This window comes from Aristolochia californica, unplaced genomic scaffold, assembly GCF_029961685.1.
Source record: "Aristolochia californica isolate CCGP_79_NKW_82.1479 unplaced genomic scaffold, dmAriCali1.0.hap1 SCAF_8, whole genome shotgun sequence".
Taxonomy (NCBI): domain Eukaryota; kingdom Viridiplantae; phylum Streptophyta; class Magnoliopsida; order Piperales; family Aristolochiaceae; genus Aristolochia; species Aristolochia californica.
The window spans coordinates 35154474-35226562 of record NW_027182279.1 but is presented as its reverse complement, the minus strand read 5'-3'; the positions used below and the strand labels follow the sequence as shown (position 1 = coordinate 35226562).

The 72089-nt window shown below is 39.7% G+C and overlaps 2 protein-coding genes across 3 annotated transcripts; one reads left to right on the top strand and one right to left on the bottom strand.

The window, feature by feature from the left end:
• Positions 1 to 34347: 34347 nt before the first annotated feature.
• Positions 34348 to 40428, top strand: LOC137938149 (probable methyltransferase PMT26). The gene is made up of 8 exons (XM_068783139.1): positions 34348 to 36059; positions 36138 to 36287; positions 37088 to 37358; positions 37686 to 37796; positions 37877 to 38051; positions 38527 to 38799; positions 39639 to 39833; positions 39966 to 40428. Exons 1-8 carry the CDS (start codon positions 34611 to 34613, stop codon positions 40165 to 40167), a joined length of 2826 nt encoding a protein of 941 aa, XP_068639240.1. The 5' UTR covers positions 34348 to 34610; the 3' UTR covers positions 40168 to 40428.
• Positions 40429 to 41299: 871 nt separating this feature from the next.
• LOC137938963 (monothiol glutaredoxin-S6-like) lies at positions 41300 to 65815 on the bottom strand. 2 transcript variants are annotated; one of them, XM_068784096.1, is made up of 5 exons: positions 65578 to 65660; positions 65183 to 65469; positions 48084 to 48157; positions 42005 to 42103; positions 41300 to 41890 (listed from the first exon to the last, which is right to left on the bottom strand). In XM_068784096.1, exons 2-5 carry the CDS (start codon positions 65311 to 65313, stop codon positions 41832 to 41834), a joined length of 363 nt encoding a protein of 120 aa, XP_068640197.1. In that variant the 5' UTR covers positions 65314 to 65469; positions 65578 to 65660; the 3' UTR covers positions 41300 to 41831. The 2 variants fall into 2 exon arrangements, with proteins under 2 accessions (XP_068640197.1, XP_068640196.1); XM_068784095.1 differs by lacking the exon at positions 65183 to 65469 and having other exon boundaries at positions 41301 to 41890; positions 65578 to 65815.
• Positions 65816 to 72089: the final 6274 nt, after the last annotated feature.

Here is a 72089-nt window from a genome sequence, read left to right as displayed (position 1 = left end):
TGGTCTTCAAGAGGAGAAAGCGTTGTCGGGAAAGCAGTTTAGTAAGAGCATATGCTAATTGATCAGCAGATGATACATGAGTCACCCAAAGAGCACCACTCTGAACGTGTTCTTGAATGAAGATATAATCCAAAGCTACATGTTTCATTCACGAGTGAAAAATAGGATTGGAGCATAATTTGATAGCACCGATGTTGTCACAATAAATGACCGATTATTGTGGAAGAAAAACACCAAGGTCAGTGAGAAGAGAGCAAATCCAATGAATCTTAGCTGCAGCGATTGCAAAAGATAGATATTTTGCCTCGATAGAGGATCAAGCCACAGTCTATTGTTTCTTAGAACTCCAAGAGATAGGATTATGACCGAGGTAAACAATATAGGCACCGATTGAAGTAAAATCATCTTTGTTACTAGCCCAATTAGCACCAAAGAATGCATAAAGGGACAAAGAAGATTGCCGTTGTAAGACGATACCATGATTCAGAGTCCCACATAGATATCGTAACAAACGTTTGATAGCATCCCAATGATCATTAGTGGGGCAATGCATAAACTGAGATAACTTATTTACCACATAAGCAATGTTAGGACGAGTGAGAGACAAATATTGCAGACTTCTAACAATCGTTCGATATTCAGATGCATCAGATAGTGTCGTGCCAGACTGAAGTGTGAGTGTAGATGATGTGCCAAGGGGTGTAGCGACAGGCTTTGCATTGGTCATGCGTGTGCGAGCAAGGAGATCCTAGATATACCGGTGTTGAGAGAAAAGAAGGCTGTGAGAATGAGGAACAACTTCAATACCGAGAAAATAAGCCAAGGGGCCAAGATCCTTGAGTGAGAATCTCTGAGCAAGTAGGTGAATGAATGTCGTCATAGCTTGATCATTGTTTCTTGTAATAATAATGTCATCAAGATAGACCAGAATATACAACACATCTGAACCTGTGTGTGAGATAAATAGAGATGAGTCTGCATGAGAGTTGGAGAAGCCCGAGATAATGAGAAACTAGCGCAACTCATGATACCAAGCACGAGGTGCTTGCTTAAGACCGTAGATAGCCTTGCAAAGTTTGTAGACATGATTCGGATTATCACAGTCAATGAACCCTGGTGGTTGTGTCATAAATACATCATCAGATAGAGTGCTTTGGAGAAACACATTATTAACATCAAGTTGGCGAAGCCACCAGCCACGACTTACTGCAAGGCTAAGAACAATGCGAATAGTGGTAGGCTTGACAACAAGACTAAATGTTTCATGATAATCAACTCTAGGGCACTGGTGAAGCCCTTTGACAACTAAATGAGCCTTGTACCTATTCCAAACAAGAGCCATCATAATGATATTTAGTACGAAAAAATCCATTTGCAACCAACCAGATTCTGCGAGGGATCTGAGGGATCAAGTTCCCATGTACTATTCCAAACAAGAGCATCATACTCATCAGACCTAGCCTGACGCCATTCAGGATTGGTGAGAGCTTGGGTTACAGTTGTGGGTTCACTGTTGGCAAATGCAGGAACTTGGGCTGTGAGGTTTAGTTTTTGGATGGGTTTGGAAATGTTGTTCTTGGATCTGGTGACAATAACACGGGAAGGTGATGAAGTAGATAGGGATGATGGGTGTGGGTCAGCCGAAGTGGGACTGTGGGTTGGAGGGGGGAGTGGTGATGGAGAGGGCTGAGGATGGGATCGTGAACAGGGCTTGCCGGGGGCGCAGGGATCGAAGCTGCAGATGATGTGCTAGTAGCCGGGAGGGACACAGAGGAACACCAGTCAGAGAGTGTGTCATATGAGGGGTGGTCAAGATGAGAATGAAGTGAAGTGAGGGGAAAAATAGACTCAACGAATTTAACATGACGCGACACATAAAGACAAGATGTAGTGGGATCAAGACATAGATATGCACTTTGAGTAGTAGAATACCCTAAGAAAACACATGGAGAGGAACGAGGAGTGAGTTTGTGAGAAGAGTATGGTCAGAGCCACGGTTAACAAAGAAAACCAAAACTACGTAGTTTAGAATAGTTAGAAAAATTGCCAAAAAAATTGGTATAAGGTGAAAGAAGACTTAGTGTGGGTGTGAGAAGCCGATTGATGAGATAGACAGTAGTGGAGAAAGCATATGACCAGTAAGAGAGAGGTATAGAGGCATGAGAAAGAAGCTACAAACTTGTTTCTACAATGTGACGATGTAGTCATTCAGAATACCCATTATGTTCGGGTGTATGAGGAGGAGACATAAGATGAGTGATACCATTGGACGCCAAAAAAGAAGACGTTGCTTTGTATTCTCCCCCATTATCAGAGTAGAGTGTCTTAATCCATTTACCAAAGAAATTTTCAACTACAGATTTAAATCGGATAAAGGTATCAAGTATGTGTGATTTTTGTTTGAGAGGATAAAACCAGATATACTTTATAAAATGATCCAAAAAATGACATAATACTTGAAATTATCAATAAAATAAATTGGAGAAGTCCAGACGTCCGAAAATATAATATCAAAAGGGGAAGAGGAGACAAGTGTGGAGTGGAAAAAAGGTAAATTGTGACTCTTATTGTACTGACAAGAATTGCAAGTAAAATTAAAATTTAGAGGATGAGAAGAGTCTAACTGAAAAGTAGACAAGATATGCCGTAGAATCAGAGACGATGGATGACCTAGACGATGATGCCAAGTAGATGAAGTCATCTTGACACTAGAGAAAACAATTATTGGTGGAGACTGGACTGGGGATGATGGCCATTCGTACATACCATCCTTAGTTCGACCCAACAAAAGTGTTACCCCTTACGAAGATCCTTCACATGAAAAGAAGTGGGTAAGAATTCAATGGAAGTATGATTAGTTTGGCAAAACTGAGAAATAGAAATAAGATTCTTTTGCATGGTGGGAACACAAAGAACATTATTTAATAAAAATGTACGAGATGGTGTAGAAAGAGATTTGTCACCAGTGTGAATAATAGGAAGACCCGTGCCATCACCAATCATAATGTCGTTAGAACTATCATAAGGAGTATGAAGAGAGAGATTACTCAAGTCGGTGGTGACATGGTGCGATGCTCCACTATCCAGAAGCCAAGGAGAATTAGTAGAAGTGGTGGTGGTTGCAAGATGAGCACGTGGTTGCCATGATATTGCAGGACGATGTTGCCAATGAAAGGTGGTGCGAGGAGCCTGGGGAGGTGGTAGAGACTGTTGCATTTGGCGAAAGATAGGACACTATGGAATGTTGTGTCCTTTTTCCCGGCACAAATAGCAACGGCTGAGATAAGGTCGAGGTTGAGATCGACCATCCGGAGTGACTATATTGTGGAGACCGAAGGTAGTACCTAGTTGTGAGCGTGATGACGGCACCTCTTGCTGTCGGTGATTGCGATTACCGGTCCTACCGGAATTGGATCGAGCACTGGCAGGATTTGCAAAAGCTGGAAATGAAGTGGAGGGAGCTTGTTGAACACGTAGCGAGACTTCTTTGTTGATGAGTTTTTAATGCATCTCATCAAAAGAGATGAGCGTGTCATGACCATTGATATTATCAATAAGTGGTTTGTACTCATCATCGAGCCCATTCAGAATTGTATCAGTGATATCCTCTTGATCCATGGGTTTGCCTAGAGCCGCAAGTTCATTAGCTCGTGTTTTAATATACTACATATACTCGCAAATCAACTGAGATCCCTTAGTGGTATGTTTGAGTTCCTCCTTGATTTTTTTGATGTGACCTCGTGAGGGCCGAGTATATGTAGTGGCCAAAATAGTCCAGGCTTCATGAGAGGTACTTGAGTGAGTGATAAGTGGAATAATAGATGGCATGAGAGTACCAATAAGAGCACAAAAAATAAGCTTATCCTGACAAAGCCACGTAGTGTGTTCGGGATTTAGAATGGCATGATTATTGATCATCTTTGTGGCAGGCGACAGAGAATAAGAACCATCAACAAACTTCAGGAGATCATAACCAAAATGAATAGCCTCTATTTGAGCTTTCCATCTAAAATAATTTGTGGAGGTGAGTTTGACCGAGTTGTGGATGTGGAGTACAGTCAGCGGTGTGGTTGGGTCATGAACATTGGGAATAGTAATACGAGAATCTTCAAAAGCCATGAGTAATGTTTTTTTGCATGTGTGGAAATCACACTTGTGAATATCACACGTGCGTAGATCTTCTTCTTCCTGAAAATTAAACTGATCTCGGATTAAACCGAAGGTCGCAGGAAAATAAAAATCGGGAAGAAGTACCTGGCTCACCACGACGGAGACAGCGGCTTGCGGTGGTGTGAGGCTGCCTATTTTGGCTTGGCAGCGAAACTTTCAAACGGGACGAAAGGTTCGGCGGCGACGGAAGCATTCAATGGCGATGGAAAGTTTAGCAGGCGACAATTTTTGACAGAGACGTGGCATCGATGCAGGAGCGTCAATGGCAAATAATCAAAATAGAGTGTTGGAAATCTGGCTTGTCGTAGTGGCGTACAGTGCACGGCGTACGACGGCTGGCGGCGACGACAACAGAGTCATCAATGGTAGCGACAGTGGTAGTGTGCAGCAACGGCTCAAGTGGGCTCTGCAGAGGCCTTCCGGGACGGAGTGGAGGGGCTCAGCAGAGAGGACCAAAGACTGAGCTCGGTGTCGGGATGCCGAGGCTCAAGTACCAATTGTCGGTGGTGGCGATGGCAGGGGCGGCAAAGAGAGAAGAAAAAAAATCAGATCGTAAGCTCTGATATCATATTGAATAAGATAAAAGAATAATTTCCCGATGATATTACTTTCAGTGATACATGTATTCATAGTTACCAAATGATAAAAGGATTTACACGAATGTAGAGTTACACATGTACATGACTGTAGAGGTCGAAGTTGAGGCAATCTCAACTTCTCTTAACGTGATCATCTTGATCTCTATCAACTGATTCTATAGACAAAATGATCGAGGAAAAAAGCTGAATATCAATCGAAGAAAGAAGGGTAATTGAAGTAATGGCGTCTGTGAGTTTTGTGAAACTCAACGCATCGTCCTCTCAGTGGATCGGACAACAGTCCTTCAATGGTAACTGTTTGACTTGCCCGTTTTCCTATTGAGTTGATGTTCCGATCCGTGTTGGAGCTTACACCGATGAGCTCGTCCATATTGCAAAATCTATAGCTTCTCCTAGACGTGGCATCCTTGCACTCCTGGTCTAGGTGAATATACTTCTGGTGCTATTCTATTTGAGGAGACACTCTGCGAATCAACAACAATGGAAAGAAATTTGTAGACTGGTTGCGTGAAGGAGGATCCGATGAATTGAATCAGAGTAACAACAGTTGTTTCGATCACGAGTTATCAGAGGAGATGGAGAATAATCCTTATAACAAAGAATAATCAACCAAGGAATAAAAGTAGTAATATAAGCAAAGCAAAGCCAAAAAAAATGGGATTCTGGCATCCTGAACACCATACTACGAGTCTTGAAAATCAATGATCCGATACCATATTGATTTTCAAGACTCCATGGATTTAACTCATGGAGAAAAAAAGAGAGACACCCATTGGGAGAAAATTGTTATGGACTCCATAGCATCAAGAGTGACGAACCGGAGAAGAGAATAGATGGAGTAAACTTGTATTTCAGTACCTTAGGGGTTTAATTGTAATTTGAAGTTCAATAAGGGTTTAATTGTAATTATGGAACCTTTTACGTTTTCCCTGATCTATTTAGTGTGTCAAGTGAATGAAGGGAGAAAAGCTTTGATCAATTAGCATAGACGAGATCAGGTACTCTCTCTAAAGAGGCCTAAGGTTGGAGCTCCTTCAAAGGCTCATGTTCCTACATCATTGGGTGTTCTAAGACCCCCAAATCCTTCCCTTCTTCGTCAGCCAGTCTGGAAGCTAGAGGAGATCGCCGGGTGACTCGATCCATGGTGAGAGAACCTAACATCGTGGTATCAGACAGGACCACCATTGGCAATTTCTCTTCCCCTGTAGAAATTTGAAATTTTATGGAAGAGAACCATGCTGATCTACAATTTCAAATCAATGGCCTTGAGGAAAAATTCCAAATGTTGATGTGCCGAATGGAGGAGGACTTTGCCTAGCTTTTCGCCCAGATGGCATCTTCCTCACGCACAACAGATCATCTCCACCCTCATCCACCGCCACCACCTCCTCCCCTGCGCCAAACACCTCCACCTCATGGGGGCATCAATCCAGCACCCCCTACCGTGCCCAGGTACACAAAGCTTGATTTTCCAACGTATGATAGGTCTTTCGACCCTTTAATGTGGTTACAAAGGTGTGATAATTTCTTTTCCAATCAAGGAACTCTACCCGAGGGTAAGGTTCAATTAGCTGCCTTCCACATGCTCGATGAAGCGCTTATGTGGTTTCATCAATTCAAAAACGAGTTTGTGGTATATGATTGGGAATTTTTCAAAGAAAATTGCATGCTATGGTTTGGTCCTCTGCTTCACAGCAACCCAGTTGGGGATTTGGTAAATCAAAAATAGCTTGGAACTATTGAACAATAACAGAAATTGTTCCAAGAAAAACTTGCCCGTGCAAGTCATTTGGTGCGGCCTAAACTTTATGTCAGTTTGTTCACAGCTGGCCTGGTAGAACCACTTTGCCTAGAAGTGGAATTGGAAGCCCCCACCTCCCTAGCCCACGCCATGAATTTGGCAAGAGAATTGGACACCAAACAGCGCCTATTCCGAGTTTCATTACACAAACGTTCCCCATGGCAACCTCGGCCACCGCCAACTGGGCCTTTTTCCACTACTCCACGGCCTCAACCCCACACCCCCTCTAACACACCACCACCTGGATATATCAAATGCCTTACAAAAGTAAAAATTGATCAGAGAAGAGATCCGGGACTATCTTTCAATTGTGACAAGAAATTCAGAAGGGGCCATCAATGCATAAGACTCTTTTGGGTAGAAATAGAAGACCCAACAGAAGATGACTTTCAGGAGGATGTGGACCAAACAGAGGAGGAACCAGAAATCTCCCTCCATGCAATGATAGGCCTGCACAACACCAATACCATGCAGGTCCACTCCACCATGAACCATCTTATTCTGTTAGCATTGGTGGACTCAGCCAGCACCCATAATTTTATAAGCAGCCATGCATCACAACAGTTGGGTTTATCACTCAAGCAGAAGTCAGGAATCTCAGTCTCAATGGTTAACAGTGACAAAGTCACCATTGTCGGCTTCTGTTTAGCAGTGCCCTTTACTATTGAGGGTCACTCCTTTGTGGCGGATTTTTTGGTCATACCACTGGCTGGTTTTGACCTGGTATTGGGAATTAAATGGTTGCAGCGATTGGGTCCGATCTTATGGGATTTCCAATCCCTTACCACGAGTTTTACACATGACAGCCATCAGAGCACCCTCCATGGAACTAGCGCCCAATGTCCATGCACACTCCACACAATTTTCGTGGGTCCTTCAGAGCAACATAACTTAGCTTCATTGTTGACTGAATATGCCGATTTATTTCAGGAACCTGCAGACCTTTCGCCTATACGAGCTTGTGATCACAAAATTCGTTTGAAGATGGGCACAAAATCAGTGGTAGTGCGTCCTTACCGCTATCCACATGTGCAAAAAGATGAGATAGAAAGGCAATGTCAACAAATACTCCAACAAGGTATTATCCAGCCTAGCCATTCCCCTTTCTCGTCCCCAGTATTGCTAGTGAAAAAATCCGATAACTCTTGGCGCTTTTGTGTGGATTACCGTGAACTCAATGCTCGTACCATCAAAAATAAATTTCCAATTCCGGTGGTAGATGAATTATTGGATGAGCTACACGGATCTCAATTATTTACAAAGCTGGACTTGAAATCTGGATACCATAAGATTCGGGTTTATTCAGAGGATGTCAAAAAAGCTGCATTCCACACCCACCATGGTCACTACGAGTTCCTGGTGATGCCATTTGGGCCATCCAATGCCCTGTCTACCTTTCAAGCGCTTATGAACGAGGTATTTCTCCCTTTCTTACAAAAACATGTCTTAGTTTTTTTTGATGATATACTAGTCTATAGCAAAACTTGGGAAGCACATTTGCTTCCATTTAGACAGGTTTTCACCATTCTTCGAGCACACAATTTATTTCTCAATCGAGCCAAATGTAACTTTGCCACTTCCGAAGTAGCTTATTTGGGACATGTGATATCTACCTCTGGGGTGAAACTAGACTTCAACAAGATCCAAGCTGTCATGGAATGGCCCACACCTCACTCCGTCACAACTTTGAAAGGGTTCCTTGGTCTTGCAGGCTATTATAGAAAATTTATAAAAGAATACGGTCAGCTGGCAGCCCCGTTGCACAAGAAGCATCCCTTTCAGTGGTCTCAGTTGGCAGACTCCTTGTTTCACCAATTGAAACAAGCATTAGCGTCAGCTCCAGTTCTTCAATTGCCAAACTTTGCTGAAAATTTCGTAATAGAGTGTGATGCATCCGGGGGAGGCATAGGTGCCGTCTTGTAGCAATAGGGACACCCCATTGCTTATTTCAGCCACCTCTTCTCTCCTTACCATCACAAGTTAGCCACTTACAAAAGGGAACTCATCGGGTTGGCCAAAGCCGTGCAGCATTGGAGACCGTATCTATGGGGCAGACCTTTTATAATCCGAACAGACCACTATAGCCTCAAATACTTATTGGAGCAATGCCTTACCAAGTCCCCACAACAACATTGGCTCAGCAAATTAATGGGATTCGATTTTCAGGTGGAATACAAACCGGGTTATCTCAATCGTGGGGTAGACTCACGCAGAGACCTGGTGGATTCACACCTGCACGCATTGAGCCACCCCAGGTCCCTCTTGCTGGACACAATCCGTCATGATACTTGCTATCATCCAGATCTCCTTGCCTTACAAGCTCCAATCGAGAACCATTCCAAGGACACTAACTAGACACTATAGGAAGGTCTCATTCTCTATAAAGGACTCATATATCTTCATCCTTCTTCGACACACCTTCCTACCATTATTGCCTCCTTTCATGACAGTACACATGAGGGCCAGCAGAAGACATACTTCCGCCTTAGTCGGGAGTTTTATTGGAGGGGTATGAAGCAGGTCATTGCTGATTATGTTGCCACATGCCAGGTCTGTTAGCGGAATAAATCTGAAGCCTTACAACCCGCCGGCTTGCTCCAGCCCCTTCAACTTCCTTCATAGGTTTGGGCAGATCTCTCAATGGATTTTATCGATGGCCTTCCTCCTTCTGCAGGGAAATCTATTATTCTTGTTGTGGTAGACCGGTTCTCAAAATATGCCCACTTTATGGCCCTCAACCATCCGTATATAGCCACACAAGTCGCTCAGCTCTTCATGGATCATATTGTCTGGCTCCATGGGCTTCCGGAGACCATCACTAGCGACCGTGATGCTACATTCACCAGTAAATTCTGGGGGGACCTATTTAAGCTCCACGGCTCCAAGTTAGCCTTTTCTTCATCATACCACCCTTGGACAGACGACCAGGCAGAGGTGGTAAACCGCACACTGGAGATGTATTTGCGATGTTTTTTGGGGGACACTCCCCGACAGTGGGTTCATTGGTTAGCATGGGCAAAGTATTTTTATAATACCTCATACCACACCGCACTGGGTACTACCCCTTTCGAGTCGTTTATGGCAGAGACCCCCTGCGTCTACTATCTTATGAACCGGAGTCTTCTTGGGTAGCAGCATTGGACCAAGCATTAGCCAACAGAGATGAAATGCTTGCTCAGGTCCGCCTTCAGTTACAGAGTTCACAAGCCACAATGAAGCACTCTTATGACAAAGGACATCATCCCCTTTCCTTTGGACCTGGAGAATTTGTCTGGCTCAAACTTGAACCATACCGCCAACTCTCTCTTGCTGCCATCAAGCGCCATAAGCTCTCTCCAAAATTTTATGGGCCATTCCAGGTTCTACACCGTATTGGATTGTGGCGTATCGTTTGAAGCTCCCACCAGACGCCAAGATACATGATGTCTTCCACGTCTCCCTCCTCAATCCGTTCAAGGGAGACTCTCCACTGCTGCATACCCCTCTGCCTCCGCTCAAAGATGACCGGTCTATGCCCACTCCAGCATTGATCCTTCAAGCTTGGCGAGTTAACAATGTATGGTAGGTGCTCGTTCAGTGGACAAACGAGGAAATGATGGAAGCCTCTTGGGAGACACTGGAGTCCTTCCAGACTCTATTCCCCACTTTCAAGCTTGAGGACAAGCTCTTTATTTAGGAGGGGGGGGTGATGTTATGGACTCCATAGCATCAAGAGTGGTGAACCAAAGAAGAGAATAGATGGAGTAAATTTGTATTTCAGTACCTTAGGGGTTTAATTATAATTTGAAGTTCAATAAGGGTCTAATTCTAATTAAGGAACCTTTGACGTTTTCCCTGATCTATTTAGGGCATCAAGTGAATGAAGGGAGAGAAGCATTGATCAATTAGCATAGACGAGATCAAGTACTCTCTCTAAAGAGGCCTAATGTTGGAGCTCCTTCAAAGGCTCACGTTCCTACATCATTGGGCATTCTAAGACCCCCAAATCCTTCCCTTCTTCGTCAGCCAATCTGGAAGCTAGAGGAGATCACCGAGTGACTCGATCCATGGCGAGAGAACCTAACAAAAATAGGAGGAAGAAAAGAGGTTATGGACTTGTGTCCTAACCGTCCCCCAAAAGTTCAATTTATAAATTGATAAAACTACAATTTACAGTAATACCACTAGAACTTAAACTAATTAAATCAATGTCATCTCTATGAAATGACTCTTTATTTACTATACTAACATCACTGTATGGGCCTATGGGCATTCTCCTTGGTATGTGGGCCTTGATCCCATCTTTCACATCTCTTGAATGTGTGGGCCTTCCATGGTCTTATGGGCTTGAGCTTATCTTCTAAGACACTTGGATGTGTAGGCCTTCCTCGGTGTTATGGACTTGAGCCCATCTTCCACACACATGGACTTGTGAGCTTTTCTTGGTCGTGTGGGCTTGCGCCCATCTTTCACACACATGGACTTGTGAGCCTTTCTTGGTCGTGTGGGCTTGTGCCCATCTTCCAACACCAATGATTTGTTTTGCAACACCCAAATCCTTCATTGCAAACTTCTTGTATAACTGTTATGGACTCCATAGCATCAAGAGTGGCGAACCGGAGAAGAGGATGGATGGAGTAAACTTATATTTCAGTATCTTAGGGGTTTAATTGTAATTTGAAGTTCAATAAGGTCTATTTGTAATTATGGAACCTTTGACGTTTTCCCTAATTCCCTATATAGGGCGTCAGGAGGAATGAAATGAGGGAAACAATTGTCAATTAGTTTAAACGAGACCGGGTACTCTCTCCAACGATGCCTAAGGGTGGAGCTCCTTCAAAAGCTCACGTTCCTACACCATTGGGCATTCTAAAACCCCCAAATCATTCCCTTCTTCGTCAGCCAATCTGGAAGCCAGAGGAGATCGCCGGGTGACACGATCCATGGCACAGAAACATAATATTGTGGTATCAGACAGGACCACCATAGGTGATTCCTCTTCCCCTACAGAAATTCGGCATTTTGTGGAAGAGAACCATGCTGATCTACAATCTCAAATCTATGGCCTTGACGAAAAATTCCAGATGTTGATGTCCCGAGTGGAGGAGGGCTTGGCTCAGCTTTCTGCCCAGACGACTTCTTCATCATAACAACAACTCCCTTTTCAATTTATTTATTTCATATTTTCAAGCACGTACTATCAACATGTCATCAATATATAGCAGTAGGTTGATGTAGGAGTCATCAAAGTTTTTCACATAACATCAATGAACAACCTGACACCTCAAGAAACCATTACTACTCATGAAGATGCCAAACTTCATATACCACTATCTTAGAGTTTGTTTGAGACCATACAAGCTCTTTTGAAGTTTTCACACCATTTTCTCCTTTCCTTGTGCTTTGAAACCCTGTGGCTACATCATATAAATTTCTTCATCCAAATCATCATGAAGAAAATCTCTCTTTACATCCAATTGCTCTAAGTGCAAGTCTTAATTTTTCACTAGTCCAAGCACTGTTCTAATAATAGTCAATTTCACTGTTGGAGAGAAAATCTCAATGTAGTCAATGCCTTATTTTTGTTGGAAGCCCTTTACAACCACTCTTGCTTTGTACCGCTTGCTGCATTCATTTTCGTCTTTGATTCGGTAAACCCATTTATTCTGCAAGGCCTTCTTCCCTATTGGTAACTCAGTCAATTGCCATGTTTGATTGGATAACATTGAATCCATCTCATCCCTCATGGCCAACTCCTACTTGGTTGATTCATCAACTTGCACAACTTCTTAATAACTCTTTAGTTCACCTTTATCAGTCCATATAATATGATTCAGCGTAGGGGAGTATCTCTATGGTGGTATGCTAGTTCTAACAGATCTCTTGAGTTCAGTCACAAGCTGATTTACTTCCGGGGGTATGTTTTCCTGGTCTAACTAAGCAATATTCTCCATTTCAATAACTGGAAGATCTCTCAATTGAATCACTACAGACATCTTAGCTTCATTACTTGTGCTCCCATAATTTTTTCTCAACCTGTCTTTATAAAAAACACCTTCATTGAAGATCACATCCTTGCTCTTGATAACCTTATGACTTTGGTCGTCCCAGAAGCGATAACCAAACTTGGTACCACCATAGGCAATAAAGAAACATTTCTTAGATTTAGCATCAAGTTTACTTCTAACTGCAGAATCAATGTGAATATAAGAAACACAACCAAACACTTACAAGAAAGAAAGGTTTACCTCTTTGATGCTCCAAACCTCTTCTGGTATTTTACAATCCAATGGTATTAAAGGACCTCTGTTGATCAAACAGTCAGTGGTGCTAATAGCCTCAGACCAGAACATCTTTGGCAATCCCAGATGTAATCTCATGCTCCTAGCATACTCGTTCAAAGTCCTATTCACCCTCTCAGCTACACTATTCTGTTGAGGTTTTCCAAGAATAGTCTTCTTCATCTTGATTCCATTTTCAGCGCAGTACTGCTTGAAATCATCTTCTATGTATTCTCCCCCATTATCTGACTGCAAGCACTTCACCTTCAAATATGTCTCATTATCAACCAGTGCTCTCCATCTCTTGAATGTACCATAAACATCAAATTTATTTTTAAGGAAATAATCTCATACCTTTCTACTTGCATCATCAATAAATGTCACATAGTAATTAGAACCACCAAGGGAGGTAACAGTTGAAGGCCCCCACACATCAGTGTGAACCAACTCCTACTTTGCTATCTTTTGCTCATTTCTAGCCTTAGAAAAGCTAACCCTTTTCTGCTTTCCAAAAATACAGCCTTCACACAAACAGTTGTTTACAATTTTCAACTTGGTAGCTTCCCTTTGGACTAAAGCACTTTCATTCCCTTCTCACTCATGTGAACGACCCAATAATGCAACAAATCAAAATCAGTAACAGCATCAACAACTGCAACCATGTCTCTGCAACTGAAAGTGATGTAAAGATTTATAGTTTTAACTCCGCGTGCAACAACCATGACTCCCTTAGTGAATTTCCAGGTAGCACCATTAAAAGTCACATTTTGACCTTCATCATCAAGTTGCCCTACTGAGATCATATTACGCATAAGTTTTGACATGTCTCACCTTGTGAATTTTCCACACTGGCCAGTTTGACATCCTCAAATTGACATTACCAATACCGATTATATCCAAAGGTTCTCCATAAGTAAGACACCTTCCCATGATCTCTAGCAACATAATTCTCCATGATCTCATAGTGTACAGTGGTGTGAAAAGAAGTTCCTAAATCTAACACCCAAGAGTCAATAAGGCTATCAACCGACAAGAGTAAATCATCTTGTACTTCTTTAGTCACTCCATTTTCAACATCAATTTTCTTTTCGTCCTTCTTCAGTGCACTACAGTTTAATTAAACCAATGGGCAGCATGCTAAGGGGAATATGTGCATTCAACTCTTCATGTGGGAATTTAGCAAAGCATAGGCTTCGTCAAGAGACTAGGGCAAGCCGGGTGTCTTCCCTCTTTGTCGTCTTTGTTCTTCGACATCTTCCCTCTTTGATGTCTTCGTTCTTCGACATCTTCCCTCTTTGATGTCTTCGTTCTTCGGGAGAAAGAACTTTCCCTCTTCCCAATCGTAAAAAGCTATTCATGCCCTACAAGTAAGTTTCGATTGTGCCTCCCATTTATTGTGTCATTACTGTATTTTTAGCTTTCTATTCATTTCAATCTCTCTTTTCCCCTTATTTTTGTTCCTTCATGTTTCAATCATTTTTTTCTTCTATTAATCCCCTTTTTGTCTTCTACCCAAAGACCAGAGAGACATTGTCTTCTCCGTTGGTCATTAACGAGGGAATAACAGATATTGTGAATGTCAAATTTTCTTGCTCTTTACGTAGTTACCTCTTTATTTATCTGTTTTCTTTTTTCTTCAACATGTTTCACTTTATGGTGTTTTGAGGTTTTCGGGGACGCTTCCTCTATGTTTTTTGTTGTCCTTTTTTCCAGCAACATCTACAGGAATAGGGCATTTAGTTGGGAATCAGTTGGGACTCTATCAAATAATATGAAAAAGTTAGATGTAGTTAATTGTTTTTATTGGGACAATGATTAATTTTTTATTCAATGTTGTGCAAGGGTTAGTAAAAAATGTGTTTGAGATTGGAGTAGTGAATGACTTATAAATGTAATTCCAAAACACACTTCCCCAGATAATAGTTGTTTTTTTTCTTTTCCCATCAATGTTTACTGCCTACTGGAAATCTGGAAAGGCATCATGCTTTGTTACTTAGTAACTATGAAAAAGTTAAGATGTAGGGAGTCTAAAGGGTTTTGTGTGGATTTATTGATATCAAGTTCTGCATTTTCTTGATGCAGACATTTTTCATGAAAGGGCACATGGTATATCTATTTTGTTTCCTAGTACCAACAACCTAGCTAGATATTGGAGAGGTTATGTCTGCACTCAAAAGTATGTGCTCACATGCATCTATGTTGTTTCCCAAGTATTGATTTGGTGAAGACAACTTGTCTTAAAGATGGCTATGTTCTTTTTTCAGTTCTTTGTAGGTTTTCTATGGAGGTTAGTTCATCATCAACTTTAAGCAGTATCCTATGTATGAGGAATTGAGTATTGGAAAAATCAAGTTAAAAGAGGTAGTTTCTTTTGTTAAATAATAATATTCTTGTGTTGGATACTTTTTTTTTTTGTAAATAGGTTTGATATGAAAGACATAATCAGGTTATGAGCCTATAATGGTTGGCTTTTCCTGAGATTTAAATTTGACATTGGAGCTATTTTTGAAATTGACTAAACTCTAAATTTGTAGCCTGACTTTCTTTATATAATACATGAAATAAAACTAAAATTTAATTTTTTTTTGTATAATTTAAAAATGTTGAATGTAGAAATAACAACTTTTTAGTTTCACTCTAATCAACTAAAATGCCAAGTTCATTTAGAGTCTACAAATCACTTCAAGAATTTCAATCCAAATGAGGATATTATTTGCTTTGGGTCTTGCAAACTGGACCTCCAATTGATTAAATTACTATTGATCTTAACCCATCAAAATCCTTGGAGCAGCCTTACTCATGGCTATTATTTCCAGCTTCTGATTGTGACTATCAGATTGCAATGAGGCGTGACATGTAATAACAAAGAGTTGCTAATCAGTGGGTTTGCTGTCTATCAGACTCTCTATTTTGTTATACCACTTTGTTGTAGAACGAAATAAACGTAAGGGACTCTGTTTTGTGGTACAAAGGATGATATTTTCAACTAATGGATGACAGAGTAATATCAATTTGCTTTGGTTTGTCTCAAGTTCAAAAAGAATTATTTTGAATCATTCTCATTGTTCAATGAGTGAAGGATTGTGTTTTTTTTAATCTCTGGTTCTATTGTAATCATCACTTTTTATCTATTTATTTTGAACGATTTCTGGCATGGATATCCTAGAGTATAGAGAGAGTGAAAAGAGGGGAGGGAAGCTCCCTTCCTTCCCTTTTCTTTGATTTTCTTTGTTTTATGCAGAGTGTGTAGACAATTTTATTTAGGGTTTATGTACATAGGTCATTCCCAAATTTGTGTAGAGGTCATGCCCAATTTTAAGTAAAATTTATGCATAATTTTATGTATAATTTATTTAATATGTATTTTACGAAAAGTTTTAAAAGTAGGTTGAAGATCGAACCAGGCTCGAGCTCGAACTTGAACTCGATCAAAATTCTTGAGCTCAAGCACGATTAAAATTTTACGCTCAAGACTGTGCTCGACTCGAGCTTGAGTTCAAAATATTTAAATCAAGCCAAGGTCGAACATATGCAAGTTTGAGCTTGGCTCGACTCAATGCCACCCCTAACTTCCAATAGTTGTGTACTCAGCTTCAGTGGTAGATAAGCAATTGAATGTTGCTTCTTGAAAAACAAAGAAACAAGCATATTTCCCAGTAATTGACTGCTACCACTCGTACTCTTCCTATCAATTTTGCATATGAAAAAATTGATGTTAGAGGAACTTATTAGATCTATGGTAGAGGACTTTGAGTACCAAAGTCCCAAGGTGGGTGTTCCAAGTATATATCAAAAAATTCTTTTCATAGCCACTAAGTGAGATTCTCTTGGATCATGTTGGAAGATGGGCCCAAGCCCACACGACCAAGGAAGGCCCACACATCCAAGTGTGTGGAAAATGGGCTCAAGCCCACAAACTAAGGATGCATGATGGTAAATAGAGAGTCATCTCATAAAGATGACACTGATGTAATTAATTTATGATTTATGTATCTTATTCACTCTTATTAGGCTGAAGGGTATTCTTGTAATATTAGTACTTTTTATATCTATAAATAAAAATTCGTCACTCCTCCTCTTCTCCTCCTAAAATCTTCTTTCTAAAACTCTCCTTCTTCTTCTCACCTCTTAATCCTCTTCTACTGTGATTATATATCATGGAATCTTAAGTTTCAACATGGTATCAAAGTAGGGTATGATCTGAGATGGAAAAGGAGAAGAAGATCGAGAAGAAGGGGAGGAAGAAGAAGAAAAAGAAAAAAAATGAGTTTCTAGTTTTTTTGTAAGTTTTATCAATTTCTATATTTCATTGGATGTTTCACTCTCTTTTCGTATTTTTCATATAGCAAATTATATACCGTTGGAAAGATGATTGAGTCTATTTTCCAACTCAAAAATAAATGTCAAAATTAGATTTTTCTAGAGAGATAAATCGACATCTGAAGCAGCAAAGGTAAAGCAGTAGAAAAGTTTGGTGCAATAGCAGAAAGCTTCAAATTTTGAACCATTTTATGCCATCAAGAACGAGACTTTATATGGAAAAGTATATATCAAAAGAAATATTTGTAAGTATATTTTCTTACCTATTCAACCAATTCTAATTCTGACTTTTTTATATGGAGATATCAATCTTGGAACAATCAATGGTCATGCTGGCCAAGAGGAAAGAGTACTTAGTTCGGCCAGATTACAGTGTCTGAAATATATTCGATTTTTTTTTATCTCAAAAGAAGTATATTTTATGGAGAGAAGTTATACTTGGTTGAAATATATTTAAGTCTAGTTTCAGAAGGAGAACACTTCATGTCAATCTGATCTATATTTAAGAAGATATTCATATTAGAAGAATCAAAGGTCATGTTGGTATACTATTGCATGCAAAGACCCGAATTTAAGCTGAATATTTTGCTTAAATTTTTGAGTTCTTGTTATTGATGAAAAAATATCAGGAAAGTATCTCATGACCTACCCTTGGAAATTTTTGTTTGCTAACTAACAATATTTGGAAAGAGTCATTAGAAGATCATCTTATTTTCAAAAACTTTCCTTGACTTATTTGTCTACGATTGCCTTGCCTAAAGATTTCAAGAAAAAAAAAAGGCAAGGAAAAGTGTCTTCTTTGATTGCTAAGTTGGCACCAATTGAAGGAGGAAAATACCTTATTTAGAATATTTATCCAGCCACGAATTTTGTGAGATTTTATTGGTATTTTGAAATATTACAAAGGATTTGATTTGGTATCCTCGCCTAAAACATTAAGGCAAGAAAGATTGAAATATTTGGCTTGGCTTGAGTTACTTGGTTACAATATTTGAGTTAGTGAATTTGTTGATACTAGCATTCTTTTACTTGATCTCACAAGAGGTGGATTAGCACTTGAGCTTGCAAAATATTTGTTGAGTTCAAGTTGGGATAATTGACATTACCTCCTAGCTTGAGGGAGATAATAGAAGGAGAAATATGAAGGATGATCACATTGGAGATTGTTTGATTTATTTATTGTCAAACAACACTTGGTTCAAATTATTATAGGCAGTCTATTACTTGTCTTGACTCACTCACTCACTGTCAAAGCTACTATCTGCTACTGCCTTGACTCTGGCTTGATTATTACCCTGGATTATTACCTTGGATGATCCTCAGCTCATTATTTGGTGCATAGCTTCCTCATTCAAGGAAGCACTTGTTGTAGATTATCTTATGTTTCCTTATTACTCTTATGGACTTTTACTACCTATCGGTTATCCATTGGTATATAATTGCCGATTTGGACCCATGCCCATTTCAATTGCTGCTATTGTGCCTCTCTGATCGAGATATTATTATTGAAGGACTTCTCAGTTTCTGATTGTTATCAGCATTGGTTATTCTAATAAAGAAGAAAGCATATGGTGGCCCTAGAATATTATCTTTCGGTGATTACCCTTTACCCTGATTTGGCATTTTTACGAGTCGGTGCCCTGTGTTGGGACACCGTGTTGAATGAGTTTCTTACTACACTTTTGAGTATTGCCTATAGACCCACTACCTATAGAGGATAGAAGTGTGCCCAACATCCAGCGTGAGTCAAGTCTATTATTCACCCAAAAGGTATTTTTTTAGCTACCTAGAGAGAGTGGGTAGACTCTGTGTTCCACAATAGGGCTACTTTTTTGCCAATGAAATTGATCGGAAAGGTTTTTTGACTATGACCATTTGACAGGAGTATGGAGCGATGTCTTACAGCTAGAAGTGATTTTACTGTCTCTAATATTATGCCAAATGGATCTCTTGGAAAAGAACAAAGAGACCACCAAATTGAGGGGGGGTGTTGGAAGATATAGTGGGCTGCCATTTTATATGGGAAGATCTTATACAACATTTGCAGCAAGATGAGCATTTATGATGTTCTCTCACCCCCAACTTGAGAGGGAGTGTTGGACGATGGGCCCAAGCCCACACGACCAAGGAAGGGCCACACGTCCAAGTGTGTGGAAGATGGGTTCAAGCCCACATACCAAAGAGAAGGTCCACAGGCCCACACAGTGGTGGCATGGTGATAAATAAAGAGTCATCTCATAAAGATGATACTGATGTAATTATTTTATGATTTGTGTATCTTATTCACTCTTACTAGGGTGATGGTTATTCTTGTAATATTAGTACTTTTGATATCTATAAAGACAACTTAAGGGGGAGGGTTTGGACAAGTCCATTGCCCTAATCTTTCTCAACTTTCCTCCAAATTTGTCACTCTTCCTTTTCTCCTTCTTCTTCTCATTTTACATCTCAACTTAGATTGAAATCTAGCATATAGGCAATACCGAAACATAATATCTGGTCTACTAGCTGATGATAAAGTAGGGTCCCTATCATTCTTCTATACAATTTCTGATTAATGGATCTACTTGAATTGTCCAAATCTAGCTTTAAGAACAAACTCATGGGTGTGCTGATTGATTTGAGATTTTCCATGTTGATTCTCTTTAGCAATCCTTTTGTATGGATTGATATATGAAAGTTCCACTTTGAGTTTGTATAACTTGAAATGCAAGGAAGAATGTGAGTTCACCCACCAAACTCATTTCAAATTCATTCTTCATCACTTTTTAGTGATTTCCTTGCATAGAGAAGCAATTGTGGAATTTTATGTTGAACCAGGTGGCTACTAAAGGGAGAGGGGGGTGGAGGCTGAATTGAGTTATTTCGAAATAAAAACTTAGTGTGTCAAATTAAATATTAAAGCAAGTATGAAATAACGTTATGCATACACCAAATAGTAACACAAATGTTTTGTTATTGATGTTCTCCTAGTGGTATTCACCGTTCAAGAACCCTTGCTTGGAAAATTTCACTAACTAGCTCTATTAGGTGGAATTTACACAAAAGATATTTTGATACTCTTTAAAGTCATAGTATGCTCAAATACATGATTTACAACAATCTATCGTGAGATTTGTAAGCTAGACTCTAGCTCTAGCAATCTCTTCTATCTAGAATTGAAGGTTATAGATTAACCTATTGTTAATTTCTAGGGCCAACACATAAGCACAAGACATTTCAAGGGAAGGAGAGAAGAGAGCAACTCTAGCTCTTGGGAGAGAGGAGAGAAGAAAGAGAGAGGAGAGAAGAAACCAAGGGAGGGAAAGAAGAGGAAAATAGAGAGAGTTGTATGGACGAATTTGAGCCAAGAGAAAGAGTCTTCAATGTTCTACCCCCATGCCTTGAGGTTGTATCTATAGTTGTGTGAAGGTGTTTAAAATTACTACAATACCCTTAGGGTTACATGCTTTAAAAAAACCTAAGAAGATACACCAACTTGCATAATTGTAATTCTATGTCATCTCTATGAAACTTGAGGTTGTATCTATAGTTGTGTGAAGGTGTTTAAAATTACTACAATACCCTTAGGGCTACATGCTTTAAAAAAACCTAAGAAGACATACACCAACTTGCATAATTGTAATTCTATGTCATCTCTATGAAACTTCTCCTTATTTACTAGCCATGCTACCCCTATACGCATGGGTGTCTTTTAAAACTCCCCCTCAAGTTGGTGTTTGTAACTTCACTTTGCAAATAATCTTGGTCAAGAAACTTGTGTGCTTGAAAAGAAATTCTAATCTTGTGTGGCTTGAAAAAAAATTTGATTGCCTTGCTTTGATTCATCTTGTTCTTGTTCACATATTGCTTGCAATCTTCATCTTGTTCTCCCCCTTACTTGGATATTTTAGTCACATAAAGTTTGATTACTACAACACGTGGAATTCTTCATTGTAGATTATACAACTTCTTCTCAAATGTGGAATTCGAAAGGAGGCAAACCACTGCACCACTCAACATCCAATTCCATCCTCATACTCTTTCCTTTTATTCTCCCCCTCAATATGGGAGGTAATGACAATGATTCCAGCTTGAAACAAAAAAAAAAAAAAAAAAGTTGTAATAATGATCTCCTCCATCAAGGTGTCCCAAGGACTCCATCAGACCCAAGATTTCAAAAAGTAAAAAACATGGGTTATAAAGAAGTAGTCGAAACCAACCTCAAAGAATTTTGAACAAAATAGTGACAATAATCACTAAAGAGGGTAATATTAGTCACTCAATAGACAACGATAAAAACCCAAAGGGTACCAATAAAAAGGCTACATAAACTTAAAAACACCCATATATATATATATATAAAGAGGACCAACCAAAGCAACCCACCGAGGGGTTTGCCTAAGAGGGTAAGGAGATTCAAAAAAGGATGGTAGGGGAAATGAGACCGAGTAAAACGGTAATGGGGGGATTAAAGGAAGAGAAACTAACCACCGTCGTAATAAGAAGGAGACTTCTAAAATAACTTAAATTTTTTGGCCAAGTATGACCCAAGAGGGAGATAAAAAAAAAAATTCTCTATGGACATGATAATTAAGGAAACTTTAAAAAACCCCAATAAGAAACTTTTTAGATGTAACATAATAATGAAAAGTTTCTAAAAATAGACTTCTCACATAAGGCAATTACCTTTTAACACACCTTGACCAATTTGGCAACAAAATATTCAAGAGATAAATTACGAAATAAGGGAGATTTAGGACAACTAATATTTGAAATTTAGAATGATGAAACAAAACCTTCTAAATCAAAATTTTCAGACTTCGTCATAAAAGGAAACTAAAGTCATATAGGGAAAGACTTCTCTTAAGGAAACTAATGTAATGTAAGATCAAAGAAAAGAAACTTAATTAAAGGAATGTACTCAAGTTGGTAAAATTTTGACTAAAGATTGAAAAAAACAGGAAACTTAACCAACATTAACAACTAAAAAAAGTGAAGCAAAAAAAGGACTTAGATTCGGATTTTTGCATGCAACAAGGTACCAACATGACCTTTGGTTCTTCCAATGTGGATATCTCTCTATAGAAAGATCAGACTAAGAAACGGATAACTGAGATAGAAATTAGCCTCACATTTTGAGATATAATTATCAATTTAAAATCTTAGTCATGTTAGTACAAACCGTTCAAAAAGTTAAGGTTTTTTGCTACTACTCGAAACTTTTCTGCTTATAAACCCTTGCTACTTTCGATTCCAATTTCTCTATGAAGAAACCTTTGATTTAAAAAAATATTTTGGATTTGGAAACTAGACCCAAATATATTCCAACAGTATATACTTTGATATGAAACTTATGGGTAAGAGAGTGAGAAAACCAATGAAAAACAAGAATTGGAAAGAAGACTAAAGAGAAAAACTTGAAACTCTCATTTATTTCCGTCTTCTTATTCTTCCTCCCTTTCTTCTCCATATTCTTCTCCTTTTCCATGTCAGATCTTTGCACACTTTGATACTATGTTGATTTCTATGGCCAACAAATAAACACAAGAGATCTCAAGGGAATGAGAGAAGAGAGAAACTCTAGCTCTTGGGAGAGAGGAGAGAAGAAACCAAGGGAAAGAAAAAAAAAGTTAGAGGTGTATGTAGGGTGGCATCGAACCGAGCCAGTTCATGAACAACTCGAGCTTGGCTAAAAAAATCCCTAACTCGGACAGAGTTCGAGATGAGGTATGGGTTCGTTTAATTATACGAGCCGAGTTCGAGCGAACCGCGGTTGGGTTCGGCTGCTCGTTACTTAAATAGCAATTTTGGGTCGAGCCCTAATATTTTCGGCAAACCTTCCTTTCCTCTCTTCAACTTTTTGTTTTGTCTTCGGGCTTCAATTTCAGGGAGTAGCAAATTAGGGATTTGAGATGCGTCTTCCCTCTTTTTCGCCTTCATTCTTTGGTGTTTTCCTTCTTTAGCGTCTTCATTCTTTGGCGTCTTTGTATTCCTCAGTGAAGGAGATGTAGTAGAAGTTGGGTTATGCGATAGACGGTGAACTGGTGGGAGACGAAAAGATTTGCAAAGGGCTAGGTTGGCGATGATAAAGGATTTGTCAAGATTTTGAAAGCACATCAGTCTGTTTGAGACACCAGCACAGAGACACCGTCCTCCGTCCAGGTCTTCATAGCTGACGATGACCAGTTGGGGTAACGAGGGAGCTCTGCTCGTGTGGATTTTGAGGAAGGTGGGCTCGGAGGCAATGTTGCGCCAGAGCTTGCAGACAGTCTTGAATCGAAGAATGTCTCTCACAGCCCATTGGAGTTCGTTGAGGCCTCTCAACAGTGGAGCCTCCATCGTGCATTCTTGGCTCAGTGGGTTTAAAATTTGTGGAGGAAATTTTTGTTTGCTAGGTGTGTCAGCATCGATTACAACGGTAGCCGGCGTCGAGGTGGTGATGGAGGCCAGCGCAGGGCTGGAGGTTGAAGACGGCCTCAAGGGTTCGAACTGAGTTAATATGGGATCCCCCGGTTGACTCGAAAATCCTTAAAAAAAACATAAATTTTATTGTTGAGTATGGGATTTGAACCCACAGCCTCAACTTAAAATTTAAGAAAATGACCTCTAATACATCTCACCTTAAGTGATATCTTTGGATAAATTTAATATATATTTGAATAACTAGAAAATTGGTATATTTTTTTTTATGCCATTTCTCATTTACTTCATATGAATTAAATAATTTTACATGGCTTTTTTGCATACTTAATTTTTTATACATATTTTTGGATGACCTAAATTAAGGAATTAATAATTGGCATCGATTTTAGTCAATTATCTTGATGTCATATTTTTTTTTACATTTGAATAATTGAGTAATAGCCCAACATTCTTAATTATGAAAATGTCTAGTTACATTAAACTTAGTCACATAAAGTTAATGACATAAAAAATTATGATTAATTATGGAGATATAATTATTTAATCCCACATTGTACATATTTAAGTGATTAATCAGGATGAGATAGAAATACTAAAAAAAAATTCTAGTTGCCCACAGGCCTAGAAATTTTTTTGACAGACAAATTTTGATCCCATCATAAAGTGAAATAAATCGTTTATATGTTATAATCTAAGCCCAAATGAAAGATTATAATGACATATTGATCTATTTGTTTGAATTTATTTGCATGGATAAATATTCAATATTTGGCTTCATTGCATGTTTTAGTAAGCTTTTTATTTATTTTGCAGTTGTTCAAACTTTATTTGTTCTAAATTTTGATTCCTCCTATATTATTCCTCTGAATGGAGACAATTATACTGATTGGAAGGAGAAAATTCTCCTGTCATTGAGATGCATAGACAATTTTATGTAAGCTTAATGTAATTTTAGGTAAAGGTCATGCCCAATTTTAGGTAAAGGTTATGCCCAATTTTAGGTACAGGTCATGCCCTATTTTACGTACAGGTATGCATAATTTTATATACAGTTTATCTGACATGTATTTTATGCAAAGTTGTAAATGTAGGTTTGAGCTCGAACTTGGCTCGAGGTCGAACTCGGTTAAAATTATTGGGCTCGAACTCAATTACAATTTTAGGCTCAATCTCGAGTTTAAAATATTTAAATCAAGCTCAGCTCGAACAAAGGCAGGTTCGGACTCTGCTCGATTCAATGCCACCCCTAGGTGTATGGACAAATTTGAGCCAAGAGAAAGAGGCTTGAATGCTCTGCCCCATGCCTTGAGGTTGTATTTATAGTTGTGTGATGGTGATTATAATGACTATAATGCCCTTAGGGCTATATGCTTCAAAAGAAAAAAGGCATAAGATGACATACACCAGCTTGCATATATATAATTCTATGTCATCTCTATGAAACTTATTATTCACTAGCCATGCCACTCCTACACACGTGGGTGTATTTTAACACCTATGAAGTAAAAAAATAAAAATATAAAACATGAAAAGCTTACACCCTTTGAATTTGATGGAGAGATAGCCTTCTCCTTAGAGACTTCAGAGCCTCCAACTTCGAAGAACTAAGAGAATGAATTTGGATCTTGATCAGTATGGTGCAATTTTGAGAGAAGAGAAATTTTGAGAGAAGAGAAATTTTGCAAGGTTTCTAGCTCTTTTTTTTTTCTCTCAACAGTAGTTTTGAAATGAATTTCAAAAGTAGTTTTGAATGCAATAGGTTTACAAATAAATGCTCAATAATCTCTCTAAGGCACGTTTGGTGGAGTATTTATAACTTCCCCATGACAAATTAGTCATTATTTGATTGTTTACAAAAAGTCGAAAACTCAATGATTGATCAATGAAAAGCTATGATCGATTAATCATGTTTGACAATTCTATTTTTATCAAACCTTAGACTTATTGATCAATGCAAGTTTGGCCTTTTTAGAAAACTTAAGTTGATTGATTAGTCCTCCCCAATTGATTGATCGTGCATTGATGATCTGGCTATGCAAAACTAAGTATGATTTGTCAATGTTGTAAGTATAATCAATCATGTTTTATATCCCTCATTGGCATGTTTCTATCTGATCGATCAATACCCCAATATGATATATTTTTCAATGCATGGACATGGATGATTGATAAATCCAGTGGGAATGATCGATCATGCTTTATAACTCTTTATGGCAAAGTTTTGTCTAATTGATCAATGCATTTGATTGATCAATCATGCTTTATATTTTTTGCCAGGTTGCATTTTGGATGAGCGATCATTGGTAGGTAATGGTTGATCATGCCAAAGCCACTTTCCTAATATATGCTTCAAATCATAATAAAAGCTATATCCTAAGTGGTTCTAACATGTTTAAAACTTTGATATGCTTTAGTAAAACATTCCCTAAAGCTCCAAAAAATTCATTTGTACCTCAAATTTGAAGTTTCATGGCTGCCGTCTTACATAAAATTTTTGAGATTTTCCATACAACTTAGACTGTAATCTTGCATTCTTCATTTCTTCACTTATAAGGGGGGGTTAGTCCACAATGAAGTGGAATGAATTCCCCCCGCATTACCTAGTTCATCCTATTTATGGTGTTAGTCCAGAATGAATTGACTTGAAGTGAGATAACCGTTTCATCTCCTCAGGCAAAAACGAAGGAATTCTGTTTCCGCCCTTTTTTCCAATTCATCGAATTACCACGAGCGACGGCGTCGCTTCTTCCCCCCTCCCCCCCTCCCCCCCCCCCCCCCCCCCCCCCCCCCCCCCCCCCGAAACTAAAAAATCACCCACATTTCCTTTCTCCTCTCCTCTCGCTCAGCCTTCGTCTCTGGACGAAAATTTTCGCCCGACGTCGTCTCTGCTCGCTCTGCTCCTCTCGCTCGGCTCTCGTCTGCTCGCTCTGCTCCTCTCGGTCGGTGCTCATCTTCGTTCTCTGCTCCCTCTCTCTTGTTATCTCTCGTTTTCGCCCCATCTCCCTCTCTCGTCTCTTTCTCTCTCGGCCTTTCTCTTCCCGCTCCCTCTCTCGTCTCCTTCTCTCTTTTCCCTCTCGGCCTCCATCTCTTTTCACTCTCGGCCTCCCTCTTCCTTCTCGTTCTCGCTCTTCTCTTTCCTCCTCCCCCGATTTCATTTGATTTAACCTATTCCGGGGTCAAATTCCTTCGATTTCCTTCAATCTTCTTCGATTTTCGACGGTTAGGCGTCGATTTCTTCCATTGGGTTTACATTTCCCCATTCGGCGGTGATTTCCCCCAAATTTCAGAAGGTAATCCGAAACCCTAATTTTTTTTTCAACTAATTTAGTTTTGTGTTTGAGTTAAATTAAATTTTTGTGCGTAATTTATCTTGATTGTGGCCAAATTAATTCCAATAATATCACATTCATTGAAGCTGAGATACAAAATGTTCATTAATAAATAATACAGATTTGCTCACTTGTTTCCTGTGCATGAGAGTTGATAGCTCAACTGATTGTTTAAGAACTTGACTACCCATCAAGCATGCTGTCAGTTCATGGCATATTTCTGGGACCATGCCCTTGCAGTTTCCTCATAACGGGTTCTTTAGATGCAGTGAGTTCCCCTCCCTACTTTTTCCCCTTCAGTTTTCAAGAGAGTAAATTCTCTTGCAACTTTTCCTTTGCACTAACAATGCTCCTATTAGAGGGTGACACCCAGTTGGCCATACGCTGGGTAAGACCATGAACCCAAAACGAACCATCCAATATTAAGTGGTTCTACCCATTCGCTTAGTAAAATCATGAAACCAAAGCAAAGCATCTGCATTTAGCTGTTCCACATTTCCCAATGCAAGTCTTGCCAATTTTCTTGCTAGTTATGAGATCTCCCACCAGCAGCTTGCTGCTAGATGCCATTCCTCAACAGTTTGATTCACTGTTGCAGTTTCTGATGTGCTTTCTTTTATTCTCTTTGTTGTTCTCTTTTGTTAGGAAAAACCTAGTAACTAGAATAACAAAAGGTAATCCGAAACCCTAATTTTTTTTTCAACTAATTTAGTTTTGTGTTTGAGTTAATTTAAATTTTTGTGCGTAATTTATGTTGATTGTGGCCAAATTAATTCCAACCCTGAAGATTACTTTTGAAATGTGTTAGAATGTTGTTGAATATGTTTGAAGTGCTATGGAATGTTTATGTCATGTGGTGAGGAGATTTTGGAGTTATAAATATCCACCACATGGTCCAATTCAAACAAGGCTGAGTCGCCTACACGGGCGTCCATTAGCCAACGAAACCCGACCCCCATCAATGACGATGTACGGTTCGTAGTGACTGCGAAGTCATATGGGGCTCTACCAGGGGTGTTCGGTGAATTTGGACTTCATGAGTTTGTTTTTGCATTGTTCTAGTCATTTGCAATGAAATTAGTTAGATTACTTTTGAAATGTGTTAGAATGTGGTTGAATATGTTTGAAGTGCTATGGAATGTTTATGTCATGTGGTGAGGAGATTTTGGAGTTATAAATATCCACCACATGGTCCAATTCAAACAAGGCTGAGTCGCCTACACGGGCTTCCATTAGCCAACGAAACCCGACCCCCATCAATGACGATGTACGGTTCGTAGTGACTGCGAAGTCATATGGGGCTCTACCAGGGGTGTTCGGTGAATTTGGACTTCATGAGTTTGTTTTTGCATTGTTCTAGTCATTTGCAATGAAATTAGTTTGATTATTTTTGAAATGTGTTAGAATGTGGTTGAATATGTTTGAAGTGCTATGGAATGTTTATGTCATGTGGTGAGGAGATTTTGGAGTTATAAATATCCACCACATGGTCCAATTCAAACAAGGCTGAGTCGCCTACACGGGCGTCCATTAGCCAACGAAACCCGACCCCCATCAATGACGATGTACGGTTCGTAGTGACTGCGAAGTTATATGGGGCTCTACCAGGGGTATTCGGTGAATTTGGACTTCATGAGTTTGTTTTTGCATTGTTCTAGTCATTTGCAATGAAATTAGTTAGATTACTTTTGAAATGTTTTAGAATGTGGTTGAATATGTTTGAAGTGCTATGGAATATTTATGTCATGTGGTGAGGAGATTTTGGAGTTATAAATATCCACCACATGGTATTTTGTTATTCGTTGGTTGTGTTTCTATGTGTCCCTAGTTACTACGACGAGTAATGGTTGTCTGATAAAAAAAATTTCTATGACGACCATCTCGGATTTAGATTATAAATGGCTGGAAGAAGACAACAAACTCCTCGATCATATGACATTTGGACCTTCGATGATGACAACAAAATGCTCGATCTGTTGGTTGAGCAAGTCAATATGGGCAATAGGATGCCTAATGGGGTTTGGAAGCATGAAGTATATTTGGACTGTGTCAATAGGTTCAATGAAGACACAACTAATAAAAAAACTGTTGAGCAGCTCAAGAATCGAACAAGATCATGGAAGAAAACTTACCAAACAGTAACAAGTTGTCTCAACACTAGTGGGTTCGGTTGGGATGCAACCACACATCGAGTTACTGCATGTCATTCTGTATGGCAAGACTATATCAAGGTCAGTAAATTATGATTGACTGTAAAACATTTTGTATGTTTTCCGCATTACTAGAACTCTATGCCAAGTCGTCTAAATGATGTTTTATCCTTGTAGGAGCATAAAGAAGCTGAAAAGTACAGACAACAAGGCTGCCCTCTTTATGACAAATTGGCTTTGGTAGTGGGAAACTCAATAGCCATGGGGAGAACAAGTCAAACTGACGAAGACATGTGTAATGATGTCCAACATCAGGAAGAAAATGAGCACGTAGATATGCTCGAGGATGTCGATTTAGGTAGAGAATCTCCTTCGCCATTCCTTACAGAAAATGAGTTGGCACCTGATCAGTCTCCAAGTACTAACCCGTCAAGTTCAAGTCGTCGTAGAAAGAGACCACAAATGGCCACTGATGATAGTATTCTGTTCGCTGATACAATGACAAGAATTGCCACCCTACTGCAATCTCTACAAGCTAAAAATGATAAAGCCACCGGAGAAAATTGGTATGAAGCACTCACAGAAATCCCGGACCTATCAGTAGAGATGAAGTTTCGCGCTCCTATATTGTTAGATACACCAATGAAGAAGGACATGTTTACGAAGCTGCCAGTGGAAGAGCGAATTAATTGGCTTAAATATTGTGCTGGTGAAATGGAGTCAATACTTTGAAGTACATTATGTATTTTGGGACGATTGTTTTGAAGTTTAATTATGTTTTTTTAATTATGACTTTATAAGACGTATCATTGATAGATTATGAATTTTATTATGGTTAAGATTTGGGTTTTCATGATTGTCGTGTTCTTATTGTGTGGATGAATGTTGTGGGTGTGTGATTGGAGATGATTTTATATAGGTGTGATTAAAAATAGGTTATGATTGAAGAACATGGTATGTTTTTGTGTTGATGATATTATGAAGAAACAGGAATTATTGTTGAAGTCGTTATTATGGTTGTGGTGATTGTATTTGCAGGTTTCCATGGAAGACGAAAATAGGAATACAATGATGATTTTATTGACATGTCTTATGTACATGATGGGAATATACTATATGAACCATAGGTCTAGACGTACATTACATCCTCATGGGATAGGTGGTCCGATTTATTTACAAAAGGCATTAGCGAAATCACCTGTTAAATTTCGAAAAGTTTACAGGATGAATCAAATTGTGTTTAAAAAAATGGCAGAGATACTTTATAGCAAAGGGTTTTTATCACCTACAAAGACCATCTCAGTGGAAGAACAACTTGCATATTTTCTCTTAACTGTTGGTCAAGGACAAGCGTATAGTGTCACAGCAGAGATGTTTGATAGATCAAACTGGACTATAAGTAGGTATTTCAATAAGATGTTGAATGCTATTATCAAACTTCGGCCTGATTACATCAAACGGCCTTTAGAACGGACTCACTCGAAGATTTTAAACAATCCAATGTTTAATCCGTATTTTAAGGTAACATCACTTGACATATAATGAACAATTTTAGATTAATATTTAGAGTTACTTGTATTAATTGAAATGATATAATTAGGATTGTATTGGGGCTATTGATGGAACTCATATCAAAGCAAACATCCAACTTGAAGAACAACAAAGGTTCTGGAACAGAAAAGGCTATCTCTCACAAAATGTGATGGCAGCATGTACATTTGATATGCAATTCACTTATGTACTTGTTGGATGGGAGGGATCAGCAGCTGATTCCCGTGTATTGAAGGACGCATTGACTCGCCGAAATAGAATTTGTGTACCTGAAGGTAAATAATATATTGTTATGTAGTATTTTTTTTATTTTTTTTCAATTATCTTATGTGAAAAATATTTTGTATTGTAGGTAAATATTATCTAGTCGATGCTGGTTATGCAAATATGTCAGGATTTTTGGCTCCATATCGAGGAACTCGTTATCATCTACAAGAATTTGGAGACAACCTTCCTAGAAATGATAAAGAGCTATTCAACTGAAGGCACTCATCTTTGAGAAATACTATTGAACGAACTTTTGGTGCTTTAAAAGCTCGATTCCAAATGTTGAAAGTTGCTCCTCCCTTTTCTTATAAGATCCAGATGAAAATTGTAATAGCTTGTTGCATATTACACAATTATATACGTAAAGAGGATTACAATGATATGTTTGAATTGGAAGATGATGATTCCGATGATGAGGTAGGTGGAGGAGGTGATGAGGTCCGATTAGCTGGTGAAAATTTGGATGGAGATAGCGATGATAGCGATGATAGCGATGATCTTGGGGATGAAGGCAACCTATCAACAACAATGCGGAGGCGTCGTGCATTAGAATCCACTAGAGCTGCACAATTTCGAGATGCCATAGCAACTAGCATGTGGAGTGATTATTAGTGGTTGTACTTTATTGCATTTGAACATGTATGTTGTCGTTCGTATCTACTAAACTAGTCAGTTGATGATGTTAAACGCACAAACTCTAATTATATTGGTTGTTGTCATTTTATACCTTTTTGTATTAATTTTATTTATTAAGTATTTTTATACTATATAGTATGTTATTACAAAATAATTTATTTATTAATTATATTCATTTATGTTATTTTTAACTGTTTTATGTAATTTATATAATTTATTCTACTCACACGTAATTATTTTAATAATTAATAATAAAATGTAATCATTAATTGGTTTAATTATGCAATTTCTATAATTAATTAACCAATTTGGTTTATTTATTATATTCCCTTATGTTATTTTTAAATTTTTATGTAATTTAAATAATTTATTCTACTCACATGTAATTAGTTTAATAATTAATAATAAAATGTAATCATTAATTGGTTTAATTATGCAATTGCTATAATTAATTAACCAATTTGGTTTATTTATTATATTCCCTTATGTTATTTTTAAATTTTTATTAATTTTAAATAATTTATTCTAATCCCACGTAATTAGTATAATAATTTATAATAAAATTTAATCATTAATTGGTTTAATTATGCAATTGCTATAATTAATTAAACAATTAGGTTTATTTATTATATTCCCTTATGTTATATTTAAATTTTTATTAATTTTAATTAATTTATTCTAATCACACATAATTAGTATAACAATTTATAATAAATTGTAATCATTAATTGGTTTAATTATACAATTGCTATAATTAATTAAACACTTAGGTTTATTTATTATATTCCCTTATGTTATTTTTAATTTTTTTTTAATTTTAAATAATTTATTCTAATCCCCCGTAATTAGTTTGTTAATTTATATTGAATTGTAATCATTAATTGGTTAATTATCCAATTGCTAAAATTAATTAAACCATTATTTTCATTTATTATATTCCCTTATGCTATTTTGTAATTTTTAATAATTTTATATAATATATTCTAGTCGCGTAATTAGTATATTAATTTATAATGAATTATAATCGTTAATTGGTTAATTATCCAATTGCTATAATTAATTAAACCATTAGGTTTATTTATTATATTTTCTTATGTTATTTTTAATTTTTTTATTAATTTTATATAATTTATTATAGTAACACGTAATTATTGTTTTAATTTATAATAAACTATAATTATTTATCTAGAAAAGGACACTGAAATCTGTTTTCCAAGCACTAACACTGGAATCTGTTTTCCAGCCACTTCAACTAGCCTGGACTAACACCCAAACATGACTTGAAGTGGAAACAATTCATCTCACTTCAATTCAATTTTCCACTTCATTTCCACTTCATTGTGGACTAACCCCCCCTAAATGTTTCTTCAAGATGACTTGACACATTGATAGAACTCAAGGTTTCGTGATCTTATTTTCTAAAGTCCTTGATTTTTGTGTCTCTTGAAGGAAAAACATGTGAAATGCTAAATTTGAAATTGTTAGCACTATTAAGTTTTTTATCATCAAAATATGGATGGGAGATAACTTTCGATCAACATCTTACGAGAGTCTCATGGGAGGAAGTCTCACATAAATGTATAAGTTAAAAGTTATTTTAGTATTCTATTTATGCTCAGTTATTTTTGGAATTATCTTTAAGAGTTAAATTTTGGGTGTAACTAGGACATGGGTAGTTTATTTGTAAATATGATTCAACTTGTTTCATCTATTATAAATAGAGGCTTGTTGTATTAAGTTATAATCGAGTCAATAAATTATTTATTTTCTCTTGAAATTCAACAATTCTTATCAAATTTGCTCACACATTTTTCTCCAATAACTTTTTGTTGCAAAAACTTGTATGGCCACTGAAATCTTTTTGAACAAACTATGCACAATAAGCCTTAGATGGTGTTGAAAGTTTGTTCGAAAACTTTATGAAGCACACAATTACTTCCAATTGTATCATCAAAATTAGGTGGAGTGATGATCTTGGACTAACAGCCTCTCAACATGCAAATAGTATGGATGACTATTAGATGCGTCACGAAGAAAACCATATGCGAATCAATTTGATCTGGATATTAAAATGGATTAGATTTTATGTTAAAAATTTTAACCCACTCCAATCCATGTAAATCAAATCTCATAAGAAAATAATTTATTTGATTTTTATATCATATATTATCGTTAATTAGCGACATTTTATACTAAGCTCTCTCTAAAAATATAAGTGTCTTTGTTTTTATATTTAGGAACCTAGAACTAGTTCACCAAAAATACATAAACATCTTCTCAATTCTCCTATCACCACCACTCAAGTTGTAATTGAAGATGGTATTGGTGTATGAATTTCACATCTCTGTCAGTGATTCCAAGAAGAGTATATTCGCCTCTATAACTAAATCTAGTACTCTATAATCAGTCAGATTAAGAAGAAATAAATAAATATTTTAACAAATGTCCACTCTAATTCACATTGATCCCATCAGCATTTATTGCAATATATTAACCTATTCTGGGAAGATTTTACTTCCGTTGTAGAAGCTTGAAAGCATTAGAATGTATATTCATCCCCGTAGAAAGGGTCGATAGAAACAATCTTCGATGCGGGGAGCAACCCGCAACGAAGGGACCAAGCTATGATTCGGATTCTAAAATGCTTCTCATTGGAATGAATATCTTGGGGCTAATTGTATTTTGGGTCCTAAATGTCGTTTAGCCGTCAGATGTGTTTTGGGATCGACCAGGAGAAAATTCCTTCTCGATTCCTGGGTGAGAAGGTTTTTAACTTCTTATGGTGAGTGCTGTCTGAGGAAGAAAGATGCAAACTGTAAATTTATGTTGGTATTTATTGGCGAAAGTGCCACCGTTGAGGCCTTTCAGTAGTTCAGCGCAAGCCCGCTTCTTCATCCTCCCGCTTCTTCATCCTTCTGTCTCGGGGCAGATCTCTGCGTCTCTTCCTAATCCCCACTTCCTTGGGATCTCTACCTCAGACTCTTCCTTTTAATTCTCCCTCTTTTCCCCTTTTGATCCCACTATTACTGAAAAGGAACAGTCTCCTGATCTTCCCTTCTCGCTCGTTTCTTTTTTCTTTTATTGCTTTCGTGCGTTTTTCTTCTTCTGGGTGTTGGAAGAAAATGGCTATTAGGAATGCGCGGGCGGTGAAGAGATCTTCGTCATCGTCGTCCTTTTCGGCAGTGACGACAGTGATCTTCATAGCTTTTTGCGTTCTGGGTGCGTACATGCTCACTTCCTCTTCTATGGTCCCTGCTCGGAGCACAGATGGCAGTTCCTTCGTTACCTCCACTTCTTCTCGCATCTCAAAGTTCATTTCCTACGACCGTCCGCCGTCGGATGAATCTTCTGACGGTGGCGGGGGATCTGGGGTCCAGCAGGGGAGTGGTGAGAGCCGAGACGATGATGGCGTCTCTGTGAAGTCGTTGATTCGGGAAGTTGTTGAAGAAGTGCCCAAGGAGGGTGGAGAACAGAAGAATGAGAATACAGAGGAGTATATGCGGAAAGAGGAGGAAACGGAGGACAGGAAGGTGCAGGAACAGATTGAGGATGTTTCGAGTGATGGGGGTTCTGGGACACGAGCTGAAAATCAGCAAGAACAAGAGGAGCAGCGATATCCGACTAACGCGGAGGAGAATGATCGGAATCAACGAGAGGAAAAGACGTACGAGGATAGGACGGACTTGAGTAAGCAAGAAACCAAAATTCAAAATGTAGGTGAACAGATTAAGGACGAGACCCAGATGCAGGATGAAAATGGAGAGAGTAAGGAAGAAAATCAAATACAGGAAGAAAATGGGGAAGGTAAGTTAGAAACCCAGTTACAGGATGAAAAGGAGGGTAAGGGAGAACCTGAATTGCAGAATGAGAATAGGGAGAGTACGGAAGAATCTGGGAATGGAACTGGGGAGGGTAAGGAAGAATCCCAATTGCAGAATGAGAGTGAAGAGACTCAGGAAGAGTCTCAAGTGCAGAATGGATCTGATAAAGATAAGGAACAGGATCAACACCCACAAAAAGTCGAGGATGAAAAGTTAGAGTCTGTTCAACTAACAGAAGAAAGGAACAATGGGAACGAAAAGAAACCTGAAAGTACAGAGGAGGAAAGTTCTGGTGATAAGAATCCTGAAATCCGATTCGATGACAGTGGTGATGCTCAGGAATCCCAACTAGCAAATCAAACTGAGAAGCAGGTGGACCTAAATACAGAGTCATTCTCTGACACGGATCAGTCGGAAACCAGAATGCATGATGGGTCCTGGGATATGCAGACAAACCAATCTGAAAATGAGAAGGAAAGGCCGGATGAGCAGGAAGTGAAGTCAGGATCAGGACACTCTGATGGTAAAGGTGGTAGTGGCTCAGATGGTTACACATGGCAGCTCTGTAATGTCACGGCAGGTCCAGATTACATCCCTTGCCTGGACAATGAGGAGATTATCATGAAGCTTCCGAGCAGGAGGCATTTCGAGCACAGGGAGAGGCATTGTCCTGAAGAGAGTCCCACCTGCCTTGTTCCACTGCCACAGGGCTATAAGCATCCGGTTGAATGGCCCAAAAGCAGAGACAAGGTGAAGTGAAGTGATCAAACTGCTTGTGTTTCTAGTTTGATTTTCTGTTTATTGTTTAATGTGGGCATTTTTTTGTAGATTTGGTATCACAATGTCCCTCATACTAAGCTTGCAGACGTGAAAGGGCATCAGAATTGGGTTAAAAAGACTGGGGAGTATCTCACCTTTCCAGGTGGTGGAACCCAATTCATACATGGAGCTGATCTTTACATTGATTTCATTCGGCAGGTTAAGACAGTTCTTCACCACTTGACCCTTTGCATGTATCTTTCAGCAGTTTTGAGTGTGAAATCTTATGGTAGCAGCTTTTAAGTTACAAAGAATATCTGTTGTTAGGACTGTATCATATGCTTACTTTGTATTACATTTGGAATCCTATATCTTTCCATTGTCTGGCTTCTAAAACTGCGTATACAATTTGATTTTTCTCTGTGTATGTTACTCAAAAATCTTCAGCCATTAGTGTTTATCTTCCCAGTTTTGTGTGTTACAGGAGAAACTAGTGAGTTGAAGTAGCCACCACTTTCTTAAGCGTACAATGTTGACAGTCTAAATGTGAAATGGAAAAATCCATTTTGGTTGAGCAAAGATCCGATATCTAAAATTATTTGGCAATTTGAAAGCAAGATAGGGTGCTAAATAACTATGCCATTTTGCATTTTGATCTCCTATCTTAACTTTGTGAGTCATATGATTGATAGCCATGTCAAAGTTCTTTATTTAACCATTGAATCCTTGTCTCGGTGCCCATATTTTTGACATAGTATGAAAGAGGGTGTACTAGTTAATATATTAGAAACTTAAAAAAAAATTAAGAGATAATCGTAGTTGATCCTTCCAGGTATGGTCAATTCTTTTACTATATGTGACTAGTAATTTTTTTCATTAATATTGTTTAGTGATATATAATCCATGTCTGAATTTTCTAATCTGTAATCTGTTTTTGAGCCACTTAAACTGCTCTTTATGAATCTTTTAAGTTTATACGGTTCAGAGAATGAGGTAGAAGTCTTGGCTTTTGCCTGTAGGCTGTACCTAAAATTGCATGGGGAAAGCAAACTCGAGTAATACTGGATGTTGGTTGTGGGGTTGCTAGCTTTGGGGGCTATCTCTTCAATAAAGATGTTCTTACCATGTCATTTGCTCCCAAAGATGAGCATGAGGCCCAGGTACAGTTTGCTCTTGAACGTGGAATTCCAGCTATATCTGCCGTAATGGGTTCTCAGCGACTGCCTTTTCCAAGCGGTGTCTTTGATATTGTCCACTGTGCACGATGCAGAGTTCCTTGGCATGCAGAAGGTTTGAACTCTACATAGGTTTTTACCTCTTTTACGATCTTCCATGTCAATTCTGGTAGCATAAGTGCTTTTTACCACTGGCGGCATGTTTCAATGTCTTATATTTAAAATGCCTGCACTAGTGGATTACAGTTTCTTTTGAAAACATCCAAATGAGTTATTGCTATCCAATGATGTAAATGCACCCATTATAAGGCATGCTATCATTGTTTGGGTTTTGGCAGATTTGGCATGGGTCCGCGTAGGCCAGTCAATGCAGAGCAGTTAAACCTGGTCTATGACCTCATCATTGCTAGTCTTTTAAAACTTGTTGGTACGTTTCTTGCAGGTGGTATGCTTCTTTTAGAGCTAAATCGTGCTCTTCGACCTGGCGGGTATTTTGTCTGGTCAGCCACACCTGTATATCAAAAGTTGAAAGAAGATGCTGAAATTTGGACTGGTGAAGAGTTTGGAATTTCTAACTTTACTTGCAGATTATACTTAACAACTCTGCTGACTGCTTTGGATTTTTCTTTTCAGCCATGAAATCCCTCACTGCTTCTATGTGTTGGGAGCTTGTCACAATCAAAAAGCATAAAGTGAATGGTGTTGCTGCTGCTATATACCGTAAACCCACAACTAATGATTGCTATCTCAGTAGAAAACACAATCAACCCCCTATGTGTGCTGAAGATGATGACCCAAATGCTGCTTGGTATGACTTTGATTTCGTCAACTTTTTTATAATTTATTATTTATCATTGTTATTTAAGATATCTTCTGTTTAGTGTCCTCAATGTTAGCAAAGAAATCAGGTCAGAGACTGACCTGATATGAGTGCACTTATTATGCGTCCTTGTCCTAGCATCTAGTCACGTAGGTTGCTATTACAACATGCATCTTGGTTGAAATGGTACACTGACCATCTTCAGAAAAAAAAATGGTATATTGGTTATTTTCATTTTTTTTTTTTTAAGAATGGCTATATCATTGCATGATCTGCCCATGCGTAGGAAAACAATGACCATTGTTGCTCTAGAATCAAGATGGATGGTGTCATGTTTATAAAACCAAGATTTTCTTTTCATGGGCAATAATACGGGGATGTAAATTGTTGCAGCATTTTATTCGAATTACCTTTATGGTACTTCTTTAAGTTTTTGCAGCTTACCTTGTGCCTTCATTTCCAGGTACGTCCCTTTGCAGCCTTGCTTGCATAAAGCACCTATTGATTCTTCTGAACGTGGCTCTCAATGGCCTGAGCAGTGGCCTCGAAGATTACGGGTTTCTCCATATTGGTTAAACAATTCTCAGACAGGAATATATGGAAAACCTGCTCCTGCTGATTTTAATGCAGATTATGAGCACTGGAAGCGGGTTGTGAGCAAGTCATATCTCAGTGGGCTTGGGATTAGTTGGTCTAATGTGAGAAATGTTATGGACATGAGAGCTATTTATGGAGGGTAAGAGACTCATTTTTTCCTCCATTCATTTGTTTGAAACCATCACACTATAGTCAACTGAACAGGTTTTTCACTTTTGTGACCTAACTGATTCAGTACCCCAGATTTAATTTAGTTAATAAGGGGAGAAAATCACAAGCTTCAATTACTCCACTTGTACAGTTAAAGTAAAACATTTTACTTTTATTGTTGCAAACACCTTATTGGATGGATATCATATCAAAAGAGTGGTAATGAAAAAGAACCGAATGGAAGAAGAGAAAGTAGAAGAGGGAAAGGAACACTCTAACCAGAGGTTGGAACATTATTCAATTAAAATGTGTTACTGGTTGAGCTAGAGTTGGAGTCAGCATTTCCCTTATTTAAATCCTGTTCAATCACACCATTAGAAAATATTGACATCATAAAGTACCTTTCTTGTTTATGAAAGAGCCATGATCCCTTGAAATGCTATATTGGTCATCATTAGACAATAAATCTCTGGTCATAAAATGTGCACACTTGAGCAGAATTTGGATTACCATTCCATTGGGACCAGTTGAGAGGGACCCATCCATTCACATGGGTCCCATTTATACAAGGGCCTCACTCAAAACTTTCTTCATATGCGTCAGAAGAAGCTGTCTGCCAGTCTACTCGGACCAACAGATCTGAATTCTGCTTGTGCATTTTTTATGATCCAATCCTAGCATTGTATTCCAATTCTGGTTTTTTTAATTCCCTGCAACACTTTCTCAACTCATTGTCATCGCATTACTATTAAGTTGATCTCTAAGGGAATCTCTTCAGTGCGATATCAGCTTTGCATCTACATATCAACTTACAAACAGGATTAACAGGTTTGCTGCAGCCTTGAATGATCTCAAAGTTTGGGTTATGAATGTGGTGAACATTGACGCCCCGGACACTCTCCCAATCATCTTTGAACGTGGACTTTTCGGCATTTATCATGATTGGTGTGAATCCTTTAGCACTTACCCAAGAACCTATGATCTACTCCATGCTGATGAACTTTTCTCCAGACTCAAGAAAAGGTGGTCACTATTCTAGTTTTATTTTCTGTTCACATCTTGTAAGACCTTCGAACTGCAGGGAATGACTCATGTTTATACCTTGTTTTTCTTCTTTTTTTATCTGTATTGATAGAAACCTGCTTTGTTCTTCAGGTGTAATCTTGTTGCTGTGATAGCTGAAGTTGATCGCCTTGTAAGGCCTGGAGGTAAACTAATTGTCCGTGATGACTCTAGTACTATTAGTGATGTTGAGAGCATGTTGAAGTCTCTTCATTGGGAGGTCCGCCTAACATTTTTCTCCAGTGATAAGCAAGGAATTCTAAGTGCTGAGAAAACTGACTGGAGGCCTTTGTAATGGTCAACTTCCTCCAAATGAGCATCTCACAAGTCTGCAATTTTTATGTCAGTGGGAGGCACCTTCCCCTCTCTCCCTATAATCAGTTCACTCGTCAATTTTTTTTTTTTCAATTCCATGATTTTGTTCTTTTGACATGGTTATGTTTTACTTTTTTTCTTTTTTGATGGAGAAATGTAAAGAGATTATGTAAAATGAGTTCTGTGCCTCATGAATTCAGTTGCTTGATAACGAGTTCATTAGTCTCAGAATCCTGCATCATTCCCATCTCATAAATTAGTAGCATTGAAGAGATAAGCAGCTTTTGGTGCTCCACTAATTATGGGTTGTCATCATAGCCAACGATTGTTCATCAGTTTTGAAAACAGATATTCAAAATAAAAAATTAAACACCTTATATAGTTATTGTTAAAATACATGTCTAGGTGTATTTTTGTTTTTTAACAATTTAAGGATTTAGTTATACCGACGGTTAGTAGGTAAATTGATCTATACTACACAGGTCGGATATCTCATTTGTTGTGGGAGTTATAAGCCAGTTTATGAAAAATCCTTAGAAAATCTATTTAGATGCTGCTTAGAGGATTTTGAAGTAAAGGTATATTTGGAAAAAGGTCTTTTGTATACTCAGAATGAAAAATAACCAAAATACCCCTGAACTTGTATTTTAACAGTTATACCACTGTCACTTATATTTTGGCATTGTGAGCAGGGTAAAGATGTAAAATTTCAGTTTATGTTTACCACGTTGAACCTCTTCCCTGATAGTAAAGTTTCTGCATTAGTATCTGCGGAGAACATAATGCCTTTCTGCTGCATTTGGTTTTGAACAGAAGCCACTTTTCAAGTTTGCAGAAACATTACCAGTGAAGAAACTTCCAGTACTCCAGCTGGGAATTACATCATGGTTGCCAATGAATGAAAAGAGTCCATTTTTTTCATTTCTAGCAACCTAAATACAAGAATCCAGAGCCATCGTCACACAGATTAACGATCTAGAAAGAACCATTCTGAATATTCTCCACAATTTTTCGCAATTAAAAATCATCGACCATGAGCAGAGCTTGGAACTATATGGACCAGCTTAATTGAACCAACGATAATAATTCATGCTTTCCTCATAAATCTGATGCTGTAAATCAAACACGTTTCCTTTTCCTTTAGATCCAATGGCAGAAATTACAGTTTTTCCTACTTAATATATTTTTCCTTCAATACAATTTGCAAGACCAGGGCAGTCGTAAACCTCGAAAGTGCAGAGCTCGAAGAATTTTCTTGTTCCTTCTTTTTTTAATACTTCGGTGAGACTTAAACCCAAAACTTCACACTCCAAAGCAGTCCATGTAGCCATTGAACCTAGGCTCAATCACATTCCATCTTTTCTTAAAGGCTGATACATTCAGATGTACAACAATTTTAAATTCAAACAAACAAATTGGTTGACAATTTACAGAGGAAATGGATTCAGACTTGCTTAATGCAACCTGAGATCTTATAGATGACAATAGTTCCAAAACAATTTCTTAGGTTTCAGAGTCATCATTTCTTCCGTTTTCTTCCATATTTGTGAAACTTTTCATACTATCATAACTGGAGAAATTGAGACCGAGACTGGATGGTAAGAGGTTTCCTGAATATCTGACTCATTCAGCACAGGCTCGATGTTATTGGTTTTTGTCAAGAAGCTTTTGCAGCTTCCCATTTGCAAGAGCTTCCAAGGTATCTATAGAAAAGATAGAAGGAAGAGTGAAACACAATGTTACAACTAATAGAAAAAGAATCAACAATGTCATGAGTAAGGATATGAATTCAAGGAATACGGAATACTGAAACGAACCATCCGAACCCCCAACATGCTTTCCATGCACAAAAACTTGAGGCACTGTGCGTCGACCAACAAGATCAAGAAGAACATTCTGTATTTCTGATCCATCATCTACATCCAAGTACCAATCACTCTATGAGCAACAGTGGTTATAAAGAAACTAAGTTTTGCAGTTTATGAAACATTTCGTCATCAACTTGGGATGTACTTAAAAGAAAATGCAAAAATAATCATTACCAAAATGCGAGTTTTACAAGGACATTTAAAACAGTAACTGCTGATCGAAACACATAGCACTGACCACAGGCTTTCCTAATTGAACTTCACTACATATGAAGTCTTGAATATTTATTGCTTAATTCACTACATTAACCTTTCAGTACTCAAATCTCATAGCTGTTTTGGCTTTTTTTCGTCTTTTTTCTTAAAAGATTCTGGGGCAAAGTTTTGGCATCTTTCTGGAAATAAGTCAAGCCAGACCTTACTTCCTGGGATATTTGGTAAACAACTCCCGACTTGGGTGTGAGATTTTCTCCAATAATAGTCACAAATAATTCATTAAGAAGTGACAGAGAAAGGTACATGATGTGAAAAATTATAATTCCATGAGAGGGATATTGTCCATGTAGTTGAGCATCTGAAGTTCCAATAAGATTTTTGCTTATTTATGTCCCTTTTTTTTTTTTTGTGGGGAGGGGGAGTTGGGGGAACTGATGAGCTTTATTGAGAAAAAAGCTAAACAATTAGAGTATTCCTGATACAATAAGAAACTGCAGAAAAGCTCCAAGTCAGCCACAGAATTGGCTGATCTCAGCACATTGGACTAAAAATAAGAAAACAGAAAGAAAATGTCTTTGATGTCATGGAAGGCAGTCCAGTGTCAACAAGAAGGCTCGAGAAAGGTGAAGGAGCACCAGCTTATCAACACGCTGGAGTCAAATTCAATAATGAGGGGGGCAAAAAGATGATCCTAGAAGATGATGAGGCCCTGGAGGAGAGCCATGAGCTCGACCGAGGTGAATTCAGAGACTCCCATAGGCCCAGAGTAAGAGATCAAAGTGATGCCCTTGGGAAGTTTTGAAGACGCAACCAAATCCAACAGGACCGGGATTGCCAAAAGCACTACCATCGAAGTTGAGGTTCAGAATACCAAGAGGCGGGGATGGGGTTCCCATTCCTGCATAGTGGGGCCACAGTAGGAACCAGACGTCTGAGCAATGGCCCGCTAATTGTTGCAGAGAGGGAACCACCAAGACAATTGTATTCCTAGTGCGAATGGATCCAGGTGGAGATCTAACTAGTGATGTTACTGGAGTCGTCGTCAGAACAGGAGAATTTACAGTTAAAACGCCTATTGTTTCTTTTATTCCAGAGTCACCAAGGGATATACACAAGGCAGGTTGAGAGAAGAGTCTTACCTATCCCGGGGATGGGGAAGCCCAACAATAGGTAGCAGATGGTATGAAGGTCATGGGGGAGGCATACCTGGAGGCCAATCATGTTGAAAAGACTGGTCAATACTTTCCATGCAATGGGGCAGTGGAGAAGGACGTGGGTGACACTCTCATCAGCGGCACTGCACAGGAAGCATATAATGGAGGGGTCCAAATTGCCTCTTCTTCGGAGGTTGTCCATGGTTAGGATTTTGTTGTGATGGACACTCCAAATAAAAAATTTAACCTTGGGGGGAGCAGAAAGGTGCCAAGCGATAGCAGTGAAATGTGACTCATGAGTGCTCGTCCATCCCGAGATGTGATGATACATAGAGGAGACAGGAAAGATGCCACTATCAATGGACTAGCAGACCAATCTATCCTTAGTGTTGCGTCTAATTTTGATGTGGCTAAGATCATCAAGGAGATTATAGATCTCATGGGCTTCTGACTCATTCAAGGCACAACGAGGATGGAGGTTCCAAAAATCATCAGTCACAAGAGTCAGCCACAGAGATAGAGAAGTGGCGGCTGAGGCTAAATAATGCAGGGTAGGAGTCCCTGAGCGACATGATGCTAATCCACTAGTCCTTCCAGAATACAATGCGTTGGCCATTACCAACAAAATGACTAACAATATACTTGAAGGTGGGAAGGAGGTATAGGCAGCGCCAAAGAGGACCTGTGTCACAACCCTCCAGATGTCCACTAGGTCGAAGAACTTCTCAGATGGCAGTGAGGAGGGTGGTATTCATGTCCTGAATGAGCCCAATCCCCAAACAACCCAGGTTCTTCAGCTTGCATTTCCAGCTCATGAGATGGTATTTGAAACCATCAGCTGCCTGCGCCATAGGAAGCGCCTTTTGTTGCCCTCGAGGCATTGGCAAACAGAGGCTTGGCAGGAAAGGAAACATAAGAAGTGGTTCGAGAGGCCAGCAATGCAAGAGTTTAGAAGAACAAGCCGACAAACTTTAGAGAGAAGTTGAGCCCACCAGGTAGCCAAAGGGTGTCCAATCCTCTCGATCATAGGGGACCAACGTCCTTCAGGCGAGAAGGGGGGGGGGGGGGGGGGCAGTGGATCCCCTTGACGAATACTGTGAGTGCCTCTAAAGTATCCACAAACAGTGCCATTAAGGAGGATGGAATATGAGGCCGTTGAGTGGTCCAAAACTGTCAATGCTCCCCGAATCCCATATGTTCGAGAACATCATCTAGGAGTTGAATTGGCTCAGTCAAAGGCATTCTCAAGGTCAAGCTTAATGATGATCTTGGCCTTACCAGATCTCTTGTAGTGATCAATGATTTCATGTATCCCATTGCTAAGTCGAGGATGTTGTGCCCTTTGATGCAAGCACTTTGACCAAGGTAGATGATCATGGGAACAGTGGCCTTGAGACAGTGGGTGAGGAGCCTGACGATGATGTTGTAGGGGTTCGAGATGAGGCTGATGGGTCTAAAGTCTCTTGGGTGCTCAACAAAAGCTTTCTTGGGGATGAATGTAACAAATGAAGCACATAAAGGCAGTAGGTTATTCCCTTTTGGAAGAAACTACGGACCATGCTGAGTATGTCGCTTTTGATGGTAGGCCAACTCGAAACTGGTGCATGATCGGAAGGCAAGCCCAAAGCAATAGCCTCATTGTCTCAAAAGGAGAGAGGAAGCTGAAGGAGAGGCAATTCAAGGAGAAATTTTGGATAATTTTATGTGTAAGATTGATAGATTGGTAGGGCACTCCTCTGTGTAAAGACCAGCAAAAAAAATTAATAATAATAATGATAGTGTTAATAATGGAAGTTCTATCCGAAGTTACCTCATTGTTAATACATATGGAAGTAATTGGGTTAGTCCTCCGTCTGGCTCAAGGGATGGCATGGAAGAATTCTATTGCCCTCATCTAGCCATTTGAACCGGGCCAGTCGTTTCCATTGGGTGTGTTCAAGGTTGGCGATGGAATGGAACTAGCTGAGGAGAGATGAGCGGTGAGACAATTATGCAGAGGAGAGGTCTCTCAGCTCTTCAATTCCATCAAGGGAGGCAATCTGGTATAAGAGGGAGGTCTTCTCAATAGTATTAGTAGCATGGTGGAAGGCACCCCAAACTTTTAGGTCACCTTTAAGACTCTTGAGCTTTTGAGGGAACTTCAATCTGGCAACACCACAGACGTTGATGCAATGCCATCAATCAGAGATAAGCTTGTCAAGTTCTCCATACGAGAGCAAAGAAATCTCAAAGAGAAAAGGTCTGGCACCCCTTCTTCTGGCTTTGGTGTTAAGCAGAATTTGCCTATGGTTAGAGCAGACTTAGTTGAGACTGTGCCAACAACACACTCATAGAGCCTCAACCAATTCTCGGTGGCAAGGAATTAATCAAGCTTAGAGAGAATAGGACGGGATCGCCCATTGGACCAAGTGAAGGTTTTACCAGATGTGTTAATTTCATCCAACTCACAGCTACCGATGTAATCAACGAAGCCTCTCATTGATGAAGAGATATGGTCAGCACGAGGAGATTTCTCAAAGCAATACCCATGATTTCAACTAGTTCCAACATTTGCCACTAGGTATCCACATTATATTTGTGTTTCTCAAACTCGAGTTCAGCAACAAGTTGGCATGAACGATCATCAAGTGCTTGGCTTAAAAGAGGTAATGGCATGGTAGAGGGTCTCAGTGGTGATGCAGAGGGATGTTTTGCCAGTGGAGTGGGTGTTACTTGAGGCGTTGTTAACTGAGTGACCCATCATGTGTTCCTCAGTTGGCGTGGGAGAAGTTGGTTGGTTGGGCACTGGGGGCTTGATGGAATGGATAAATGAATTTCAAAGGTTAGCGGTCTGATTGGTATAAAAAGTAAAAGAGCCATTATGGCCTGACAAATTATCGAGACGAGAGCTTAGCAGGTCAACTGGTTCTCAAGCTTTCAATTCTAGGTGCATGGCATGTGGTGGCTACTCAGGGGTGGGGGAATCTGATGGGCAGGTTCAGTTGTCAGCTTGGGCAGGGGAGCAAGTGGGTTGTGAGTAAGTGGGGTTATCGGGATGGTGATTGACCTGGTCAACGGGTTTTGGTGCTTTAACTTATGTTTCTTGGGGGGCTGCTCGGGGGTGGGGGAGTCTGGTCGGCAGCTCTTGTTATTAATGTGAGAAGGGGAACGGGTGAGCTGTGAGCGGGTGGGGGAATGGCCATTGGCCGGAGCAAAAATTGTTGAAGGCAACCTTGATCTAGAAGAAAAGATCGCCCACAATGAGTTTGATCATCTGGTGACCTAACCAAGGATTATTTGGGAGGATTAGCTCCCTTGCGTAATCAAGTCTCGTCGTTTGGGAAGTAGCATCATCATGTTTGATTAGCTTGCCGAAGGATCTAGCAATTGTGGTGATTATTGGGCCATGCCAGAGTTCAGCTGACAAACTCCACATGGGAGTCAAGGTGTCTGGATTCCATTTTCTGATGCTCCGTATGATGGAGATAGGACTGGGCTTGAGAGCTGCGGCCGCCAGCATATCAGCTGTGAAGGGAAAGCAAAGAAGTCTTTAATGATGTCCCAAATAAGAAGCTTTGGGGGGATCATGAATCAATAGTTCGTCAGAGAACCATTTGGCAATGGAGGCCCCTTCATCCAACAAGCTTGTGGCAATGATAATCAGAGAGTTTACAAGACGTTTATGACCATCAGTTAGGGAGTGGAATGGTAGAGAAATAGTGAAATCGCTAGTCGGCGGTTCATCAAAGGCTGGGATTTTGTTGGGGAATGGTGTGGTTTTGGTGATGATGGTGGCAAGTGTCGGGAAGGCAGGTGCAGTTTGGGGGGGAGTGGGATGAGAAGTTCTAGAGGGAGCTTTTGAAGGTACTCCATCCAAAGCTAGAAGTTGTGGATTCAGATATGTATATTCTTACCATGATAGTGTCTAATCAACATTGGGTGATTTTACACTCCCAAGCATTTCGGTACCTGAAGACAGAGGTAAAAGACGAAGTTTCTGCTCCAAAGCTCCCTTGCCATGCATCTGGAGTGGTGGTCCCAGGTCGCAAGCTCGAATTGTTTGATGAAGGAGATGCGTGCAACGTCAGGGAGAGACAAAAGATCTCTAATCTGCAGACCTAGGTTGCCAAGCCAGAACACTCCACCACTTTTTTGAAGATGAATGTGACGTTGGCATGATGGAAGGAGAGAAGATTATGGTGACTTTCCGGATAACCTTTCTGTTGTTGTCTCCAAGTTGCTTTTCTTCTGATGATTTGCCAGTCCTTCTCCAATGTAGCTTTTGCTTGTTTGTCAACAGAAAAAGCCAGGGTGCAGCCTCTATTTGCTTCCCATGTCTAGTCCTCGCCAGGGGCCTCATCAATTTCTATTCCTTTACTGTGGCCATTGTCATATCTCCCTCGATTCCTTCTTCTGGATCTTCCCCTCGTCTTTCTTCTTCCTTTGTCAGTCGCTTGCCTATTCTTCCTTCCGGTTTCCTTTCTTCCATTTGTCCGGCTGCTCTGTCGCACTCACTCGCTCGTTCGCCCGCTCATTTTCTTTTTCCTTATACAATTATCTGTGTCCTTCTCTAATTCTTTGTCTAATAATAAGTTAGCATTAGTTGTTTGTCTTTATCAATTTTGAAGAAATTAAACATCATAATCAACAAGAGAAGAATGGAGACGGATATAAATTACCTCTAAGGTCAAGTTCTACAACATAAGGTTCCTCAGATAGTCTTTTGAACACATTTTTTGCCCGAAGGGAGTACCTAGCCACAACAAAATAAACCATTAGCTTAATATTTGACATCTTCACACCATAGGATTAAAATTTGACTTATAACAGGAAAGATAGCTCCAATATTAACTTAAAATTATATATTTTCTCTTCTGAAAAAACCAAGACACTGACCATTCATAAAAGAGATAACCTTCACCGCCATAGAAATTTTAAGCACATCAATAATAATTTTTAGCAAACTGTGTAAGATGGGATTATACACATGTAACACCACATTTCCATATTGTGCTGATCCATGGCACTAATAATACAAAAGGTGTAAATCATGTACCTTTTTTTTCTTATATATTTTTTTTGAAATGCTTTTCTTATATATTTTAAGAATTGATCTTGGTGGGATTTTTTAGTTCAAGGAAATGAGCTATGGCTTTGATATGAACCTGGCCCCACTAGGTTCATATCCAACTTCTTGAAAACCGCATGTAAAACATTACTTGAGCTTCAGAAAACTGATGATCCAAATCTCTGAAAGAATAAATGGGGAAGTGGCTTCAGGATAAAGTCTAAATTGGAGTTAGATAAGCCTCGGATGAAATATGCTCAGTCAATGAGGCATAAGATGGCTATCAAAATATGGTGCCCCCATGCACAACCTCCAATTGTCCAATAGCTAACGGTATCAGCAGCCTAGGAGTTGAAGATGTACCAAAGGTAGTTTATGATCTCATCCAGATGTTTAGATCTGAAAGTTTTTCAGTTTCAGCTGTGTCAAAAGTAAAGTAGAATGGGTTATTTCATGTACTTGAGGTCATATATTGCAAGTACTTTATGTGAGTGAAACTTAAGGTAAAATAGTAATTATATACTCACACCCAGTTGAGTTAATAAAATAGAGCTTGCGAGGTTTAGCCTTAAGATATTGGGGGTTTGCCCTCTTTGAAAAAATAAATTCTCTTCTCTATCTTTTTCTCCCTTCTCCTTTCTTTTTTCTTCTTTCCCCTCTTCTCAATCATATATCTTTTTCTTCCAAAATCTGATTAATTCTATCTCTTAAATCAATCTCATAGTATCAGAGCAGGCCTCTTAGGGAACAATTTCAGATCTATTACAAGTTGGATTTCAAATTAGAATTCGAAGACACCAGGTGATAAGAGCAGCTAACATCAAGTGAGTTTAAACCAGAAACTCACTCTTTTATTTTCTTGAATTTCTTTAAACCCATGGAGGGTCTTGAGTAAATCAAACATGGAAGTTTGATTGTAAGAAGAGCTCTACAACTCTTGTTTTGCATTCGGGTCTCGTGGAGAGAAACACAAACAATATTGGAGTTATTGGAATTCAAGAGAATGAAGGTTGTTTATGAGTTGCATGGTTTCTTTGGTCTCGGTTTGATATCTCAATTCCGTTTCTTCGAGAATTTGGAACAATTTGAATGAAATGAAGCTGCTTCTCTTCCAATTGTGTTAATCCATTATACATGGAATCACATTCCTAGGTCAGCCAATTCTATGGCTGATAGGCCAGCTAAAGTTGGAACCTCCCAGCAATTTTGGGACAGTCCCCCACCCCCCTCCCCCCTTGTAATCTTGCTCTTTTGAGCCTTTTAATATAACTTAGCACTATTTCAAAAAACATTGTGTTCATCCATGGAGTATTCTAACTGCAGAAAGAGTTGTAGAGTTGGACTGTGTGCAAAGGAAACTCTGTACGAATAGAGTCATTGCATTGGAATTGGTAAAGATGTGCATGAAATCTGGAATTTAAATACCTTGTGATCAAGTTGGTATACATACATATACACACACATATATATACAGTTGGTATACATACATATACACACACATATATATACATGTATATATATGTATATATATATTTGTCTCCTCAATGTATTTGAATTGAAGTGCTACTTATAATTGGATAGATTGGTTTAGGGTGTGAGATATTCATTGACAGAACATTATCAGAGGTAAGGTCATGGCCGGAGCTGGTGATGTCATTAATCTGATTAATAGATAAATAATTCTTCTAGAAAAGACTAGTTCGGTAAGATTACTATTGTTAAGTTGATGGTAATAACTACGTTTTTGGGCAAAAGCTGCAGAAATTTATATAGGAGCCGGAAGCATGAATAAATTTATGAGGAACCTCCAGCTATAAAGTTCTTAGAGTGGAGATCAGGGAACTTGAAAGTTATGTCTTGGCTTCTAGGTCGTATGAAGCCACATGTTAGTAATCAAGTAATTTTTTATGATACAGCCCATGAGATATGGTATTCCTTGAAGAAGAGATGTTCACAAGAAAAAATCACTCCAGAATTTATGAGTTCTACATCAAATTCTATACAATAGAACGAGGAGACAAACACTTCATGCAAGTTGTTGGTGAACTGAAAAGAGTGGTAACATATTAATAGGTTTCACCATCTTGAGCTAGATAGGGAGGTTATTGAAAGACAAAGGGCGGACATCAAAAGTGACCAGGTTATTAGATGCTATAGGTTCTACTTATGAGGCAATCCAAGCACAAATCTTAGCAAGAACTGACAAGCCCATGTTTGAAAACACAATGGCTAGTCTTATGCAAGCTGAACCTGCAGTACACAGTAGGGGAAGGTAGAATAAGAGCAAAATTTGATTGAGTTCCATGTAAGCACTGTGGTAAAACTGATCATCTCTCCAAAAAAGTGTTAGGAAACCAGAGCCGAGAGTTGTCGTAACGTGCGCCGAGGGCCTGAGAGGTTTCGAATGCGTTAACGTGCGTTGATAGCCTGAGACGACAACGATGATCTGTCGCAACGAGAGGAGAGACAACGACAACAAAAGACGACGAAATGCCACAACGAGGCTCTTGAACCAGCAAACCGGCGAGCCGACAAGCCACAGCGACAACGGCCGGCAAGTCGTCGCAATGAGTCGACGATCACTCTTGCTGCTCGTCGAATACCCGAGATCTTTCGGGGAGACGAAGAGTTAGGTTGAACCGCAACTCCCGATCAGAAACTCCTTCCAATCGGGACCTTCACCGCCAGCCAGGGGAAATGGTTCATGGGGACCTTTGCTTCCCCCCACCGGATGATAGAAACCGGCAATTTTACTCGGCTCTGCAGAATGAGCGCCACTAGTTTGATAAAGAAACATGGAGTCGTATCTCTGAGTTTGCTCGGAGAATGGGGGTGGTTTACAATGAGAGCCTCTCAGGTGACAAGACCGCATTAGAAGTTTGTAGAAAAGTCAAGAAATGATTATTCTCACTTGGAATGGTCGTGTGATTGAATCTCCTAGAATGCGTGCTACTGTTCGGAATCTTCTTCCCAGAAGTCACCCTTCTATTGTAATCCTCCGAGAATTCAAATGTCAGAATCCCTCCAATTCCATTATGCATGACCTCTGGGGCTGTAATAATTTGGAGTGGCTTGCTATCAATGTTATTGGTTCTTCTGGAGGCCTCTTCCTTCTTTGGAACTCCTCTATTGTTGAAGTTTTAGATCACATGATTGGATCCTTCTCTATTGGTATCAAGTTGCGTGACAGATGTACTGGTTTCACTTGGGAGCTTGCTGGCATTTATGGGCCTACCAGATATCGGAATCGGCGCTCCTTTTGGGATGAGCTTTCTGACCTTCTACCTCTCTGGTCCATTCCTAGGCTCCTTGCCGGGGATTTTAATGCAACCCGCTTTTGCAATGAGAAGTCTCCCCCTACCTCCCAGAGTACCACAACCATGAGGCAATTTGTTGACTTTATTAGCAGTTTTGAATTCGAAGAAATCAATCTCTCGGGCAAGGCGTTTACTTGGGCCAATGGTCAGAGACCTCCCATCCTATTCAAGCTTGATCGTTTCCTGGCTATTGATGATTGGCTCAAACTCTACGGCAATACTTGTTGATCAATCTTGAGCCGTATTGGCTCTGATCACTGGCCTATTTAGATTGATACCAAACTTTATAAATGGGGACCTGCCCCTTTCAGGTTTGATAATTCTTAGCTCTTGGACAAGCATTTTGCTGGCAACGTCGTCTCTTGGTGGGAAACCTTTGGGGACCCTAACTATGATGGCTGGTCTCTCCCGCACAAGTCAAAGCGTCTCAAAGTGAAACTCAAAGCATGGTCCTCGGAGCGTCGCCTTTCTGCCTCCTCTCAAAAATCCTCTCTCCAATCTTAGATTGCTGCCCTTGATACGGTTGAGGAGCAAAGATGTCTTACTCATGCTGAGTTTACTAACCGCATCTCTGTGATGGACTCCATAGCATCCAGAGTAACAAGCAAACACAAGAGTTAATTTTATGTAATTTCCCTTTCAAGTATTAGGATGGCTTAATTGTAATTTCTCATAACTTATGCCCTTGGTTAATCCTTTTATTAAGGAGGACGGGCAGGAATGAAACTCAAGCATTGAATTCGAAAATAGAGTAGAGGTCGGATTCTCCCTTTATGAGGTCCAAGGTCGAGTCTCCTTCTAGGCTCAATCCATCATCCACCATTGCACAGTCGAAGCATAGAAAAATCATCTCTTCGTCAATAGCCAATCTGGAGGAAAGAGGAGAAAGAAGGGTGACGAGATCCATGGCAAGGGCAGATCCTAATAACGTGGTATCAAACAGGACCACCCTTGGTGATTCCTCTTCCCCGGAAGACTTGCGTCAAATCGTAGTGGAGTTGCCAACCATAGACATCGCACTAACTCTGCAATTTCCGCCATCAATGACACTCTGCAACACCTACTCCGACGAGTGAAGGAGGGCTTTGCAAGGGGACCTACGCCGCCGGGTAGTTCTACACTTCCGGCAGAGCCACGACCTCCCCACCCGGCCCCACCCCCACCACATATGCGCCAACAGCCTTCCCCAGCCATGGGACCCCACGCACCAAGCCACAATACAGTGCCCAAGTATGCCAAGCTCAACTTTCCTACCTATGATGGGTCTATGGATCCTTTGATCTGGTTATACTGTTGTGACCATGTTATGGTCCTGGGTTAAGTACCTATGCCTTCCGCTCCTAACAGGCCGGTCTTTTGGGATGTATTGGCTAGGTGCTTAACATTTGGTATCAGAGCGGGCTCCGACGTCGCGAGTTCAATTCCCGGGGTGCGCAAAAGCTGGATTAAAATTACTGGTAGGTCGCAGAGGCTGGATTAAAATTACTGGTAGGTCGCGTCTAGGTACTATCGTGGTTGGGCCAGTGTCGTTGCACCGCCGTGGTCGTCGGCTCGCGAAGGTGGGGTGTGATGTTATGGTCCTGGGTTAGGTACCTATGCCTTCCGCTCCTAACAGGCCGGTCTTTTGGGATGTATTGGCTAGGTGCTTAACAATCTCTGCATAAACGACCTTGAAAGGAGTTGTGCCGAGTGCGGTGTGGTACGATGTGTTATAACAAAACTCTGCCCAAGCGAGCCACTTGACCCAACTTTTAGGCAAATTCCCGACAAAACAACGGAGGTACATCTCAATTGTACGGTTGACTACCTCTGTTTATCCATCTGTCTGCGGGTGGTAGGCTGAGGAGAATGCCAACTTTGTCCCTTGCAGTCTGAAGAGTTCTTTCCAGAAAGTACTAGTGAAGACAACATCTCTGTCACTGGTAATGGACGTTGGCACGCCATGTAGTCTGACAATGTGATCCATGAAAAGCTGGGCGACATGAGTCGTTGTATATGGATGAGCCAGGGCTAAGAAATGTCCATATTTGGAGAAGCGGTCGACCACCACAAAAATAACTGATTTGCCTAAGGATGGGAGAAGTCCATCAATAAAGTCCATGGATATATCTGCCCATAACTGGGAAGGTAACTGAAGAGGTTGGAGCAACCCGGCGGGGCTTAAGGACTCCACTTTGTTCCATTGACAAATTTGGCAAGCTGTCACATAGTCCGCCACACTACGTTTCATGCCCTGCCAATAAAAATCACGACTGATACGAAAATACGTTTTCTATCGGCCCTCATGTGTGTTGTCATGAAAGGTAGATAATATGGTGGGAATGAGTGGCGAGGTCGGATGGAGATAAATCCGATTCCTGAACAATATGAGTCGATCCTGAATGGTCCAGTTGCTATCCAGTGTGTTATGCTCAATATTATGATATAACTCAAGGAGCTCGGGGTGCTGCTGAGTTTCATCCTGAATAGAGTCCAGCAAAAGAAATCTTGGCTGACTGATTGCGTGTAGCTGAGGCTCAGACAGGTCTCTGCGGGACAAGGCATCTGCACCCACGTTGAGGTGGCTAGGTTTATACTCAACAGTAAAATCAAATCCCATCAATTTGCTTAACCAATGTTGCCAAGGTGAAGTGGTGAGACGTTGCTCGAGTAAGTACTTCAAACTCCAATGATCAGTCCGTATGATAAAGGCACGCCCCCAGAGATAGGGCCTCCAGTGCTGAATAGCTTTGGCTAACCCGATCAGTTCCCTTTCATAGGCAGCTAATTTGTGGTGGTGTTGGCCGAGTTGCCTGCTAAATAAGCTATGGGGTGGCCTTGCTGCTGTAATACCGCGCCAATACCCCCTCCAGACGCATCACATTCAATAACAAACAAGTCATCAAAGTTGGGAAGCTGGAGGACTGGTGCTGATGATAATGCTGTCTTCAAATTCTCAAAGGAGGATGTTGCTATCTCTGACCAACTAAATGCATTGCGTTTAAGGAGATTGTTGAGTGCAGCTGCAATCTGTCCATAGTTACGAATAAATTTCCTGTAGTAACCTGCTAGATCCAAGAACCCCCTTAATGCTGTGACAGATGTGGGTGTAGGCCAGTCGACCACGGCCTGAATTTTGCTAGGGTCTGCCTTCGTGCCAAATGCTGATATAACGTGGCCAAATATGCTACCTCTGAAGTTCCCATAGAGTATTTGGATTGGTTGAGAACCAAATGATGTGAGCGTAGTAGAGTGAACACCTGGCCCAGATGCTGAAGGTGCTCGTCCCAGTGCTTACTATAAACTAGGATATCATCGAAAAAGACAAGAACAAACTTCCTTAAGAGAGAACGAAATACCTCATTCATGAGGGCCTGGAAGGTGGAAGGTGCGTTGGAGAGACCAAATGGCATGACTAAGAACTCGAAATGCCCATGATATGTGCGGAACGCTGTTTTCTCCACGTCCGAAGAGTGAACTCGAATCTGGTGATATCCTGATTTCAAATCCAGCTTGGTAAATAAGTTGGCCCCATGCAATTCATCTAGCAGTTCATCTACCACTGGAATTGGAAATTTATCTTTGATGGTATGAGCATTGAGCTCTCTGTAGTCAACACAAAACCTCCATGATTTATCCTGTTTCTTGACAAGTAACACGGGGGAGGAGAAGGGAGACCTGCTGGGCTGAATAATCCCTTGGGCGAGCATAGTCTGGCATTGGCACTCAATTTCATCCTTCTGTAAGTGTGGGTAGTGGTAAGGGCGAACCACCATCGGCTCAGTACCCAATTTCAATTGGATATGGTGGTCACAATGTCGGATAGGCGGAAGTGCAGTAGGGGCCTGAAATAAGTCACCAAATTCTGTAAGTGAAGTATTTAACTTACAGTGATCTGCATCCTGGACCTGAATTGCCTGAAGATTACATGGCGTGGGAGTGTGTGCCATGAAGTGTAATAGGATGTTGGGCGGCCGTAAAAGTCATAGTGAGTGCCTTGAAATCCCATAAGATGGGCCCCAACGTCTGGAGCCTTTTAATGCCCAATACCAAGTCAAACCCAGCCAGGGGGATGACCAGAAATTCTGCTACAAATGAGTGCCCTTCAATACAAAAATCTGTAGAGTGAGAAATGCCTACACTTGCAATTTTTTCCCCATTGGCCACAGATACGGAGATGCCGGTGTTATTTTTAATCACCAACCCAAGTTGTTGTGGGCTGGCTGACTAATGAAATTGTGAGTGCTGCCTGAATCCACTAAGGCCAGTAACTGTAGATGTTGCAATCCGGCACGGAGTTGCATAGTGTTGGAGATGTGCATGCCAGTCATAGCATGGAGGGAAATGGCGGGTTCATCCTGTTCGGTTTCAGCTCTGTCTTCCAATTGTGGATCTTCCTCTGTGTCATCCAAGACCTCCAACCAGAATAAACGTTTGCATTTGTGACCCTGGACATATTACTCATCACAATTATAACAAAACCCCTTGGCTCGTCTCTGTTCCATCTCGTGTCTAGACAGGCAACGGAAATATTGCGCTGGTGGCATGGAGGTAGAAATGTCAGCACGTGGTGCTGAATTTTGCCTAGGGCGTGGAGGTGTTGAATATGATGATGGGGCATTGGTGGGCGCCCTATTTGGCCAAGAGGGACTTCTGACAAGAGACTCCTTGAGGACACACTGTTTGGTATCTATAGTCCTTGCAAGATTCATAGCATGGGCCAGGTCTTGAGGGTCATGCAATTCTACTTCCAGGCACAAGGCCTCCATTAACCCGGCAGTAAATAGATTAACATATTGCGAAGGAGGCACAAACCGACTGGCGCGGGCCAAGCGTTCCTGAAATTGTTTCTGATACAATTCAATAGTTCTAGTCTGTTTCAAATTCACCAGATCCCTCAAAGGGTTGCTACGGGCAGGAGGGCCAAATCTCAACATGCAATACTCTTTAAATAAATTCCAATCATGGACATAATGCTCCGAATGAAATTGGTGGTACCATAGGAGCGCTTCATCAAGCATATGGAAGGCAGCTAAATGGACCCGATCATCAGCATGTTTTCTTTGATTGTAAAAGAACTGGTATGTTATGGTCCTGGGTTAAGTACCTATGTCTTCCACTCCTAACAGGCCGGACATTTGGGATGTATTAGCTAGGTGCTTACTATTTGGTATTAGAGCGGGCTCCCACGTGGCAAGTTCGAGTCCCGGGGCACGCAAAGGCTAGATTAAAATTACTGGTAGGTCGCAGAGGCTGGATTAAAATTATTGGTAGGTCGCGTCTTGGTATTATCGAGGTTGGGCCAGTGTCCTTGCGCCGTCGTGGCCGTCAGCTCGCGAAGGTGGGGTGTGATGTTATGGTCCTAGGTTAAGTACCTATACCTTCCGCTCCTAACAGGCCGGTCTTTTGGGATGTATTGGCTAGGTGCTTAACAAAGATCTCCCTCGGCTCTTATTATGTGAACCTGGTTCTTCTAAGGTGGCAGCTCTTGACCAGGCATTGGCAGACCGTGATGCCATGCTCAGCCAGGTACGCGCTCATTTACAGGAAGCTCAACTTACAATGAAAGCAAATTATGATAAACGGCATCGCGACTTGGTCTTTTCTCCGGGAGATTATGTGTGACTTCGTCTCCAACATTACCGCCAACTCTCCCTTACGGCCTCCAAACGTCACAAATTGTCCCCCAAGTTTTATGGCCTCTTCCAAGTCCTGGAACGCATTGGCACAGTAGCCTACCGTTTGCAGCTTCCACTGGATGCAAAGCTTCATGATGTTTTCCACGTCTCTCAGTTGAAGGCCTTCACCGGCGACTCTCCGTTGCTCCACACCCCTTTGCCACCACTTCAGGAGGGACGTGTGTTATCTACTCCAGCTCAGGTGTTGCAGGCTCGCCGAGTTTATGGCGACTGGGAGATTTTAGTGCAGTGGGCCGACACTGACCCACTTGACACTACATGGGAGCCTTTGACGTCTTTTAAGGCTCTCTACCCCACTTTCAAGCTTGAGGACAAGCTCTTTCTCCAGGAGGGGGGTGATGTTATGGACTCCATAGCATCTACAGTAACAAGTAGACGCAGGAGTTAATTTTATGTAATTTCCCTTTCATGTATTAGGATGGCTTAATTGTAATTTCTCATAACTTATGCCCTTGGTTTGGGGTTGAATGTTTTGCGTCCCTAATCCTTTTATTAAGGAGGACGGGCAGGAATGGAACTCAAGCATTGAATTCGAAAATAGAGTAAAGGTCGGATTCTCCCTTTCTGAGGTCCAAGGTCAAGTCTCCTTCTAGGCTTAATCCATCCCCCACCATTGCACGCTCGAAGCATAGAAAAATCATCTCTTCGTCAATAGCCAATCTGGAGGAAAGAGGAGAAAGAAGGGTGACGAAATCCATGGCAAGGGCAAATCCTAACAATCTCTCTTCAATGCAATTTTCAATCTATTCTTCACTTTGAAAGGGTTCAATGGAAGCAAAAGGCCCGTTTCAAGTGGTTGGCCAAGGGTGACGCTAACACAAAGTTCTTTCATGCTCTCGCCTCGGCCCGTAAGAGGACTAACCGGGTCACCTCCTTATCTATTGATAACGAGGTTACCTTGGATAGGACCTCCATTACTGATGCCTTTTCTCAATTTCTTTGCAGATCTATACAAGGAGAAGCAAGACCACTAGCCCAAACTTTCCAGCCTTCGCTTCACCACGATTTTCCCCATAATGGTGAGTTTCATTGAGCTTCCTTTCTCTGACTTGGAGGTTGAGGTTGTGGTCTTGAGTCTCCCTCGGGATTGGGCCCCGGGGCCTGATGGATTCAACGGGGAATTCTATAAGGCTTGCTGGCCTGCCTTGAGATCGGATATCATTTCCATGGTCCGAAGCTTCTTTGATTGTGGAACCACTTTTAAGAGTGTGGGTGCCTCATTTCCCTTCTGGAAAATTGGGGTTTGATCGCACATATAACGGGCCCCTATAGGAATCCGGTTATGGCCACCTGGGATCCTCCCCCTTACGATTGCTTCAAACTCAATTTTGATGGCAGTGCTTTAGGATGTCCTGGGCCGGCTGGAGCTGCTGGTGTTTTCAAAGACAACGGTGGAGACCCTATTCCATCCTATGCTGGGCCGGTGGGTATTGCTAATTCAAATACTGCTGAAGTGAATGCTCTTCTATTCGGCCTCCAAATCTTTAAAGAGAGGCTTCATGGCAAGCTGCTTATCGAAGGAGACTCAAAGACTGTCATCAGCTGGTGTTCAAAAGATAGCTCCCCCTTGGCGCCATTGGCCAATTATTGATTGTATTGCTGACATTGTGTCATTCATTCATTGTAATTGGAACCTCGTTCCTAGATCAGCTAATTCTTTGGCTGATAAATTGGCAAAATCCGGATCCTCCCAGCAATCTCTCATTGTTTGGGAAAGCTTCCCCTCTTGTAATTTGCTTGTTTGAGCTCTCTTAATAAAATTTAGCATCATTTCAAAAAAAATAAAAAAATGAGTGTGGGACGCTCAAGATTACTGGCCGATTAGTCTCGTTTCAAGTCCTTACAAGATCATCGCTTGCATCCTGGCCCGTCGTCTCAAGGTTATTCCTCCTACCATCATCCATCGGGGTCAGAGTGCCTTTATCAAAAGTCGTGACATTCTCGAATCTGCTATGGCCACACATGAGATTGTGGATCATTTTGCCAAGTTAGCTCAGCCACGGTTTGTTCTCAAGTTGGACCTTGAGAAATCTTTCGACCGGGTTGGTTGGTCCCTCTTAGACAACATTATGCAGCGTATGGGGTTTGGTCACAAATGGAGGTTTTGGACCTGCAGTTGTATCTCTTTGGCCTCATACTCCTTGCTTCTCAATGGCATGGTTTGTGGCTTCTTACAGGGCACTTGAGGCATCCATCAAGGAGACCCCCTCTCCCCGCTCCTCTTCAACATCATTGCTGAATATCTATCCTCTATGTTCTACTCTGCTCGCAGCATTGGTTGGCTAGAGGCCATCTCATATCAGAGTTATTTTGACATCCCCCTGCTCCAGTTTGTGGATGACGCCATATGCTTCGCATTGGCACTCTTGATCAAGTCCATAACATTAAGGCTCTTCTCGGCCTTTTTGAGATCACTTCTAGTCAGAAAGTTAACTGGGGAAAGTCGTCAATTATGGGATATCATATTGATCACCCCCCCCCCCCCCCCCCCCCCCCCTTTAGATCATGGCAGAAACTTTGGGATGTCTGGTTGTGATTGCTCCCACATTCTATTCGGGCCTCCCTCTTGCTGACAACAGATCCCAGATGGAGCTATGGGCCCCGGTGATCGAACGGCTTGAGTATCGCCTCTCCACGTGGAAGGGTAGGATGCTCTCCAAAGAGGGTAGATTGATCCTCTTAAACTCTTGCCTTGCGGGTATACCTAACTACTTCCTCTCCTTCCTGGCTTGCCCCGCCTCTATTAGTCGGCGCATTGACATGATCAAGAGACGTTTTCTGTGGCGTGGCACTCGAAATGAATTTCATTATCACCTAGTCAATTGGGATGAAGTGTGTAAGCCAAAGTCTTTGGGTGAGCTCGGGATCAGACGCACCAAGGAAATGGGGCATGCTCTATTGCTCAAGTGGTTCTGGAAGCTCAACTCTTCCTTGAGGGCTACGTGGAAGCCAATGGTTGCCTTCAAGCTTCGACGTCTTGGAGATAGATAGATCACTGACGACAAATGTCGTCATCTCTCCCCCATCTGGAAGGCCATGCTTCATCTGTTTTTCACTTTCCGCATTGCCATTCGGTTCTTTGTTGGGGATGGCTCTAGTCTGCGTTTCAGGATGGATTGGTGGTCGGGCGATGGCTCTCTTGCCTCGTCTTATCCACCTTTGCTTCAGCTCACCACCAGTCGCTACTTATCTGTCTCTAACGCTTGGGGGAATGGCTAATGGAACCTTTACCTTAGACGCGCCCTTACTGATGAGGAAGCCATTTTTGTTTGTTTGATTGATAGTAATGGCAGTGTTATTGCTGCCCTTAAACGGCAGACCGGATAATCTGGCACCCTGATAACAACAGGCGATTCTCGATCTCCTCGGCCTACTGCCATCTTATAGGATGGTCTCGGCCACCTGCCCCCCACCTGGTTGCATTTGTTTGATGCCTATTGGCCCCACCCAAGGTGAAGTTTTTTCTCTGGAGTGCCTGCCGCAATAAGATCCTCACTGCAGACAACCTTATCAGGCACGGCAACACCACTCCCGATCCTTTCTACCCCTTCTGCGGGATGGAGGTTGAAACTGTGAGTCATCTTCTTCTCCACTGTGGCTTCGCCTGGAAGGTGTGGACTTCCATGATTGACAATATGGGTCTCAACTTCTGTATCCCACTTGACCTGAGCACCATGTGTCGTTTCTCTTCTGGGACCGGCCTTCCCAGCTTGGGCAAGCTTCTATTGGCTACCTGCATTGCTTTCATCCCTGGTGCCTTTGGAAGGAGAGGAACTCCAGACGGTTTGACTGTACTTTCCGCTCTACTGTTGAGGTCTCCTACACCGCCACTGGGCTCACCTCTACATGGATCTGCTCCCGGAAAGAATTTGTCTGCCTCTCTTGTTTCCCAGTCCGCATTAACTGGAAGATGTCTATCCCCTTTATTCCCGTCGAATTGTTGTTTGGGAGCCTCCCCCCACAGAACATTATAAGCTAAATTTTGATGGTAGTGCCTTCAGGAACCCGGGTTTGGCTGGCTTTGGTAGGGTGATTTTTTATCCAGGCAGCACTACCATACTCTATTACTCTGGCCCTCTCGGAATTGTTGACTCGACCACTACTGAGCTCTCTAGTCTCCTTTACGGCTTGCGTGTCTTTCAGGACCGCTTCAATGTTCCCCTTATTGTGGAGGGAGATTTCAAGGTCGTCATCGAATGGTGCTCCACCTCATCCTTCTCCCCATGGTGTCAATGGCAGATTTTTTTTATATTTTAGACATTGTTTTCACCATTTCTTGCACTTGGTCTCATGTACTTAGATCAGCCAATTCGATTGTTGATTTGAGTGCTAAGCTCCCCCCCCCCCCCCCCTCTTCAATCTCTTGTTGTTAAGGGAGGCCTCCCTTGATGTATCTTCCTTTTCTTTGAAATAAAATTATTATCATTTCAAAAAAAAAAAAAATTAGGAAACCGGCTTGGGCTAATCAAGCAGTGCAAGGGGGGTCATAATAATTCTGATTTGGTGACAACGAATAAGGATGAGTTACATAAGTTTATTCAGAATTATTTCACAACTCTTCTTCATTATTCATGATGTCTACCTCTCAACTTCAGCCTCTAATGTCACTAAATTAGGCCACTCAGGTATGTCAACTTTATTACATTCTTCTTCACCATCTTGGGTAATTGATTTTGGAGGTTCAGCTCATATGTTTGATACCATTCTCTGCTATTAGATTTTGGCATGGAGGTAAATTTACCTGAGATAATGAATTGTAATAATCAAGTATTAATATTTATAGCTAATAATCTAGTTCTTCATGAAAGGACTAAACATATTGAGGTAGATTATCATCTTATTCAAAACCCAGAGTTGAATGGAAGGATTAATACTTCTCATGTTAGAATTGAACATCAATGGGCAGATATATTCACCAAGGTTTTACATGGAACTCGAATTGACAATTTGTGTAGCAAGCTGGGATTGTTTTATGTTTACTTCCTAGTTTGAGGGGGAGTGTCAAAAAGTAAAGTTCAATGGGTTATTTCATGTATTCGAGGTCATATATTATAATTACTTTATGTGATTGAGACTTAAGGGTATATTTGTAATTATGTACTCATTCCCACTTGAGTTAATAAATAGAGCTATTGGGGGTTTGCCCTCTTTGAAACAATAACTCTCTCTTCTCTCTCGTTTTCTCCCTTCCCCTTCTTTCATTATTTCTTCTTTTCCCTCTTCTCAATCTTATTTTCTCTTTCTTCCCAAATCTTATTAATTCCATCTCTTAAATCAATCTCAATTTACAAATAGGTGAAATAGACCGATGGATAGGACCTCATGCTTAACCTTGTTTCCAAATTTGACAAGGCTGCTGCCTGTTTGAAGGACTTTCAGCTGATTTGCCTCATTACTAGCATCTATGAAATCTCAGCAGAAGCGCTTTTGAACCACTTAAAAAATTCAAGAAGCACACTTATTTTCCTCACTTTTGAGAAATAGCATAACCAAGAAAAGCACACGTAACTGATTGGGTTGGATCCCTGATACCTGTCGCTCTACTACAAGTTGGCGTATGTTTTTAGGGGATGCCCTGATTTCTTGGAAATGTAAGAAACAAGACTGTGTCCAAGTCCTCTACTGAAGCCGAGTATCGTGCCATATCTACAACGTGTTCTGAAATTATATGGCTACACGGTCTTCTTGCTGAGCTTCAGTTTCCTCAAACTACTTCTACACCTCTTCATGCGGATAACACGAGTGCTATTCAAATTGCTACCAACCCTGTTTTCCATGAGCGCACCAAGCACATTGAGGTTGATTGTCATTCTATCCGCGATACCTTGAAGCATCAGGTAATATCTCTTCCGTACATCTCTTCGAATCTCCAAGTGGTTGATGCCTTCACTAAAGCAATGTCTCAACCCCGACATAATTTTCTGGTTGGCAAATTGTTGCTGCTTGACTTCCCAGCATCAATTTGAGGGGGGATGTTACCATACTTTGGAATTTATATAAGTTAGGATTTATATTAACATTTGTTGTATAGATACTTACATGTATATAAGTTAATTAGAAAGGGATTAGTTGGGCTGGGTTGTATGGTATTTAGCCCATGGGCTGTCTTGTACTTGACCTAACTCTTTAAATAGAAAAGAATGAGAGGGAAGCAGCACTCCCCTTTTTCCAGCCTCTCTCGTGTCTTGCTGTTCCGTCAGCCTTCTTTGGTGGTGTTGCTGTTCACGGAAACCTCAGAGCTTGGAGCTCTTGTTCTTGGCTGTTCCATTAGCCTTCTTTGGTGGTCATTGCTGCTCTCTCCAGCAACTCTGTTTGGCTGTTCTCAACAGCCTCTATTCGGCTAGAAAACATTGACATGTACCTATCAGCAAGATGGTGACAATTTTTTTTATTTTTTTTTTGAAACTGATGAGCTTTGTTGAGCAAAAAGCACAAAACAATTAGGGGAGCACCCCTGTAACAATAGGAGATGCAGGGAAGCTCCGTTACCAAGAGAGTCAGCCACAGAGAGGGGTTCACCAGCAAGATGGTGTCAAATTGAATATCACTGTGTTGAAAAAGACAACCGGGGGTGGGGGGGTGGGGTTGGGCGGGCAATTGAAGGGTTCACTTGGTCTTTCTAGACACGATCTCCCCCAAGATGGGTTTTGGTGGTAGATAAAGCAGAGTGAATAGGAGTGTCTCTTAAGCCTACTTCTCCAACTAAGAACAACTCAATTTAAACTTCTTCAATAGCAAACTTGGTCTTCACTGAGGCGATCTGTTCCTCCTCTTCCTTAAAAACGAAACCCAAATAAATATAGATTTGTGTTCTCAGCCTGCTTTGCCATACTTACCAATGTCAATGCAAAGCTTCATCAGAAGCTCATGTGGCATTTGTGAAGGAGTTCCACTTTGCCATCTCCTGAAGAATGACAGTGGTAGATGCTCTCTAGGGCAGTCAACTTTATGGCACCAACACAGATCTCATCACTTAAAAAGACAAGACTACTTTCATAGACTACTTTCAGATCCCCATTAACAAACACATTCTGCTAAGATCAAACATATCAACTAAAATCAATTAACCTCTTTAGATGGACTGAAAAGTACTATTTCCAAATAAATTTTCATCTTGAAATCCATTTTCTGACCTCCACTCATGTTGAGACATACCATAAAACAACAGATTGATGCTTGGTTGTTTAAATTTATTTCTCTCCAAATAAAACCATATTTCTGTTCGTTTTGAATCTTCCCTTATTCTTATCCTTGTTGCCCTGAAATGTCTCTCTCTCTCTTTTTTAATAAGTCATTAGTAAATGATGTACATTAACATTTCAAAAAAAAAATAATGTACATTAAAATAAAGTTAAAATTGTAACTAATTGCAGCCGTTCAGTAGTTCTCTTGTACCTTCTCCAATTGAAATCCCACTTTTGAACTGTACTAAGATTAAAATGTTCTGGTATCATCAACTATAGCATCTTCGCCAATAAACTGCTACTTAGTGTAATCTTCATCATGTTAGGTACTTAAAACTTAAAATTCACTACATAATATATTGAGGTAGCAGATAAATTCCATACCAAAAGTCACACCGATACATTTACGAAAGTAGCACACTAGGAAAATGCGTTCAGAAGAGCAAAAGGATAAAATCAGTTAAAAAAACGGAAGAGAAGCCTCTCCTTTCCTCTTCCAGCCCCTACTACAAAGAAGGCACCGCCGCGTACCTCCTCATGTTGATGGTGGAGAGGGCGGAGGTCCATCCCCTGCCTGTCGAGAGAAAGTGGCTGAAGGGCAGAGGGAAGGTGGGGTTTACCGCCCTCCCTGGTTTTTCTCTAGGCGAGGGACGAACCTCCATGTGCAGATCTCCACATGGCGGGATAAGGGCGGTGCCTCTCCCGCCGGTCTACAGAAAGGGGGAAAGGGGGCGGAGCGCCTCTCTTCCCGGCCTCTTAGTGACAGAGAAGCTGCGAAGAGAAGCTGTTTCTCGGGGAGGCCAATGTCAGCATCAATTCTGCACACCAAGATCCCACCAAAGCCTTTTGAATTGAAAAGTGTACGACACCTAGTGCTTAAAACCAACAATAATTCGAAAACAGAAACCCCAATTAAACAGACTCACGGGCAGTAAGATTTGGAGAAGATTGCTATCTTATTGGCATATATCACGTTTTCAACAAAGGCCGAGGTTGACTTGAAGGCTCCTGCAGTTCGAGAGGAAATAGCAACCAAAATGGAGAAAGAGAGAAGAAGACGTTGAGGTAGATTCTTTCTGTCCATGCTTCCTACTTTGGTGCTCCAGATGGTTTTGTTCACGAAAAAAGATTTCCCTAAAACGAGGTGAACAAACAAAAGTTATTGATAGGAATGCTCAGGAAACGTCAGCGAAAGAGCGGTTGTGTTCCGTTTTTCCGTCCGTAGCCACAAAATAGCCGCTAAAATAAGCACTGAGCCGATGCGAGCCGAGCTGTGGCAGAAATTCTTAATAGATAACTTTTTATAAGTATATCACTTTATTAAAAATAATATTTTTATAAAAATATTAACTTTAAAAAAAAAATACACAATTCAGAATCAACCTGTTAATTAATTGAGTCAAACCTAATAAAGCTTAGGCAAATTCAGTTCGTTTTGTTGACAAGTTTGGCTCAGGGAGTTAATTCAAGTGAAAATTGAGCCTTCACAAATCATATGGTAAGAGTCTAAAAGGAGTAAAAGTATATAAATCAAATGGAATAAATTATTATATTTTATTTTTTATGTATATTTTTTATTATGTCTACTATTTATTAAATATTTAAATAAGTTGGATATATACATGAAATATAAAAATTTATGTTAGAATTTATAAATTTATAAAAATAATAAAATATGAAGTCATGTGCATAAAAAACTACTACAATGTTACACTAATGTATAACACATAAGAAATATTATAAAATCCATAAATAACACAAATAACCCAAATATTCAAAATGAAACTATAAGTCTTCGTTAAGTTAGTAGTAATTCGGTAATTCGATATAGAATAACACTTACCCACTTATTAGAGCTACAATTGAACCGGATAAATTCACAATTTGAATCACCCCTAATCTAATCTAATTCACAAAGATGTGGATATGAGTGTCAGAGACATTAATTCCCAATAATATTTATTTGTGTGTGGATGCGTCATAGAGAAAACCCAACTAGAAGTGATCCAATTTGTAAAGTAAAATGGATCATTTTTTATCTTTTAACTTTAAATATGATCGAATCCACAATACTTGACCTCATCCAAAAATGTTTTATATTAATTGTTTTATATATTAATATGTTAACATTATATATCTAAGTCCTAAGATGACTAATATTAAGCTTTATATCTAATAATTTTCTCCTATGATCATTCTTGGCTGTCAATAAGATGATTCCCGGTGTCCCACTTTTAAACCCCAAAAATCTAAAAGATTAAAATTTCCTCCTTCACCCCCCTCCTTTTTGGTTGATGTGAATTGACTTTAACATTCATGGAAGAAACCCTAAATTGTTGAGAAACCCTAAATCCACCCTCTTCCTTCCTCTAATCTAGCATCTTGACTTATTTTCCCCTTTTAGACCTAATTTTGCAATTTATTGCTTTCATCTATGTAGATTTAAACTTTTACTCTTTGGGCTTCTCACTTCTTTATTTCTATAGAGTTTCTTTCTTTCCTCAATCATGAAAGTCTTTTGGAGCATCACCTTTGATGGATTCTCATCACTAGAGTGATTGGACATTGTTGATGTTGAGGGAGAATCCTCCCTTCTCTCAACATCAACTCTTCTTCTCATGTTTCTTAACTTATATTATTTATTTTAAGACATAAATGTTAAAAAATTTTTTGCTATACTTATTTATTTTTTAATAAAGTTTTTTGCTATACTTATTTATTTTTTAATAAAGAGGTTTGAAAACCAGAAGCATGTCATCTTTTAAAATTCAATCTTGTGTTGCTTATAAGAGGATGACAGTGAAGTTGAGCTCCCATAGTTTGTTTGTTTTATTACAGCTGAATTATCCTTGATTTGAAATATGTAGATGTTTTAGTAAGTAGACAATGACCTTTTTACCGTAATGATTTATTAGATTATTTTATTTGTGTTTGATCTTTGTGGAATTTAGAATTTCATGGCAGAAGGCCTTAGTCAATGTGGTGGAGAAAGAAAGGAGGAAGAAGATGAGAAGAAAGAATAAGAAAAGAGCAAGAGAGAGGAAGCTCCTGGGAGTAGAGAGAATAGGCTAGAGAAGAATTTGAAAAGAGGAGATGCTTGATGCTCTACCTCATGCCTTGATGCTCGTATTTACATATGTAGAAGGAGGTTTACAATGACTATAATGCCCTTAGGGTTACAAGCTTTATGAATGAAAAGATATAAGGGGATATATATCATCTTATATAATTACACCCTTATGCCATCCGTATGAAGATACCTCCTTTGCCACGTCTAGATAATGTAAAGATGAATTATGTTGATTACAATTGCATCTTCTAATATTTATTTATTTTAGTTTATTATTTATGTCATTATTCACATTTTCTATTATTTTAGACTAATCCAAAATGATGTAGGATGTTGGTCTCAAGTTCCCCATTGAGATAATTTCAATTGATAATCAACACTTAAGTTACTAATAATGTGTATTAATATGCCTTAACAACACAAAAAAGCACAATGGAACTTTTGGTAGCATATTTGTTCGACCAACAGAAGACCGTCTAAATAGGCCTATTTAAAAAGTGAAACAAGCAACTCATACTAGAAAGCATAACGTTCGGATGGCACAATAACAAGCAATTGATTGGATTGAAGAGAGAAAACTCTTGGGAAGCTTTCGTTTGCTGTAGCATTCAAAAAAATTCAAAATCACGCTCAACACAAGCAAGCAAGCAAACTATTTATCCAAATGACATGGAGCCAACCATGCAAATGAAGAAAAGTGAGAAAACTCTTAGTTGAAGATTGTTTGCCTCAATGTTCAAATGATTTACTTATCGAAGGAAAGTAGAGGCAGGGATCTACGAAGAAGTGCATTCCATTTAACATAAATTGTTTGTGTGGATGAGAGAGAAAAGCATCTACTCGATAGATTATCCAAAAGACCAAGTCAAAGAGAGGAAAGAGGTGTTTTTTCAAGACCATCAGACCGGTCCATAGCCATCTAAACAATACATTTCAGAAAAGTTGTAGAACAAGATTGAAGGCTTCAATATGAGCAAAATTGGTTTTCTAAATCTTTTAGAGACCTATATATGTGATTAGCAGCTCAGAAAGATTATTTTAAATATTTTAATGAAATTTTCAGAATGATAAAGTGTCTATTTCCAAGTTCAATGGCTTAATTTTTTTATCATTAAATGTTGGTGAAGTTGGCTTCTCAAGAGGGGGGTGAGTTGAGATAAATGCAAGTAAAACAATAAAAAATACACACAATAATAGGATAAAGAATTTTTGTTTTGATGTCTCAATATTGGTAGTCATCGTCTAAGAACCCTTGTTTGGAAAAATCTCACTAATAGCTAGCTAAAATTTACATAAAAGAGATTTCGGCTATGTTGTAAGTCACGTGTATGCTCAAATACTCGAGTACAAATCTCTACTTGAGATTGATCATCTAGATTCTAGATTTCTCCTATCCGGATTTCTGGGCTCTCGATCAACCATAAAAAGAATAAATGAAAATATAAAAATAAAGGAAAAATTACACCCTTAAAATTTGGAGAGACAACATTCTCCTTGAGCTTTCCAAGTTTCCAACCTTTGATGTAAGGAAAAGTTTATGGAGCTTGAATTGCTAGTATGCACAAAGAATTTGAGAGTTTTTGCAAGTATGTAGCTTTTTTCTCTCAAATATGAGTTTGTGAAGGAATTTCAAGTAAAATAAATGGTTGAATGCAATAAGTTGCTAATAAAGGTGCTCATTACTGTTCACAAAATGTTTTGAGGGGTGTTTATAAGTTTCTCATCAAACCAAACATTTTTGCTCATTTTCAAAAAGTTACCAAAAGTTTTGATCAATCACCGGAAATGTATGATTGAGTAACCATGTATAATGACAATATTTTTGTGTTTCCTAGGCTTGTTGATCGATTAGGTCATCGATCAGTCGAATTCTCAACTTGTCAAAAATTCCCCATTGATTCAGCAATCCAATTAGGTCGATTGATCATGCCTTATGAGACTGGCTATCAAGTGTTTTGGATGATCGATCATAGTACATGCTATGATCAATCATGCTTTATAGCTCAATATGGCAGGCCTCTAGATGATCAACAGATCATGCTTTATGTACTTCTACCACTTTACATTTTGTATGATCGATCAAGACCATGTAGGTTGATCAATAGTGCTTTATGCTAGATTATAATTTTTTTATATTAAGCATAAAGATGATGTTTTGTAAGGTTAAAGCTTTATAACGCATCGATTAAACATGATTGTGAAAAATATGCTCTAAAGCTGCAAAGTCTCTTGTGTACCTCAAAATCGGACTTTGGTGTTGTCTTATTTACATGGCTAGAGTTCTTGAGACATTTCTATGCAACTTAAACTATATTCTTCAAATATTCATTTCTTCGTTATGGGTGATTCTTTAAGATGACTTGACACACGGTTGAGCTCAAGATCTTGCATTGAGTTTTGCTTGTTTTGTCTAGACCTTGATTTTTGTGTCTCTTGAAGAAATTTTATATGAAATACTTGATTTCAAACATTAGTACAACCATGGTATGTTAGATTATAGGATTGCATGATTAGAGAGCATAAGGTTTGCTAGAAGAAGGTGGAAGAAGAAGAGAAGAGAAGAGAAGAGAGAAAGAAGGAGAAATTGAGTAGGAGAGAGAAAGAGAGAGTTGAGAGAAAACTAGGGGTGAGGGCACATTATGTTTGCCCTCCCCTTTACTTCTTTATTTATAGATTCGAGGGCATAAAACCCTAGTACATGAGTTTAGTAAAAGGGACTTAAAAGTTTAAAAGAGTTTAGTAAAAGGGACTTAAAAGTTTAACATAATTACATCTCCATGCCACTCACTCTTTAAATTACATAAAATACCATTATTTTCTTTAGCACTCCCCTTCAAACTGGTGAGAAACATCATAAATTCCTAGTTTGGAACATGTCTCTGGGAGAGGTTTTCAGAATGAACTTTCTGAAGATATTTGCTAACTAATTCTTGGATGGGATGTATTGCATAGATATTACACCAGTTTGCAACTTTTCACGAACAAAATGGTAGTCTATCTGGATATGTTTTGTTCTTTCATGGAATACTAGGTAGTTTGCAATGTGTATAGCTGCCTGATTATCACAATGAAGTTGCATCGATTTATTTACTTGGAACCCCAACTCAAACATGAATAATTTTAGCCACAATAGTTCACTCATTGCATGTTCCATTGATCTATATTTTGCTTTTGCACTTGATTTTACTACCATATTTTGCTTATCTAGGTGACTAGATTACCTCCAGTAGTTGTACAATAGCCAAAGGTCTATCAATACCCAATCTGCATCTACTAAACCTTCTATGTTTGTATATCAATGGCTCTTGAATAATAACCCTTGACCAAGATTTTTCTTCAAGTATCGAAGAATCCTTTCCAATGCTTCCCAGTGAGTTTATTGAGGTTGATGCATAAACTGACTGAATAAGATATATCAGGTCTTGTAGCAGAGAGAGATTATTTTTCCAACCAACTGTTGGAATCATCCAATATCAACATCACTGTCATCTTTCAACCAACCGTTGGAATCATCCAATATCAACATCACTTTCATCTTCAATACATAATTTAACATTAGGTTTCATACGTGTTTTGATCAGCTTGCACCCAAGCATTCTAGTTTCTTGTAACATATCAAGAACATACTTCCTTGTGATATAACTATGCCATATTTCAATTGTAAAACTTTTATGCCCAAGAAGTATTTGAGAAGCCCTAAGTCTTTGGTTTGGAATTTTCTTTTCAAGTCTTCTTTGACTTGATGAATTCCATTGTAGTCACTATCAGTGATAACAATATCATCAACTTATATTGCCATGAAAATCTTCCCTCGAGTGGTAATTTTGAGATGTACCAAGTGACCACTCTCACATCTATTAAACCCAAGTTGAATGACCACCATAGTAAACTTATCAAACCAGACTCATGGGAATTGTTTGAGCCCATAGATGATCTTTTGTAACCGACATACCTACACCCCCTCAACCACATACCCAAGTGGTTGAACCAAATAAACCTTTTCAGAGAGATCACCATTTAAGAAAACATTCTTGACATCCAATTGATATAGATTGCATTCAAAATTCTCCACAAGAGAAATAAGAACCCGAAAAAAATTCATTTTGGCTATTGGGGAGAATGTCTTATCATAATCAATGCCATGTGATTGAGTATAGCCTTTAGCCACTTATCGTGCTTTATATCGGACAATAGTCCCATCTAGATTATATTTAAGTGTAAAAACCCACTTGCAACCAACTGTCTTCTTACCTTTGGTAAGAGGAACCAATTTTCAGGTAGAATTTTTGACACATGGCCTGAATCTCTTCATCCATGACAACTCTCTATCTTGGATCAATCAATGCCTCTTCATAATTACTCGTGACC

Excerpts from the sequence above, each read along its gene's own strand:
- LOC137938149 (XM_068783139.1), top strand. The coding sequence starts at position 34,611 with ATGGCTATTAGGAATGCGCGGGCGGTGAAGAGATCTTCGTCATCGTCG. Across the intron at positions 36,060-36,137 it reads GGCCCAAAAGCAGAGACAAG|ATTTGGTATCACAATGTCCC; the intron begins GTGAAGTGAAGT and ends ATTTTTTTGTAG. Across the intron at positions 38,800-39,638 it reads ATGAGAGCTATTTATGGAGG|GTTTGCTGCAGCCTTGAATG; the intron begins GTAAGAGACTCA and ends CAGGATTAACAG.
- LOC137938963 (XM_068784095.1), bottom strand. The coding sequence starts at position 65,735 with ATGGACAGAAAGAATCTACCTCAACGTCTTCTTCTCTCTTTCTCCATT. Across the intron at positions 48,158-65,577 it reads TTCTCCAAATCTTACTGCCC|GTACTCCCTTCGGGCAAAAA; the intron begins GTGAGTCTGTTT and ends TGTTGTGGCTAG. Across the intron at positions 41,891-42,004 it reads GCATGTTGGGGGTTCGGATG|ATACCTTGGAAGCTCTTGCA; the intron begins GTTCGTTTCAGT and ends TCTTTTCTATAG.